Source organism: Coccinella septempunctata, chromosome 2 (assembly GCF_907165205.1).
Source record: "Coccinella septempunctata chromosome 2, icCocSept1.1, whole genome shotgun sequence".
Classification (NCBI taxonomy): Eukaryota; Metazoa; Arthropoda; class Insecta; order Coleoptera; family Coccinellidae; genus Coccinella; species Coccinella septempunctata.
The window spans coordinates 21,704,053-21,776,141 of NC_058190.1; the positions used below are offsets into that span (position 1 = coordinate 21,704,053).

The following is a 72,089-nucleotide window of genomic DNA, read 5'->3' on the forward strand; positions in this document are numbered from 1 at the left end:
GGAGTTTTCTCCTTCCACTTTCACGTAGAATCTTCTGTTCCTCAAATAATTCCTAATCAACTTGCACAGTTTCATTGAATATCCAGCATATCTCATTTTGTAAAACAATCCTTCATGCCATACTCTGTCGAATGCTCTGGCGACATCTAGTAGTACAAGACCGGTTGCTTGTTTATTTTGGAATCCTTCTGTTATGTATTCTGTGAGTCTCAGTAATTGCTGTTCAGTTGAGTGGTCTCTTCTGAATCCGAATTGCTCTGCTAGAATGAGATTCAGATTTTCAGTTTCTTCTGTAAGCCTCCTAGCGATTACCCCTTCTACTACTTTTCCTAGGGCGGACAATAAACTTATCGGCCTGTAGTTTTGGGGGAATTTTTTATCTTTGCCTGGTTTGTTGAACACTATGACTTCTGCAGTTTTCCACTTTTCCGGATAGTGTTAAGTCCTCATTATACCGTTTGCAATATTTGTGAGAGCAGCTATACCTTTTCTAGGTAATTTCTTCAACATAGCATTCGTTATTTTATCACTTCCGGGAGCTTTTCTATTTTTCAAGCTTCTGATTATCTCTTTTATTTCAAATGGAGAAGTTGGTTTTTCTATTTTGTCGTCTACTGGTGGTTCGTCCATTTCTTCTTCGTTGTTCTCTACAAGATCTTCCAGCTCGTCATTATCGTCATCAGGTCTGTAATTTATTCTCGATTCTCTTTCTATCGAGTCCGCCAGTGCTTCTGCTTTATCGATATTCGTATATGCCATTCCTCTTTCTCCGTGGAGAGGTGGTATTTTAGCCTTTTCTCTTCTCAGACATTTTTGCATTTTCCATGCAGAATGATCGATAATATTTAGTTCTTGAACTCTTTTGTTCCATCTATTCGTTCTCATGTCCTTCAGGGCATTTTTTAGAACTTGGCTGTGTCGGTTTAGATTTCTCTTATTTATATCTGTTTTGTTGAGCCTGTATGTTTTTCTTAGTCTCCGATTTTCCCTGATGAGATCTTTGATTTCTCTGGGTGTATCACCGTGTGGATGTATCGGTGCTGGTCTCGTTATTTTCTTTGTGCTCTTTTTGTAGGCCTCTAGTATATTCTTTTCTAGTTTATCAACTGCTCTTTCTAGGTCTTCCGGTGTGTTGATTGTTGGTATTTCTGTTACCTCCGATTGTATCAGATGGCTATATTTCGTCCAATCGGTGTATTCTCTTGTTTGCATTAGTTCTCTTCTTGGCCCTTCTCCTATTGTTAATTCGATGGGGTTGTGGTTAGAGGTTCCGTCCCACAAGGTCTCTATCGAGAATTCTCTAGTGATATTTTTCATAATTGCGATATCAATTATATCTGGTAATCCATTTCCGAATGCTAGGTACGTTGGTTCTTCAGGTCCAATAACGATAGCTTCATGTTTTTCAGCGAGATCTTTCAGTTTTCTGCCATTTCTGTTTTCCATTCTGCTGTTCCATTCTGGAGATTTGCAATTAAAATCTCCGATGCAGATTTTCGGGTTTGTTCCATCTAGTAAGTTGTTGATTTCTTCTTCCAATAAGTTATTTGGGGGTTTTTTATATGCCGATGTGACTTCGACTCTTTGTCGATTTATTTCAGCAACAATCGTCACTGTTTCTATTTGTGACTCGTCAGATCTTCCTTTAAAATAGTGTTTCAGATCTCGTCTAACCAGTAAGGCAACACCTCCCCCAGTGTTTGCGATTCTGTCACACAACATGCGATTCTGTCACAACAACAAGGGTGCTGCACAGATGGAGACGCTTGTAGATTCCGTCACCACCAACCAGGGTGTTCGGGGACCGAAAGTCTTAAAGAGGGGACAGTGATACGTCCGAATCCCCTGAATACGCCCCTGCTGCTGCTCGAAAACAATGGAAACATCGCTAAGTTTCTCGCCTGTGCCCTAATATTCTCGAACAGGGGCGTATCGATATAAGAGAGGCGCGGTCTGCTCGAGGAGGGTGTCTTCTAAACAGAGAGCGGAACGAACAGTGAATTCCAAAGAGTGTCAAAGTGCAAAGTGAATTATTAGTGAGTGTGTGAATAAATACAGACCCGAGCATAGATGTAGAGAACATGTGGAGAAAAATAAAAGAGATATTCAATAAAACTACGGAAACAACACTAAGAAAAACTACTAGAAAAAATAGGCAGGGGTGGATGACGGAAGGAATTCTTGATCTAATGGATGCACGGAGAGAAACCAAAGTTGCATATGACTGGGATCGATACAAACATCTCAACAGAATAATTCGTGGCAAAATAAAAGGAGCCAAAGAGAGCTGGATGGAAGGGAAACGTCTGGAAATCGAAGAACTTCACTTCGACGAACAGGAAATTCACAGTTCACAACATGTGCAGTTCGGATGGAAAAACAGAGGAAAAACTGGAAGAATGGGAAAGTTATATCAAGACCCTGTTCAGCAGCACAAGAGCGGAGCCCCAGCAAGCTTGTGTTAACACGGAGGGGCCGAAAATTCTTAAATCCGAAGTTGAATAAGCGATTAAGCAATTGAGGACAAACAAGTCCCCAGGGCCAGACGAAATCTTAAAACTGGTCAGCGAAGATAACATCGACTTATTTGTTGATCTCTTTAATCGTTAATATGAAACCGGAAAAATGCTTGGAGAATGGTTGGAGTCAGTTATCATACCATTACCAAAGAAAACAAATCCCAAGAATTGTGGAGACTTTCACCTGATCAGATTAATGAGACAGGTATCGAAGGTACTGCTTAAAATAATTCATAATCGCATCGCCAGAAAATGTGAATCGAACTTGGGAGATGATCAATTTGGCTTTAGGGGCGGAATGGGTACGAGAGAGGCTTTATTCGGCTTAAAGGTGCTGGCACAAAAATTTTATGATCAACAACGGGACATTTTCATTTGCTTTATCGATTTCGAGAAGCAAAGCTTTGAGAGAAACGTCTCTGAGGGAATCAAGGCTAATGGCGTTAATATCAATACCATCAGATACGCTGTCGATACCGTCTTGATTGCCAACTCTGTCTACAACAGAGGTTCCCAAACTTTTTTCTCTCATGGACCACTTTGAAAATTTTGCTAGTTTCGGTGGACCCCCTGCCTACAATTCTACCATATTCCCAAAACTCAAAACAATTTATGTGAAGACTAAAGCAAACTATAGAAATTTGCGTTAAGGCGAATTAACAGTTTTCGAAAGAAATCTGAGAATAATTGGTTGATTAATTGATTTATTGTACTGTGAGTGGTTGTCAGAAAAGTAAAGTTGGCCAATGAAAAAAGTAATTCCATCCAACTTTTCTTTTTCGTCATTCACTGACAGCACAAGGAATCAATCAATTCTCTTTTATTTTATTTAGAAAACTCCCCACTCGGAGATGGTAAGGAGAAAAATAGTACCTATATTTTCTCTAATATTCAAATATGTAATAATTTCAAATAATATTATCGAGAATATTATACTGTAATATGATAACAGTATAACTAAAATCAAACATTAATAACGTAATATAACTTCTACAATAACAAAATACTCATAATTTTAATGGGAGGTATGTACTTGATGGATTGACAGCAAATTATCAATATTTTGCTTCAGTTTTGTTAGGAATAACCGCAAATTTCCCCGTTCTGTGATATTCAATCCGCTCCGTTTGTTGAAAGATTTGTGACGACACTTTTTTCGACAAGATATGACGAGGGAAAGGCTATCAGAAGCTTTCTCGCAATTCCAGTCCAGGATATTTTTCGGGTATTTCTGCCTGCAGCCAAAATGTTTGATACCCACTTCTTGAATTTAACCTTCAGCTCCTCCAATGCTGAGTTCAAGTAGCTTTTCTTGTAATATCACAATCCCCATTTCCGTTTCATCAAATGGATTTATGATCCATGGTGGTATTTCTATTGTCAAGATATCTTCAAATCTGATTTTAATGTCATCATGCAGGGCGATTAAATGTTGAACGTATGTCTGAATATCCTCATCAAGGCATTCTACCTGTGACAAGTTGGAGAAATGAGAAAATTCTCGCCGACTAATAGTCTGCTTCATAAATTTCAATTTTCCAAGAAAAGCTGAGATTACACCCTTTGTTTTTATTAAATTGAGGCTATCCCTTTATTGTAAGTTGAGGTCATTAAATTGTTTGAACAAATCTGTCTGCTTTCGAATTGATCAGGTTTTTTTTTAAAATCTGGATCTTTACTATCCAAAAACTCTAGAACAGATTCAAAAAGTGATATATTCTTGATAAACATGCACCTTTCGATAACCAGCGTACTTCATCAGTATGTAAGAGCAATCTCTTACTCTCAAAATGTTATCTGCCTACGTTGATAGGTGAAGTCAAACCTACATTTTAGTTCTTCACTATCGAGACCAGATAAATTTTTGTGGATCCCCGCTTACGAACTGCGAACCCCTATTTTTTTGTCACGCCAACGTAGACCCCCATCGAGTCTTCCATAGACCCCCGGGGGTCCACCTGGACCCCCACTTGATTCCCACTTTGGGAATCAAGGGTCTACAACAACTACTTGACGCTGTGAGTCGGGATTGTGAGGAGTTCGGAATGAAAATAAATATAAAAAATACTAAGGTTATGGTCATTAAAAGATCCCAAAATATCCCACGACCGGTTCAGATAGACGTACAAGTTCTGGAGCAGGTAGATAGGTTTCGGTAACTAGGGTGTTTCGATCGAAATATCGAATCGGCCTCGATCTGCGTTTGAGACTAAATGCTACGTGTGGCCAACACTCTTGTATGGAGCCGAAACGCTCAAAGCGAATACCATCAATAAATTATTATTATTATTATGACTTCAGCCTTGCGGCTTTCACACTCCTCTCCAGAGGAAAATTCACTTATTCCAGATATCTCAGATATCAAAAGGATTAAGCTCTGTTGGAGCCCTTTCCAGGTTTTCGGGCTCGTGGTGGTGGTCGGGTCTGGGTCGCTCCTCGCCTCCCTGCTCATGGGCGCCCGCAGGGGGGGGGGGGGGGGGGGGGGGGGCCATGGCCTCCCCTGAGATTCTGATCGCCTTATTTTTTTTTCAGCACAACACCTTCAATATTATCCTTTGCTGCAATAAACTCTTTGACTTTTGTGGTTTGTTTAACGGTAGCAAGTAAATATTCAAATATATTGGAACCAATAGCAAATACAGTACAGGGTGTTTTTATCAATTTTGTAGATGTTCAACGTCACATAAATTTTATTATAGATATATGTGGAAAATATTGTTCCGATGATGCATGCTTCATGCTTCAGAAATAGAAATTTATTCCAAAGCATCATCTATTGCTCAGAGTCTCGAATAAAGAGATTGGAAAACCACGAATTTGCGGTAGACAAATGTACATAGGCTTGTTCCTAACGGTTGTAAACTGTACAGAGCAAGTGCAAATGGATTGTCGTCCCCCTAAAATGGAATTTCGCTTGCTCTGTACAGTTCACAACCGTTGTGAACCACTCTACGAACAAACCTTATATCTAATTATGGAGCATCTTCAGCTGAAGATTACTTCAAAAAATCTATATTCATCCAATATTTAGATCATCTGATTTCAGCCCCTGAAACGATTCTCAAAAGAACATGAAATGCTTTTTTCTTTGTTCAATAATTTGCCCAAGAATTCAAAATTCTTGGAGCAATTTTATGGAGCCTGATGAAGCTGTTCGGTCTTGACGATCATTTAATTTATTCCATCTTTTTGGAAATTTTTCGATAGTCACCGTTAGAGTAATTTTTCTCTCAATAAATCTAACCGTAGATGGAAATGTGATACATATTCTGAAAGAGCAACTTCTCTAGTTGAAAATCTGAAGATTTTGTGGAGCTCGTTGCAGCCGTTCGGTCTTGACGATCATTTAATTCAGGGTTTCTTAACCAGTGGTCCATGGACCCCTAAGGGGTCCATTTAACAAAAGTCGGGGGTCCATGACCATTCTGTCTCAACATTAAGTTTGAAACTGATGTACATTGGGTACTTATCGTAAATAATAAAATCTAGCAAAATCCAAATCTCGTTCTTTTTATTTTTTCAGACAGGGTCCGTGAGCTCTGCGAAATATTGAAAGGGGTTCATAGCTAGAAAAAGGTTAAGAAACCCTGATTTAATTGATTCTATCTTTTTGGAAATTTTTCGATAGTCACCGTTAGAGTAATTTTTTTTTTAATAAAACTAACCGTAAATGGATATGTGATACATATTCTGAAAGAGCAACTCCTCTAGTTAAAAATCTGAAGATTTTATGGAGCTCGATGAAGCCGTTCGGTCTTGACGATCATTTAATTGATTCCATCTTTTCGGAAATTTTTCGACAGTTACCGTTGAAGTAATTTTTCTCTCAATAAAACTAACCGTAGATGATGGAAATGTGATACATTTCCTGAAAGAGCAACTCCTCTAGTTGAAAATCTGAAGATTTTATGGAGCTCGATGTAGCCGTTCGGTCTTGACGATCATTTAATCGATTCCATCTTTTTGGAAATTTTTCAATAGACACCGTTAGAGAAATTTTTCTTTCAGTGAAACTAATCGTAGATGATATTTTGCCCCCCCTGAGAAAAATTTCTGCGGGCGCCCATGTCCCTGCTTTAGGTTGGATTCCTGCTCCACCCGCACTTCCTGTCGGAGCAGACAGTGTTCCTCTGCATTCCCCATGTATTTGCGTACAGTCAGGGCCGTCGCAAGCCAAACTGGCGCCCTAGGCAAAGCTCCAAATTGGCGCCCTAAATAAATTTTGACGAATTACGTAAACTGAGTATGAAAAAATTGCATCTTTTCTGAAAAATTCAATCAGCAATGGATACATAATCAAAAACAAAAATCAGCATACTCTCGAATTATAGTAGAAAAATCCATAATACTTTTAGTATTGATAAAAGATGAATAATATATACAGGTTGTGTATTTGCGAAATATTGTAAGAGGTGATGCCTCTGCGAACATCGAGGGGGTATTTTCAACTAATAAAGCTTTTTCTGCGAAATGTTTCAAGCTGTATAAGAAATAAAAAAAATACTTATCATTTTTTTCTCTTAAGTGTTGGAGAGTTGAAGAACTCACATTTTTGTGTGAATCTACCAATAAGAAGGCTACAATAGATATCAGAGCGACTTTACAACTGTATGATAGATTTTTTAATTCCAGCCGTTTATGCTCAAACGTCGTATTTTATTTTTGTTATGGGAATATTGCTTTTACGGGCATTATACAAAAGTCATAAAACATTTGCAATGAATCGTTTTCTTTTTAACACATAATATCAAATTGAGAAAATTTGAAAAGATCTAGATGAAAATGGAATAGTGTTTTCAAGTTTTACCCCTTTGAGAGAACACACAACAAAATTGAAAAAATATTCATAGAGAGCATTTTTATCGGCAAAATATTTCCACAAAATGACATTCCTTTCAGGTTGTAATTCCTTTTTCCCTATTTGGATCCTAATTCCTGAACCCATTCAGCTATCAGCTATGAGCAAAAAATGAAAAAAAAATGAGAGCGGAGTTATATTGGATTAGGAACAGTTATGTATTGAAAACATTCATATTAAATTCTGAAAAATCATCGAACTATAGATATTTTTCTTTAAACCATAGGGTCCAAAAGTATTCCCTGAGTTGTGAAGGTATTACGAAGAAATATTAAATATATAAGAATCATTATTGAGGATTTTCTATAAATTTCTATCCTGTTACCCGGTGCCGAAACAATGCTTGAAAAATACCGAGTTATAGAGCTCTTCAAATTGATAATTTAGTTTGTAAAAGCAATGACAATAAATGATATAATTGATTTATTCCAGAAATTAACTGTGAAATTTTCCTCTCTTTTCGTAGGAATACTGAATGTTAATATGGAAATAAAATACTTTCTGAAATCTTTCACATTCCACCCCGAAATCAACATTTTGAATTCTGATTGGAGAATTGAAAACGAAAATAATGTCCGAAATGTGAAAGAAGCCGCCCCAAAAACACAATAACACTAGTCGGCCATATTTATCAAAGCGAAGCCGAAAAGTTTCATAAGTTATAACATGAATAACTCTCAAAACAGTGGTCACTACAGTGCGGAACATACAGGCTGTAAGGGATATTTATGAGAAGAATGCGAATGCGGCACCTTTGATGGTTTTTATTGCCCCTGCATATTGCGTTTATCAGTGAGTCCGCGCCTAGATAAATTTCTCGGTATTCTTCTTGTTGCTAACTGAACTGCATTTATTTTCATTCGGTATATAAGTTGATTTTTTTCTTGTCTAAGCTCAAAATGCCCCCCCTTAATCCTAGCGCCCTAGGCGGCCGCCTACCCTGCCTACCCCCTAGCGACGGCCCTGCGTACAGTTCTCGCCGTTCCGAGCAGTACCGCCTTCTGCATGACTCTATAGATATTTTCGTCCAACTGAAGTTTCCTCAAGTTCTCCAGTAGTTTCTTCGGTATCAGGCCTGTAGATGAAATGACAATAGGGATGGTCTTGATATCTTTCAGCTTCCACTGTCTTGTCTGGTTTGTTCCTCTAGATCTCTGTATTTTGAAATTTTTTCAGTGTGCCTATCTAGAAAATTGTTATTATTTGGAATCGCCACATCGATGAATAGTGCTCTGTCCTCATCCTTATTGAGCAATATGAGGTCTGGTCTATTGTGGGTTATTTTCCGGTCTGTCAGAACCGTGCGATCCCAGTAGAGCTTGTGATGTTCATTTTCCAACACAGCATCCGGATGGTAATTGTAATAAGGAACCTTTTTCGAACTTAGAAGTTGGTGTTTTAGTGCCAATTCTTGGTGAAGAATCTATTTCTATCTATTATTATTATTATTATTATTAAACCAGGTTACAGAGTTGAGGTACATTTATAACCTATAAACTCTAACTTGAAAGTAATGAAAAAAAACACAACTGTAAAAAAATAGAAACAAGTGAGGTGAAATTAAAATCAAAAAGGAAGGTCATTTAGAAATCAAATAATAATTGGAATCTTTTGAGATGTGGACATGTCGTAGAATCTTCAAGATACCATGGACATCACACACAACAAACGAAGAAGTATTGCGCAGGTTGGGGATCGAACGTGAGCTTTTCAAACTTATGAAGATCCGTAAAACATCGTATCTAGGACACATCTTTTGAAACAACAAATACCGATACGCTCAACTCATTATCAAGGGAAAAATCGAGGGGAAGCGCGGGCTGGGAAGAAAGAAACTGTTATTCTTGAGAAATATACGACAGTGTACTGGTCTAAATTTGGAACATCTCATAAGAACCGCCGGAAACAGAGAGGAATATGCCATGATGATATCCAACCTCCATTGACGGAGATGGCACACGAAGAAGAAGAAGTGAATAAATTAGAGTAAGTCCTTGTATATAAATTAGTATAGTAGGTAGTTGTGTAAATGTCGTAAATGAATTAGACGTCCTAGAAAAAGACCAATTGATTAACCGCGGATTACATTTATTATCCCCGAAATGTTTCAAAATATCTACAGAGATATGGGAGATGGTTACCACCCCTGGACATAAACTACTCTGATTGTAGCTCCTGAACTACCGCCTACATGCTCCAAATATCCACTTTAACCCTTGGAACATAGATACAAGGAATGGAAAATAAACATTTGTTGTTGTCCAAAGACTGGAGTGAGATAGTTGCTTAGTGTCGCCAATCACAATTGAGATAGTTGAATCTGACATCATTGTCAAGTCAATTTTCCGTAAAAAAAGGTAGGAGCTATATAAATTTATTTATTTTACGCCACTGCCGTAGTGTCGCGCTAGACAGAGAAGAATCGAATGTTTGTACCACAACAAATACATTCATTGCACGTCAATGTCCATTCCATGTATTTATGTTCTAAGCTTTAACCTTGAGTGGGCGCACGATATGCCTATTTTCGGTGAAGATGAGGAAAATACAGTAACAGATGGAGACTTAGTTCGTGACACAGCGCAGGAGAGTAGGCTGTTCTTCTTTCCTTCGTTGTTCACTTCTCCACATCTATGTAAAATAAAGGTTAGATTCTCTTTTCCGTGTATACAAGATCTGACAAGGAACTTTTTTCTTGGCTACTACATCTTATTTTTTCGTTCGAGGATGTTCGTTATTCGTCAAATGAATTAATTATTTTAGTTAGGTACTTACTTGTTAGGTTATCTACATGCCGAAAACAAATGTCACCGTTGCTACAATTGATGACTCCTTTGACGGAATTGTCAGAACACAATAACGAAGACACTGTGAAAAACAATTCATAAATCAACAGTAGACTCAGGATGATCAAAGGCTAAAATAAATTTGGACATACAGTTGTTAAGAACTCACTCCTAAAAATCACTTAGATTCGAACGGCGAGTTTCATGATCAAACTCAAACTTTCTTTATTAGTTTAAGTCCAGTTTCATAATCGAATTCGAAATGCCTTAAAGATTATAGCTTCCTTTAGTGCCATTTTTAGTAAGATTAAAGGGAGGTGATCGATTTTGAGTCGGTTGGTAATTTTCAGTGAAATTGCAAGCTTCTTTAGATTTAATAAAATCCCCCATTTGCTAGGAAAGATAGAGCACTGATTTTTTCCAATTCTTTTTTTTCCTTTCCTATATGCCGGCTCTCATCTCCTTTTTTTCTGTTACCGGTGTGAAGTAGCAATTCGATTTTCCATAGCCACCCGAGATGTCAATCATTCTTAAATGGAATATAACATTATAACTACCTTTTTGGATTTACTTATACTTAGGCACCTGAAGAAGCCATCCAATATGGACTAACTTCCACTTTCTCAAGATTCTGCTAAGAATTTGGTGTGTAATAAACTTTATCATGAAATTAATTGAGGGATATACATACATATGTGTATTGCAGAGTTGACAATGAGTTGCCATTTTTCCTTCCATTTCAGCCATTATTTGTTTCTTCTGTTTTCAGATAGCTCACATAATCCAGTGTTATGTAGTAGAGTATGTGTACGATGATGTATTGATATCTAGTTAGCCTAGACCAGTTCCATGCATAAAAAAAAATATTGCCTTACCATAGCAACGGACAATAAGTTTGAGGTCAAAAAAGTAAACGCAATAAATTAATAGAAAGAAGATGTCCCCCGAAATTGTGAAAATCGAAAAATTGGAGTATCGAGCCGTCATCAAGTACCTGTTTTTAAAAGGGTTAAGAGGTAAGCAGATTTGCCTTTGGTCGCGGTCCAATACGGTCCACTAACCCGGCCTCAGGGGGACAGGGACACCTTCCCTGCCCTCCACTGAGGTAATACCTGTCTGGCACGTCCTTGGCGCGGGGGTGTGCATCTTTTGTTTCAGTAGGCCGGAACACGGTGAAGGCAGAGTTCAGACAGGGACTACTAGAACGGCGGAGCAAGCGAAAGAGGCAAAACCCAATGGAAGCTGACCTCACGTATTGAGGACGAAGGTTCCACTGGGTCTACACTGTCAGGCAGGACAGCGTAATATGGTTGGCGGCGGAAGAGCCATGAGTCCAAGTGCGGCACCAAAGCTCTTCAGAAGAGTTACTGCCTTGGCGTCAGGCGGCAGCCGGCCGTATAACTTCAAGCCATAATAAAATTCTCCTTGTCATGAAAAAGCCAAATAAAAGAACCCGATCACATGTTAGGGCGTACCCCGAAAGCGACGCACAAGTGGATGAGTTAGCGACAGATGCGACAAAAGAAGATTATTAGTATAATCTTCTTTTTTCTTTACACCCTAGTGGGTGTACCCCGCAAAAGATAGAACACGAAAGAAATACATGCAAACCCGTGTTATTGACACCATAAGGATCCCCACTTGGAACATAGGGTCCCTAACTGGACGAAGTAGTGAGCTGAGCGAAATCCTTAAGAGAAGAAACAATTATGCTTGTTGCGTTCAGAAGACAAAGTGGAAGGGTTCGAGGTCGAAAGATATTGGATTGGGATACAAACTTATATACCAAGGTGTAGATGCGAAGCGAAATGGCGTGGCCATCATACTGACCGACACCCTTAAAGACAGACTCATAAACGTTGAAAGAAAATCGGATCGTCTCATTGCCGTCAAAATTGCACTTGATGACCAACCACCGATTAATATCTGCATATGCCCCGCAAACAGGCTGTACCTCAGAGGAAAATACCGCCTTCTGGGAGGATTTTGATGATCTCTTAATGTCAATAAAATCAGACGAACATAAGATTATCGGTGGGGACCTCAATGGGCATATAGGTACCGCTTCAGATGATTATGGAGAGGTACATGGAGGTTTTGGATACGGGGAGGTAAATCAACAGGGCACCGAAACTCTAAATTTTGCAATCAGACACAATCAAATAATTTTAAGCTAACATTTTAAAAAGAAAGACGAACATTTGATAACGTACAAAAGTGGTGGTAAACTCTCACAGATTGACTACTTATAGGCCGACAAGGAACTTCGTCATTGCTTTAAAGACTACAAAGTCATACCTGGCAAATCCTTAACTTCACAACACAGAATATTAGTAACAAAATTTAAAATGCCTAAACCTATTAAACAAGCACAAGATAACACAGAAAGAATAAAATGGTTCAACCTGAAGGGTGATAAGGGCGCCCTCTTTCTAAACTCTTTACACGACTATCTAGAGAACGATTTTGAAAACGAATACCAGAACTGCACCGACATGTGGTCGAAATTTGAACAATACTGCATAACAGAAGCGAAAGAAAATTTAGGCGTATCAAAAGGCATTATAAAAGATAAGGACCCGACATGGTGGAATGAACCCATAAAATACAGCAATTCAAAACAAAAAAGAAGCCTTTAAGACCTGGCAAAGCACCAGATGATGATCACGAACGCAATAAGAGTGCGAAAACAACAACCAAGAAAACTGTTGCTCAAGAAAGAGCTGTATCAAGAAACTGTTTTTATGACAAAATCGAAGGTGCCAAAGATGATACTGAAATTTTCAAATTTGCCAAACAACGTTTTGGAAATACCTTAGACATTAACAATAATAAATACATAAAAGATAAAACAGGAAACCTACTCACATCTAACGACGCTATCAGGGCTCGTTGGAGTACTTTGATGAGTTCTCAAATGAGGTGTAGACCTGCCGGGTTTAGAGCCGAGATCGGGACCGATTCAAGCCGTCAGCGAAGCGAAAATGAGATGGGCGGTGAGGAAGATGAAGAACAAGAAGGCAGTGGGCCCAGATGAGGTACCAGCTGAAATCTGGAAAATGCTTGGGGATACTGCCATCTCCTGGCTTACCAAACTTTTCAATTTCATTCTCACAGATGGTTCCATACCGCGCTCATGGCGGGAAAGCTACATAATCCCATTTTTTAAAAGGAGATGTTGGCCAATGTGCTAACTATAGGGGAATCAAGCTAACGTCGCACACCCTTAAGATATGGGAGCGAATCATCGGTGCAAGACTCCTACAGCAGACCACTTTGTCGGAGAACCAATTTGGTTTTACTGCTGAAAAATCTACTTCGGATGCTATCCAGGCCTTACGAATACTTATGGAAAAACACAAAATCAATCAAGAGGACTTGCATTTGATCTTTATTGATTTAGAGAAGGCGTTTGATAGAGTTCCACGGAAACTGGTTTGGCAAGCGTTACGGGCACACAACGTCCCGGAAAAATACACACACATAATAATAGGTATGTACCTTAACTGTAAAACACAAGTCAAAACACCAGCAGGTGTCAGCGAACCATTCGAAGTATAGGTTGGTGTACATCAAGGGTGAGGCCTCAGCTCTCTCTTATTTAATCTAGTAATGGACTACTTAACTAGACATCTACAGATGCTCCTTCCATGGTGCATGCTATATGACGATGACATTGCGCTTTCCACTAAATCAGCAGAAGAGATGCAAAGACAGCTTACGTCCTGGACCAGAGTTAGTAGTTCAGCTCAGTAAAACTGAATATATGTACTGTTAGTTTGCGTCTACAGCTGAACCTTAAGACGCAGAAATCTACAGAAATGCCATCCCTCTTCCCAAAGTGATAAATTCAAATATCTATTATAACATCAGATGCTGAAATAGAAGCGGTTGTCTGCCATAGATCACAAACAGCATGGCTTAAGTGGCGGGGTCTGTCTGGAGTCCTATGTGATAGCCGCATGCCGATTAAAACAAAAGGCAAAGTATATAAAACAGCAGTGAGACCAGCTATGCTTTACGGATCCGAATGCTGGGCCATGAAAAAATGCCACGAGCAAACCCTGCATGTCAACGAGATGAAAATGCTGCGCTGGGCTGGCGGTGTCACGAGAATAGACTGGATCAGCAATGAATACATCCGCGGAAACTTCAAAGTCGCCCGAATCCAAGACAAACCTCTCGAAAATAGATTAAGGTGGTATGGGCACACGCAGAGAAGAGGAATGAACTATGTCGTCAACATTGCCCGAAATCTTCCCGAAACACCAAGAGGGAGAGGCAGACCAAAATCCACATGGTGGTCTACAATCCAAAAGGACCTACGAACCCTAAACACCACGGCTGAGACAACCCAGAACCGTGAGATCTGGCGCAAATTGACAAGTAGACCCGACCCCACATAGGTGGGAAAAGGAAAGGAAGAAGAAGAGGTAAGCAGATTTACGAAGATATGCTTAATACCTTTGGAGAACAATCTCCTTCGTATGCGACCGAGAAAAATTGGACTGCAAGCTTCAAAAGAGGTAAATTTTCCATTGAAGATGATGACCGATCGGGAAGGCCAATTCCTGTGTCAGTCCCCGAAAATATCGATGACATGATTTTATCAGACCGTCGAATTGGGCTGAAATGGATATCTGAAGCACTGAATATTTAATACGAACGCGTTCATCCATAGCCTACTAGAATTAGTAATTTGAACTTCTAGTAGGCTATGGTTCATCATATAGTTCACGTCAATTTGGACATGAGAAAAATTGCTGTAAAATGGATCCCCAAATGTTTGAATGTTGACCGAGAGCGTGGAAGGGTAGAAGCATCGCGTTCGATCTGTGCTCGAAAACGATGTAGACTTCTTAAACCGAATTGTTACTATGGATGAGACTTGGGTACATTTCTACGACCAAAAACAAAGCAACAATCGATGGAATGGCGACACTCTGGTTCCCCAAGACCTAAGAAGTTTCGTGTCCAAAAATCTGCTGGAAAAGTTCTTGCTTCAGTTTTTTGGAATTGCCAGGTAGTAATCATGATCGACTTTTAGAATAAGGGTAGAACAATAACCGGAGATTACTATTCGACATTACTGACCACTTTACGGGAAAAAAATGAAGAGAAAAGACGCTGAAAGCTATACAAAGGTGTTTTGTTTTTGTAGGACAACGCCCCTGCATACAAATCTTATGTTGACACGCAAAAGATTCGTGATTTAAATTACTAGAACACCCCTCTTAGGCACCAGATTTGGCACCATCTGACTATCATCTCTTTTCTCAACTGAAAAAAAGTTTAAGAGGTCGTAAATTTTCTTCCAACGAGGAGGTAATAAAAGCTGTGGAGGTCTGGTTTGCAGAGCAAGAAGAAACATTTTTTTTTGAAAGGTCTAGAGACGTTGCAGGTTCGCTGAAATAAATGTATCCAATTAAGATGAGAATATGTTGAGGAATAAAATATTTTGACATTGAAATTTTGTTTGGTTCTATACGCTAAGAATTTTTCAATATATCCTCGTATATCGGAGTACTTACTATGTATTTTATAAAAGCTAATTGTTTCTTTTCACAATTAGCCGCTTCTAAAAAAACCAGATATAGTCCATTCAAAAATGATTCACATCCCAGTAGGCCTTGAAAGTCCCGAAGCAGCTTAATATCTGGTCACCAAAATTTTTGAATAACTTCTGTAGTTTGAAAGATCATAACAAAAGAAGAAAATATTCATGTTGGAAAGCCTTTTTATTGGTTGAATATTCTTTTCGTTCGAATACCGATAAGGAATATGGAAATAAAATATTTTCTCAACACTTGAAAGTTCTTCTATTGCCGCTGCAGAATACTAGGTACATAAATTTCTCGGTATTCCTCTTGTTACAGACAGAATTGCATTTATGAATTCTTCGAATTTCTTCTCATGTTGATTTTTTCTTGAACAAGCTCAAAATGCCGCCCCATACCTACCTAATCCTTGCGCCTACCATACGACCTAGGGACGGTCCTAGTTCTCGAAACTAAAAATTTGTTAATATTCACATCCGCGAAAGCCATGGATCTGTTTTTTCCATATCTTCATGTGATATGCTTTGTAATATCATTCTTGCATATCTTTTTTCCGCTGTATGAATGACAAATCAACCGAAGTGAAGAAATTGCTGAATATTTGTAATAATAGACATATCATATGAATCTGATATTTTCATACTATGAATAAATTCCAGTCTTCTGATTCAGCCGTAATAACTTAACTCAATGGTATACCTGTAGTTGTTATATGAGAAAATTAAAAACTTTGACTCACCAGACTGAAATAAAATGCAAATGCCCACGAATGAAATAATTTTGAGACACATTTTCGAAGTAATAAACGAGGAATTATACCTAGTTCATTGAAAGTAAATGAAAGATAATGATTGCTTCCTATTATTCTAATCGAAGTAAGAACTCATTTCCTGAGTTCGATATGCACAATACAATTTATCACGTTATCAGCATTGCTACCTACCAACTGAAATGAAGATAATCTCAGTCACATTTTATTGGGTTCTCTTGCGGTTTATACGAGTAGCGAACACATTCTCAATTGTCAGTTTTGACTGAAAATGAAAATTTGCACACCAATAGAAATAAATCGGAAAAATTGTGGCTTATACTTAACTTTTACTATCATGAGTATATCACGTTTTTCTTTTCATATTATTTTTGTGGGATGCAATCATAGAAAACATTGAAGGAACAACATGAGGAAAAAGCATAGACCTATAAAACACATGGACGCGCCCTTCCAGTGAGTTTCAATAGCCACGAGTGCGGCCAACATGAGATGGAGCTAGTATGGGCAAGAAAACGTTCCTTAGAACGCCTTAGCGCTAAGCGCATACGATTTATTTCGATTTTTTTTATATAGGGAAAATTAGAAATGGTGTTTGCTTAGAAATATTTCGATAATTGATTATAAACAGAATTCTTTCAATTTAGGTATTAATTTCCGAGCTGTATTTGCATATTGGCGCCCGTTAGAGATAAAAACAAGTACCTATAATCGAATATAAAAAATTGAAGGAATATTAGTATAATTTAGATTGCGTTTAATGATCCTATTAGAACTAAAGAGCACAATTTTTGCTTTCGGCAACTATTCCTCGGAAAATAAAACAGATAAATTCATGAAAAGTTTGTGAATAAATTGATTTGAATAAAAACAATTGAGCACATTTTTAGCCAACACAATATTCTGATTTCTTGTTGGTTCAATATCTGAAAAAATATTTCATTGATCAATATTGATCAAAAGGTTGAAAAATAGACATTACAATCAGCATACTAATTTTCTCTTCTAATCTCAAGTGCTTCTTGAGTATTATTTTATCTAGATGAGAAAAGAATTGACATACATTTATTGATTTGAAATGAATAATTCAACTATGATATAATAAATCGATTAATACATTCGAAGTTACTATACCTGTGAAATTTCACTTTATCTGTCTTTTCAACTCATTTCGTACTATTAATTGCACTCTACGAGGATACCATTATTACTTTCATAATAGAAAAAGGATACGACATTCAAAGTTGATCTAAAATTGATGAGAAAATTCTGAAAATTTCGATGAATACAAAGTGCAAACGAATGTTTTGCCCATACTAGCTCTATCTTATTTCGGCCGCACCCCCTCTCTCTCTACGCCGTGTCCATGTGTTTAATATGTCTATGGGAAAAAGTAATGCCTGACCAAAATTTCCGCAATTTTGATCTGGCAATTAAGGCCTTTAATTTAAGGTGTCTACCAACCTCAATATGCATATACAGGATATCCCAGAATGAGTGAATAATCCTCAAACATATCACGCAGGCTGCTCTTAAAAAACGCCGAAAAAATCTATCCCTTCTTATACCACCTTACGTTTCGGTGTATCATGAACTATGGTTACGAATAAATCAAATTCATCAGGTCTTTCTTGCTGAAATATTCTTTGTGGAATAAACCAATAGATTTGCACAAAATCATATGAATAGGTCTTATCCTTATTAAAAAAAAAGAATATTTTTGAAGGCAAATACTTTTTGACTGCAAATTCTTTGCGTCCGGCTGTCAGGTACGGGAACGACGATCAAGACATTCTCATGAATCAGATATTCAATAAAAACATAAGTGCTTGGCATAGCAACTGTAAAGGCGGAAACACAATTTTAACACGCGACGCTGACGCGTCTGGAACGGGTGAATTGAACGCGCGTGGCGTCGCGTCGGATGTTCATAGTATGATTCTGGTCTATAGAAAACAATACATTTCATTCGACTCAACACGCATCACGTTTCATCGGGTCGCGTCGCGTTTTAATCATGTGTTTCCGCCTTTATTTGCTATTGTCAAAATAATTTCTCGCGAAACACAAGTGCTTCAATTGAATTACGAACGCGGTTTGAATATTCTTTCATAATAATTAGTATGGATAATGATAGCGATAGCGATATCAGTAACACTCCTCCAGAACTGAGGAAATTGGCAACTACAGTGACGTAGCTTGGGCCAATAAACAGGAGAGTACTTACTTTCATGTAGGTATGCGAGATCGATGAAAAAATGTAATATGCGAAAATTCATATCCTTCGATTAGTTTCGATTTATTCCACAGGTGAGGGTAATACCACAAAATCGCGAGTTCGACTCCCAACATAGTTTAATCAAAAAATTTTTTTTTGTGATAATTTCATATAACCATCTGAAATGTTTCGACAGCTCAATTTAAAAATTTTGGGCCTCAAAGCCCAACCAGTTTTTTTTTTTTTAAAGTTAGAGGTTCCTACGAGATATTTGGACGGCTGCAGTAAAGAAACGGTTTGATATTTTTCGATTCTGTTTCCATTTTCGCTGTAGACATGTAAAAAAAAGTTGTGTTCGATTTATAGAATTTCTTTACAGAAATTGTTCGAAAATTGTGTTCATTCAGAAAATGAAATTCAATTTGGCAACCGAAAAAAAAAATCACGAACATTGAAGGTTTTCCGCGTTTGAGTTCTTCATCTTTTCTGAATTGAGCAATCAAAAATACTCCGATGTGACCAGAAACCGTTACTTTGAGGTTTATACATAACTGACCACATTCATCAGAATATTGTTCAAATACGACGTTGAACACCCTATATCTCGTTAATGCGTCGATACGGGGTAAATGTCATAAGGCAAAAGTGATTCTCCCGGTGTCATTTACCCACCATATACGTTTGTCAAGTTTATGATGAAACACCCTGTAGATATCCGAGTATTCACCTGAGTCCTTGCATTCGAATTTGTTTCATACAAGTTTAGCTCTCATATATTTTCTGCTAGGACATTTTTTATCTTCCAATCTATTGTAGAATGCCTCAATAGGTGGAAGAGAAGTTTCCTCGAACCATTCAAAAGAATCAATATAATCATGCGGCTTTACAACCTTTCTGTGTGAAAAGATTTAACTGTTCTTCAGGAAATTGAGATTCAAGGTTAGAAAACTCCTTCAAATGGGACGTCAGTGTCGCCTGTTAATCTAAAGAGAATCGAAAATAAATTCGATCATATCATTATGATATTTGGTGAAACTTATAACTTATATTTTTTCTTTGTGATCGGCAGTAAGTCAACTTTTCTTTCCATTCTGGTCGCAACATCGAACATCTTCTATGATGAAATGTGCAACATATCTAGTCAAGTTGTGAAAAACTGAAGGTACAGTATGATGATCTTTATAATTTATGTATCTACGTGTACCGACATTACATCCTTCATGAGCTGCTCCAAGGTTATTCTATTCGGGGATAAGATGATTATGATCACGCACCTTTTTATCTTAGGTTTGAAAACACCTTCACAAATATGACATTGAGTAGCTTTCTGAAATTCAGCTTCATGCTGTGATGTCATGAGGATTAGGAAAACTGTTTCAACATCTTCATCAAACTGGCTCGGCTAATCAGCGAACCATTTCTACAATAAAGACCTCGATGCGAACGGTAAAAACTCATAGAATCATCATATAATAATAATAATAATAATAATAATAAATCGACTTTATTGGCACTACTTAACAAGAAAAGAATAAAGAACTATACGACTTACATAAATCGAGAAGAATCGCCGGAGCGAAGTTTAGTCTCAAAGACTACTCTTACACTTAACTCCGCCGACTCCCCTATGGTAAATTACAATATAAAAATGAAATATAGAGTGCACACATAGCAAATAGACAACCAACAGCCTCAAAGAAAGAGGATAACAATCTCCATGCAAAAAAAATAGCATTCTACATTAATTAAACATAAAGGAAAATATGAGCACTACCACCGACTAAAATAAAAAAAAAATCTGAAAAAATACATATCTATTCTCTGGTAAATAGAAAAGATTTGAGCTGAGACTTAAATGCAAAAAACGATGTGAAATCTCTAACATCGGTGTCAAATGTATTCATTACTTTTGCAGCATTAAAGGAAAAACACCTACGAAACCCAGCTGTTCGATGAGCGGGAACTGTCAACCTGTACGGGTATCTAATGTTGACGGAGTGAACACCAGATCTAGGAACCAAATGATTCATGATCCTATTTTCTATGGGACTCTTCATAGGTTTGAACACAAAACATCCCATGTGCAGCTTCACCCTGCTTTCCATCCTCAGCCAACCCAAATCCTTGATCCTACTAGACACATGATCAAACTTACGAAGACCAAAAACAAATCTGCAACACCAATTCTGCACAAGCTGAATTCTTCTTTTATGAAAAACATCCAAACAAGGGCCATAAATTATGTCGCAATAGTTGAAAGTTGACAAAACTAATACCTCTGATAAATTTTTTCTCATCTGAAAAGTCAAATACTTACGTGCAGAATAGAGAATTCTAAGCTTATAGAACGCCGACCTAACTAAAGTGGTAACATGGTTCCGAAATCTCAAGTCTTCATCAAATAAGACTCCCAGATTCCTGGCGCTATTACTTATATCCAACTTATCCCCGTTCAGACTGAGATCCAAACTGGCTCTGATTTTATCCCTATCCTTCCTTTTACAATAAACAATGCATTTGGTCTTCGCAGAGTTAATGGAAAGATTATGGGATTTACACATTTGTAGAATCGTTTCAAGGTCCTGGTTGACTCTAGCCGAAGCCAAATTCAATTCACTCCCCCTAAACCGGAACATCAACTGAACATCGTCCGCAAATGCCTCAGCAATGCAGTGGTCTAAGCAAGAGAAAAGATCAGCCACATAAATAATAAACAACAATGGCCCCAATATGGAACCCTGCGGAACGCCTGCCCGGATTGATTTCGGTGTCGCGTACCTGTCGTCCACCAGCACCCTTAAACTTCGGAATGTTAGGAAAGATCTTATCATAGAAACAGCTGAGGCAGAGAAACCAAAATATTTTAGCTTGGCATACAGAAGGGAATGATTAATCGTGTCGAATGCCTTCGAAAAATCAAGCAAAATATGAAGTACAGAATAACCCCGATCAAGATCATGGAATATCTTATCTGTGACCGATGCCAGAGTAGTAGCAGTACTGTGATTCTTGCGAAAGCCAGACTGGTACGATGCTAGCAAATTGAAGTCATTGACGTACTCCGAAATCTGATCAGACAAAACCTTCTCCAACACCTTAGACAAAAGTGGCAGAATACTGATGATCCTCAAATCCGAAAAAGAAGTAGGCTCCACTGTTTTCGGAAGCGGTATACCAATAGCGCACTTCCACTGCACAGGAAACATACCGGCCACTATGCAGCTATTGACCAGATGCTGAACATACGACTCTATTACTGGAAACGCATGAACGAGCATATCCAGCGTTACATCATTGTCGCCCACGGCTTTAGTTCGAATTCCAGTCATGATGGTCCTTATCTGTTCCAACGAAGCAATTTTGAAATGGAATGATGGCTCAGTTCTATAACTATTGTTGTTATAATAATAAATCTTATCAGTACACGCATCATCACCTGCAACACCATTGAATGCTATGATTACATAGTACGTACATAGTATCCCACAGCCGCAGCTTTGTGTTCTTGATGATATTTTTTGTAGTTTCCAGGTTTCATTATACTTTCTAGAGCTGCATAAATGGTGAATGGAACCTTTTCTTTGTTTTTAAAGTGTTTGAATTTCAGTACATTACATATATAACAAGTTAAAGTGCCTCTCCTTCATGTTCTTGGTTAAGTAGAGGTGGGTAATATGATGAAATTGTTCTCTTTCTTCAGTGTGTAAAGATTGATAGAGATGTTATTAGTTTCTCAAAATTCGGAATTTGCTTAGATGTAATTGGAATTTGTATTCCTTCTGTTGGAGTTATCGTGTTATAGGTCAATTTGGAAATTCATCCAATACACACGTATATTAAGTGATAACATATTAAACTCTTAAACTTCTTTATTAGCTCTAAGCTAGCACCTTTAAACTTCCAAAACCTCTTAAGTGTATTAGTAGAACTCTAAAGCCGGGTCCAGACTATGTATTATAACAAAACATTTTATTAACAAAGTTATACAACTAATGTGTTATAAAACTTTGTTAAATAACTTGTTATTAAATAGCAGAGACATCCAGACTATGCAACAAAATAAAACTAAACAAAAGTGCTCATCTGGAAGCAGTGGCATCTGTAGTATTGAAAATGTCCTCAAACGTAGAGGATGTCATTTTGGCAGCAGCAGCTTGCGTGATTTTCTGTAGACGAGTGAAATCTCATCGTTGAGAGCTAGAGGAACATTATAGTGGAACAACTCTTTTGAAGGATCTAAATGGATGACATAGACCCATTGACAGGGGGCATTAAATGTGATGGAAGTTTCCTAAGGATGACAATTTCTGATTTCGAATACCTAATAAATCAAATCGGCCATAAAATAGGCAAAAAAGACACGAAATTTCGAGATGCAATACCAGTAAAAGAAAGATTGGCGCTGCAGTAAATGTTTAATAACACAAGTGTGGACAAGTTGCGGCGTGTTTTATAACAAAGTTATATTACTTTCTTTGATCTTTACCGACACCCAACGGATAACATAAAATTTGCTATATAGCAAGAAAAATGTTGTATAACATAGTGTTATATAACTTTTTCAATTGAATTTCTCTAACAAGTTATATAACTTTGCTATATAACCTGTTTTGTTACATAGTCTGGACCCGGCTTTACTCTAGCGAATACTACGGCAGAATAGACCGAGCTTCACGAATTTCGTCAGCTGATCGCTTTCATCCATATAACCGATTTTAGTCATTTATCTGGAGTTTTACTTCCAGCAATATGACATCTAAATCCTTCATGACCATGTAAACATAAAGGGTGTATTGTTGGTTGTAGTCCATCGGTTTTCAGGAGGAGCTTACTTCTAACACTCCTCTGCCTGAATTGGACCATCCGCTCTACATCTTAAGATTCATCTGAAAAACAAACGAATTAATCATCTAAAACATCTTAGAAGAGCAATTTGCCTTTGAGGCATTTGTGTGGATATAAAGGCAAAGGTTTACTCATAATAATCTGCTACATTCTCTTTAGTAGCAATCCATTTTACTACAACCTTTTTCTCTTCAACAAATTGCTTAATGAAGTCACTATGGGTATCAGCCATGTGTCTTCCAGTTTTTCTAATTTCGCTCTATATAGTATCAAAGAGTACCTGGTTACTCTTTGATAGTATATTAAAGTATATTTACTATCTTGATTCTTGAATAACATCTAATTTATCTTCAAACATCTTAAGTTTATGACTGCCATCCTTCTTAGTGCAATCTTTGGTGGATTTATTTATCACACCAGATTATTACCGGAAATAAAGTTTTTCCTATAACAAACCTATTTTTATTCGTACTGAAAATTGATATGACAATGATGTCTGAGTCAACTGTGATTGGCGACACCAAGGGCGGCTCGTCAGAGGAGGCAAGGGAGGCTAAGCCTCCTCATAAAGCTTAGAGTTAAAATACATTCACTTCGGGCATGTCCTCATTTTCAGAAAGTAATTTCTATATGAATTTTCCGAACACCTGAACTAGATATTCAGATAAAGATTAGTTCATTTTTCGGTCCTCCGCTCATAAAAATCCAGCATAACAATCATACAATCCACCGGCTGCGTACGCGTCCGCCGCGTCGAATGTGAATATTTCCTAGTACTGCCTATTCGGACGGAGGCTGTTGGGCCTGCTGCTTCCGTTGATAGTGTAACTCACGCATACGTTCTCTGGACTCACATACTAGCCGAACAAGAATTCAGCTGACTTACTGTACCATATTCGCCCGTAAAATGTACCAGAGGAGGCACAGCTCCCCTGTTCTCCATTGATTCTGTCGTGCCGTCTTCGACTGCCGTATTCGCTTGATCTCCGACGGTAGGGGCGTTGTCCGGCGGTAGTTGTTATGATTTCAATTTTCAATTTGAATGTAACGACTTCGTGGAGAACTGGAACTTCGGGAAATTTGTGATATATTCTTGTTAAGATAGGTTGTTTTGTTAGGGCGTTAGGGGTAAGTACTGATACGGATCAAAAAATAAAATGGAATTGAATATTGAGAATTAACTGTACACGTTGTTAAACCTTTACAAGACCTCCACAAAATTTAATTACACTAAAGTCTACCGAAAATCGTCAGAATAGAAGTTTCAGTGTTGTTTGGTACGATAAATGTGATTGGTTTACTGGATCGATCAAACGAGAAAAATTATTTTGCTGGCCATATTTACTATTTTCTCATCAAACAGAATATACTTCATGGTTCAAAACGGGGTTTTTAGATTTGAAAAATTTACCGCGATCTATCGAAAGGCATAACAAGTCAAAGGAGCATATAGCATCCTCTTGCATTCAAAATTAATCTTAGAACTGACAACTTTTCATTATGTTGAAGAAGTATACTTTATTGACTGATAAGAGTTTGTTCCAACACTCCTCGAAAACTATTAGCCTCCTCAGCTCTCATGACCACGAGCCGCCACTGGGCGACACTAAGCAATTATCTCACTCCAGTCTTTGGAATGTTTATTTTCCATTCTATGAACCTTTGTACTCCGTTTCGGATATACAGGAGGTTATCTGAAATTTCTTGAATTTTCGTTTCGCTAAAAATACTAGGTCTTACTCTTAGAACATAGATATGTATATGGAATGGAAAATAAACATTCCAAAGACTGGAGTGAGATAATTGCTTAGTGTCGCCAATCACAATTGAGACAGTTGACTCGGACATTATTGTCACATAAATTGTCAGTACGAATAGAAGGGAAGTATGTAAATTTTTCGAAATAACGCCACTGTGTCGCGCTAGACAGAAAAACATTGAATGTCTGTACTACCTTTGAGTATTCAACAATGGGTTAATACTCAAGGGTACTACAAAACATTCATTTTTAGCACTGGAATGTCCATTCCATGTATCTATGTTCTAAGGTCTTACTAGTCGGTAAATACTTATTTGTATGCAGTGCTATGTGCCTACGCACATAGTGAAAGAGGCAAGGGAGGGAGAAGAGCGGATCTTGAGAATTAGAAAAATGATAGATTTGTCCTATACATAGACATAGAGACATGGACTGAGCAATGACAGCATGAAATTGGCTTTTTGATAGAAAGAGAGAAATGATCATCGGGCATTTACCTGTCTCTTTTTTGTTCACATAGAGGTGAGTGTAGATCAATCAAAATTCTAGAAAAAGACAACTGCATGCCCGACGTGCGTTTCTCTCTTTCTCTTTTTTTGACCGTATTTCATGCAATTCTCTGGAGAATTCTCTACAAAATTCTCCCAAGAAAACGGCAGAGATTATTTTGTACGCAACTCAACAGAGAATTCACGGCGCATGAATTCTCGAGTAAATTTTCTAGAGAATTCTCGGCTGTTGCAAACGGGCTTAAGTCTATTATATGGTCCTATAGAGGTTAGAGACTACCCTCCTGTCAAGTTTGATGAAAAAAACAGATGCATCGGCCGGGAATCGAACCCGGGCCGCCCGCGTGGCAGGCGAGCATTCTACCACTGAACCACCGATGCTTGATAGTAGATAACGCGATATAAATTTATCTGAACAAAAATTGAATAGCGTAGTCAAATTACGAATGATGCTTAACATAATATGCTTTTCTGCTATTGAAAATATATGAAATTCATACAAAAAATGCATTGTTCGATCGGGTGATACTAATTTCGTAAGCACCGAGTAGGAGAGTATAAATGAACTGATTTTGGGAAATCTCTATCTCTTCGAAAACCGCTGCACCTCTATGTACGCAAAAAATGCCAAACGAAAGAAGAATAACCGGAGCATGAGCACCTTCATCTCTCGACTCGGGAAACAGATCGGAAATAAGACGGAAAAGCTTTAGAAATTCCAGATTTTGCAACGCGAAAAATAATAAGGAAGGAAGAAAATTCAAGATATTAGTTCATCCATATGTTCAGGTGAAGTGCTAAGCATTATAAACGGTCTTTTATCTACCCACTTGAAAACACGGACACCATTGGCGTTTTCGATCGCATGAACTTGACCTATTTTCAGTATTTTATGGCAAACATCATTTCCTTTTCTATAAGATCTCAAAGTCCCATAAGGTATGTTTTGTTATGCAAAAGTTATTCCACCACTTTTACGCTGGTATAAAAATTATAGGTGAATAAAGCTCGACCTTCGTTCATTATACCACACATCTACTTTACTGTGACATCAAAGGTATTCCCATGTTAACTTATCTCTTCGTTTTTACTACAGTATATTTCGAAATTATAAGTATACGCGTCGGTTGAACACAGCTTATATATCTTTATTCCATATTTGTGCGACTGGGCAGGCAGGTATACTGTCCGAAAACTAGTTGCCCTCTCCACAGGACTATAGTTAAATTTCGTCCATGTCAATGACCACTATTTTTTCAGGTTTAATAGTATCCATATTATTGAAGACAAGGAATACGATAGTGTTAGATTTAGTATCCTGAAAGTTTTTCCGGATGTGATCAACGAATTCATTTTCTAGCCTTGAAAAAGGAACGAGTGGTTCCGAAACGTTGGCAAAATCATAATCGATCTGTTTAAATTCTGCCCAACTCCCTGCGAATAATACTTAATTATTTAAACATGGACGTGAACAGTGAGAGGTTATGTTCAGTTTCCTAAATAAAAACAAGATTGCTGTCTTTTGAAATACAACATTTGAAGGGGCTGAATTGTGAAGTAAAATCGAGTAATGAAATTGGTGAACACTGCGATGGGAGAGAAGAAATGTACGCAGATATCTTCTTTTGAGTAGCCACGTATGAAGAAGCTTAGATTGTTGAACGCTTGATGTCGCATCGATTTATTAACTACTTCGACGCCTCCGCTGGCTTTCAATAAAAGGTCGTCTGATTCATTCAGTCGGCATCACAATGGGCACATATCACTTTATTAGTTTTTCCCTTAATGGGACAGTGTCTCGTTAGATGTTTTGCCGCGCACTTAACACATCGTGGTTGCAAGTTGCAATTGCTCGATCCGTTGCCGAACCTCTGGCATCTATAGGACTGAGCTACATTAGATTTTTTGGCATATCTTTGCCATTCTAATTTAATATGATCTAGCTCTGCAGTTTTCTTTAGATCCTTTAAGTTGATGTTGTTTGGTACAGACACTAAAAATGAATGTTAATTGCCGTTTTTACTTTTCATCTTCAGACAATTGATGTTTTCAGGTTTAATTTTGTGCTCAAGTGATAATTGATTGTTAATCTCTTCTTCTGATATAAAGCAGTCTTCTTTCGGGCAATATGTAAAAAATTGAATGTTCTCATTCCTTAGTGCTGCTAATAATTTGTGGTGGTCACTTTGTTTGGTGATTGTAATTTATGTTTCGTCCTTATAATATTTGATTGAGAATTTCTCGTTCGTCACTTGTTTCACCATTTGATGAAACTTTTTGTATTGCCCGATTTTCGATGTTACCGAGATAGGTGGGCATCTTTTTACTGGTTTCGCTTGGGTTGACGGTAGTTCCAATGGGTTGTTGTGATCCATTTCCATGGATTCTACATCCTTGAGAATACCAATTTATTAGTCAATTCGGTTGGTTTCGGTTCTGTTGGGGTTGGTCTACGGCACGTCTTCTTGGGAGATATAAATTCTAGATCACTGCTCCATAGATGCTGATCCATCTTTTTAAATTTATCGATGGACTTGGTAAGCGAAACACCTTTGCACTTGATTGACGTTTTAACTGATTTGTGTTTTGGCTTAATGGTGCGATTCTTAAGAGACTATCAGTTAACTCAAAGTACGATTTCGGAGTATTCACACGGACGTGTTCACGATGACTGATGATCATTTTCTTTTTAAACTTCTAGACTAGGTGAAACATTAGTTAGGCACTAGTATCCAAGTTAAGCCATTTGTCAACATTGTATATATCCCCTTGTATATATAGCTCTGTAATATAGCTTAAAAACTTTAAATTGAAACAACTGCAAAGTTAAAAAAAAGTTCGGTTTTCTTCTTCAGTCGGCGTCGTTTGGTTGAGTTATGCGATACTGACGAGCTCACCATTGATGTCGGCACGTTCTTCATTGCATACTGAAAGTGTAGAAGTCCGATTTATTTTGTTATCTTTCATGACAGTTTTGTGTAAAACTATTTTCATAGAAAAAATCCTTGTAAATATATATGAAACAAAGAAGTAGAGCAGAAAACGAGAAAAAAAAGTAAATAATACAACCTTCATCAAATTGATTCGAAGATGTGAAAGAAAAAATAATTAACCATAGGTACAGAACTACATAACTTGTTTCGCAATTGCACATCTCTGCGTCAAAAATCTTCTGCTGAATATGTGAATGATCACTCTCGTCGTTGGAAATCCCTTCAGTCCTGAAATCTTCAAGTGATGATTCTTCAGTTGTACAAGGAACGCTACAGGATCCGCACGTTGGGGAATCATCTCCAATAGATATATCATGATACATTTGAGGTATCCACAACACTACAAAATGTCTAGATAAAACATACTGTTTGAATTTTGAAAAGTTGATTCATTGCCTTTTCTCTAAATCAAAATTCGACAGCAGCTTTTGGAACTACTGTAAATCAGATCTTTTTGATTACTTCAAAATAAAAACGTATTTTTTGGTTACCAAATTCATGAAGTGACTATGAAGTTGTGAATTGCATGAGAAATAAACGATTTCTTACCAGACCACATTTATGATGTTTACGAAAAACGAGACGAAAAACTTTATATAGTTCTAATGAAGATGAAGGCTATGTCGGATCGAAAATCAAAGTTGATATTAGTAGTCGGCAGAAAGCAAAGCGGCAGAAGTGATAATATTTAGAACACTCGTACTTTCCGTTATCACAGATCGTCTAATTCTTCGTAGATACTCATTTAACACATATACAAATTGAGAGGAGTATGTTGTGAAAATTATACCAAAGTATAATATGCTGACGGTGCTTATTTGGGTCAGAAAGATCAAAAATAGGTAGGTATATATTGAACGATGACATTCGAAGGTAAGATCCAAAATACCGAATTCGGATCTGCAAAACTTGACCATCGACTATCAATGTCAAGCAATCACCGCCTGATTGAAATGCGAATGCAGATCGAATAAAATGGAAGAATGCTTGTACTTCCTCGTGATATTAAATGTTGAGGTTAGTCTACACAGCAGAACCTTAAGGTTATTTCCGGAAATTTATTCGTTATCTTCTCGTGGAATTAATGTCAAGACCGGACGTATGTAGAAAGGAACGAAAATGAAAAACGATGACTAGCATGCTCAAACGTTTCGTTATTATATATAGGTATATGTACAGGGTGTTCTACAAGCTCTATGACAAACTTTGACAGAAGGTAGCTGTGCTTCTTTTGAACATTTTTTTTTCCTATGAAAGTAGGTCCGATTCGTTTTCGTTTCGCATTTGAAATTTTTTTTTCATGTTTTGATTAAATAGGCGGACAGAAAATATCGGTTTTTTAATTATTCATTTGAAACTTTTTCCACTAAGGATGGTATCAACAGTAACCATAATGAACATGTATGGGCACTTCAGAATCCATATAGCATTAGACAAAGACCCTTTCACCAACGTTTCAGTGTAAATGTTTGGGGTGGGATTTTTAAAAATGATTTGATGTCAGTACATGTTTTAAATGATCCTTCGAATGCAGATTTGTATAAAATTTTTTTGGAGGACAACCTTTTTGACTTCATTGATAACTTAGAGCTAAACATTGTTTGAAATATGTGGTATCAGCACGATGGTGCACTACCAAATAGAGGGAGGCAAGTAGCCAATTGACTGAATAAATGGATAGGTCAAGGAGGACCAATATTTGGCCACTTCGTTCGCCTGATCTAAATCCCTTAGATTTTTATTTATGGGGACATAAGAAGCAGCTTGTTTATCATGTTGAAATCCGATCTCATCAACAATTACTTGATAGAATTCAAGATCCACCGAACCAAATACGAAACGACCCAAATCTGATCCGCCGAGTAACGGCATCTTTAGTTCGTCAATGTGAAGCTTGCATTCAAATGCTCGTATCTTCTAAACAAAAATGTATAGGACATATGTTCATAGAAGAAAAATTGTTCAGAATAAGTACAGCTACCATCTGTCAAAGTTTGTCATAGAGCTTGTAGAACACCCTATATATGGGGCATATGAATCATTTACCACTGAAAACACCTTGATATACTTGATGTCAGTCTCATTCAAACGAAAATGTGATTGTCGGGATGGCGGATTTAACTCTTCTCCATAATGAATTTATTCTTTACTTATACTAATGTTATAAATGGTTCGTCGAAGAACTCGATTGATATTTTCTCAGATTTTTTTCTTTTTAAAACACTTGAACGTCTAATCCGCTCCATAATCATGATAATCCTGTACAGTGCATCCCATTTTGGGTGAGACAGCCAGGATACTCGCTTGTTGTTAAAGGTAGAGCCTTGCGGTTTTCAAGTTCCTGTCCTACTTTCTTGTGAAACTTTAGATGGCCTTATCAGATATTGCATAACTGTTTCCGTTCATGAGATACAGGGCGATTTCGGAAATTGATAATTTTCGGAACTCTCCTTTATCTCCGAAGTTATTAGAAATAATGCTGAGCTAAAAACTATGTCTTGTACAGAATTCTGCGTAGAATCCAGTGGCGTACTCAATATTTGTTTTCGAGGTATAATTTTGAAGATACGACACAAACCAATATTTTTTTGGAACACCCTGTATTTTATTACTTCGTTGAATTCGCTATTTTTTTCGTTTCGAAATGATGTAGATACTATATAGTTAGGATGTTCATAAATGCTAAAAAACACTAAAACATCATATGATGATGATTTTTTGTAAGTGGGCCATGCATTTCCCATATAAAAAAAAATAAATTGGATAATTTTCATTTGTGATTTTCATTTATGGGAGAGTGAGCGAACAATGATAATACACTCATCACTAACATGAAAAACAAAACGTAGGTACCTACCTAATAGCAACAAATAAATAATACTAAAAATCATATACAAATTAGATACAAAAGAAATAAAATATTCATCATTGATACGAATTTTCTCCATTGCATAATATCTTACTAATTGAACTGTTCAGATTGCTGTCCATTTTCCCTAATACAAAATTGACAAAACTATTCAATACGCCTGAGTGCATCTAATATTATAAAAGGGTGGTTTTGTAAATCCTGGAAAGCTCCTCTGTTGATGCACGAAGTTCTTCGGGACAGTTGTGTCTGAAAAACAATAATAATTCATAGCGATGACACCAGATCAGATTTGTTTTTTTCTCCCCACCTACTTGATAAAACAATGCTCCCAAATACATAGTAGCCATAATAACAACAAGGATGTTTGTATCATCCATGACTGAATACTTTTAATACTCAGAAAGTCAGAAGCAATAATCATCTTATTGAAACTTGGGAATTCATGGTCCACTAACATCATCATTATGTGATGTTTTATTGTTTTTTAGCATATCTGGATATCCTACCTATACAGGGTGTTTCATCATAAACTGGACAAACTCATATGACGTGTAGAGAACATCGGGAGAATTATTTTTTTCTTATGAAATATTTCCCGTTTTCGAAGCATAAGGGAGATACACGGTGTTTAATGTCATTTTCGAGCGTTATTATATTGAGTGTGGTCGATTATGTATAAGACTGGAAGTAATGGTTTCTTGTCATATCGTAGTATTTTTGGATGCTTCAGTCAGAAATGGTGTAGAGCACCGAAAAAAAAATTAAAAAATGGCGGAAAACCTGCAATGTTCGTGATTTTTTTTTTCGGTTGCCAAATTGATTTTCATTTCCTAAATTAACACAATTTTTAAAGGATATCTGTGAAAAAATTTTTTCAGAAATCGAACACAACTTTTTTTTTACATGTCTACAGCGAAAAAAAAATTTCACTCGAAATTGATGAAATTTTTCACGATTGTACTTACTTTCATACCTACCACGAATATCAAAACAGAATCGAAAAATATCAAACGGTTTCGTTTTTACAGCCATTCAAATGTCCCGTTCGAATATCTGAAATAATAAAAAAACATGACACAGCTTGTGTTCTTAGGCCCATAATTTTTGAATTTGTATGTCGAAACATTTCAGATTGCAAAATGAATTTAAAAAAAATCAGTGAAACTTCATTGAGAGTCGAACTCCCTGCTCTGAGTTAAGTACCTATTAAAATAAATGTGGAATCTGAATTGAGACTGTTCAAAGGTTTTGAATTTTCGTTGCCAAGCAATGGCAGCTCATAGAATTTGACAGAGTATTTGAATTTAACTGAATATAATATTGCAACTATCTTGAAACCAATTTATGCAGTTTGAGTAGAAATTGGCGGTTAATACTTCCCAGATATTAATGGCATGGCATTATTGCGGAAATTTCTACGAATAATTCCACAATTTCACAAACGCAACAAAAAAAACCTATTAGTATAAAATTTATTCATAATTCGTTCTCAAAAATATTGCCATTTTTCAGGATACACTTTCTCGCCCTTTTCGCCACACTATCCACCGCTGAACGAACCATTTCCGGGTTTCGGCGAATCTCTTCGGCGGCTGATTCGATTCTTTGAATCAGTTCTTCTCTCGAAGTCACTGGAGCTCGCTTATCATAAACAAGACTCTTCATATGACCCCAGAAATAAAAATCCATAGGTGTAAGATCTGGAGAACGAGGAGGCCATGCGACAGGTCCCAATCGGCCGATCCATCGGCGAGGGTATTGAGAGTCTAAAAATTCTCGTACACTCCTCACTGTGTGGGCAGGGCAACCATCATGCTGGTACCATATTCCTTGAAAGTGACTCAAAGGAATATCTTCCAATAGATCGGGCGGAGTTTCCCTCAAAAATTGATTATAGCCATTTCCAGTCAATGTTTCAGGAAGAATGTGCGGTCCTATAATGAATCCATCCTTCATTCCCGCCCAAACATTGACAGAAAATCTCTTCTGGCTATTTTTTGCTACTGTTGCATGTGGATTTTCTCTTTGCCATATTATATAATATTATTTTTTTTGTTGAAGAAACCATCTCTGTGGAATGTTGCTTCATCCGTAAACAGTATGAGACGTAGGAAATTCCTATTCTCACGTGTCCTTCTTAAAATAAATTCACAGAATTCTTTCCTCTTCTCAAAATCACCTTCTTCTAAGGTTTGACATGAATGGAAATGGTACGGATGGTAGCGATTTCTTTTCAAAACTCTCCATACAGTGGATTTACTCTTATTCACACTTGAATGATTTGTTAGAGTTCTCGTTGATACCATCGGATTTTCACTCACTAAATCCAGGATACGTTCTTCGTTATTTCGGATTGTTTCCTTCTTCTTGCGGTGAAGAATACCTTCTTCACGTAATTTACGCACTGTTTCTATGAAAGTTTTAAAATTAGGAACGTTTCGGCTTGGAAATCTGCGAGCGTAAATTTCCCTTGCTTTTCTCCCTGAGGAATTCGCTTCATAATAAGCCTGAACCATATCATTTTTTTCTAAAAGTGAATATTTCATTTTCGTTTGCATACAAATCGTTTCAATATACTCGAATTATTCAGTAAAATTCAAATACCCTGTCAAATTCTATCTGCTACTGTTGCTCGGCAACGAAAATTAATATGTATACTCAGAACCTTAGAACAGACTCATATTTCACATTAATACTTAACTCAGAGTAGGGAGTTCGACTCTCAATGAAGTTTCACTGATTTTTTTAAATTCATTTTGCAATCTGGAATGTTTCGACATACAAATTCAAAAATTATGGGCCTAAGAACACAAGCTGTGTCATGTTTTTTTATTATTTCAGATATTCGAACGGGACATTTGAATGGCTGTAAAAACGAAACCGTTTGATATTTTTCGATTCTGTTTTGATATTCGTGTTAGGTATGAAAGTAAGTACAATCGTGAAAAATTTCATCAATTTCGAGTGAAATGTTTTTTTCGCTGTAGACATGTAAAAAAAAAGTTGTGTTCGATTTCTGAAAAAATTTTTTCACAGATATCCTTTAAAAATTGTGTTAATTTAGGAAATGAAAATCAATTTGGCAACCGAAAAAAACAATCACGAACATTGCAGGTATTCCGCCATTTTGTAATTTTTTTTTCGGTGCTCTACACCATTTCTGAATGAAGCATCCAAAAATACTACGATATGACAAGAAACCATTACTTCCAGTCTTATACATAACCGACCACACTCAATATAATAACGCTCGAAAATGACATTAAACACCGTGTATCTCCCTTATGCTTCGAAAACGGGAAATATTTCATAAGAAAAAAATGATTCTCCCGATGTTCTCTACACGTCATATGAGTTTGTCCAGTTTATGATGAAACACCCTGTATAATACATCATTTTGATGAGAAAAAAAACGAATTCAACGAAGTAATAAAATACAGGGTGTTCCATTGAAAGAAATATAAGTTTGTGTCGTATCTTCAAAACCATACCCCGAAAAAAAAAAAAAATTGAGTACGCCACGGGATTCTACGCAGAATTCTGTATCAAACGTAGTTTTTAGCTCAGCATTATTCCTAATTACTTCGCAGATAAAGGAGGGGTCTGAAAATTATCAATTTCCAAAATCACCCTGTCTCTCATAAACGGGAACAGTTATGCAAAATCTGATTAGGACAACTTGGGTTTCACGAAAAAGTAGGACAGGAACGTGAAAACCGCAAGGCTCTATTTCAAATAACAAGCGAGAAACCTGGCTGTCTCACCCAAAATGGGATGCACTGAACACTTAGGAGAGTGGAGGTGCTGGTCACATTAAAATATTGCGGGAAGAATTGGATAAATTTCTACTAAGGTAAACGAACCGAATTCGGATACCTTAATTAAGGAGTGTCCTAGTATATTACTTATGATTTTGATGTGCTTTCAAGGTATATGAATTAGTAAAAAAATTCGTTGAACAAACCATACTCAATTCTCAACGGACACATAAAGACATATAACCACTTATAAAAAATATTTGTGAAAAAAAAATATATATATAAAATAATGCTTTGTCCCTAATTATGACACTTGCACATTATTCAGGTATATAAATGTGATAGCTCTACCTAAAAGACACACTGTTTTCAAATCCGACACTTTGTGATCATAATTCAGACATAGGAATTATCACATGATTCTATTGCAAATTACTGGAAATTGGGGAACTATTCGGTTTCAGAGACGGTGTGCATACCCCTTTCATTTTAATTGCATATAGTTATTGGCTTCCCAATAGTTTCAAAAATATGCCTAACACAGGACATAGGGTATCCTTCTTCGAAGTACAGTTCCAGTGGTCACCACTTGGACTCATTGCTCTGTCTGAAGCGTCATTTTTTCTCAGTGTCTCAATAATTCCTGGAAACTTTTCATCTAGGTGATACAATGACCAATCTTTACCATATTTTTCCTGAGATTTTTTAGCATTTTAATTACAAATCTTGTTTTTTGTTAATCTTAATTAATTAATTCTTCTGCGTCGCTTCAGGCTTTGAAACTTTATTTTACAAATTTCTCTGTTGAATTCTTTCATCCCGCAATTTTTTCATTATAATATGCTTTAGATTGATCGGAACTACCATCGCTAGGTATTTCAACTATGTTTATAATTTTTCAACTTCTTACTTACCATAGGAGAGAAAAAAAAAGGCTTGAATGGGGATGGTATCTCGACTGGTACTTTATTATTCTTGGTTACTTTCCAAGGGCTACACAGGATGCTTTTCAATCCTTTGACTGAATTATTGATGATGCTTCTGAATTTCTGTGAGATCCGTTGTGATGCCTGTTCTAATAGGCTAATATATTTCTGTTTTAACATTCAATTGATTTATTTCGTTTTCGTATTCATCTTGTTCCCTTTCTTTTTCTCGCAGGTCGACCGTTAAAACCATACCTTCTTTTGATTCTCTTGTTTCTGTATCATCCAATGTATATTCTTCCTTTTCATTTTCTACCACTGGAGGTTCCCCAACATTCTTCCCTAACACGTGCATAATAAGGAAATAACCACTTTGGTAGTACATAAACTCAGGCCCACCGCTAGCTGTCTGAGCGCCCGCGTGCAAATACTGTTATGCCGCCCCCAATAGGGCGCTACATCAGGGGCGTATCCAGAGAGCAATTGGGGGGGGGGGGGTGTAGTGGCAAGTTTTAGCGAGGAACCTGAACTGATCTTGAGTGGAAAGCGGGGAAAGGGGAGGGGGTAGATCGTTTCCATTCGAAGATTTAGTGTGAAAAACTCTTTCCTGGGGGAGGGTTAATGTTAGTAGTATTCTTAGTGGGGGGGTGGCACCTGCAGAACTTCGGAGGGCGGCAGTGCCCCTCCCGGAAATATACCTGAAAGAAACACTGCACTGAATTCACTGAATTCCCTGGATATACGGAAATGATCGATGTTGGCCGCCTGTCCTCCCGATCCTTCAGAGAAGAAGTCTCTCTAAGGGGGATGGGGAGACCTTGCCGCCCCCAATGTTGAACGGAGTTGGAGAAATTTCAAAGCAGTTGGCAAAGTTTCGATCGCATATGGCAAAATTTTTATGTTTCTATGACAGTTGGCAAAATTTTAAAGCAGTTATGCAGGCCCGCTTACGGCGGGCCTGCATAAACTAGACACCCAAGAAATTAAATTTCCTTATATATAAGCAACTCGTGTTCACAATGGAGTTTCACATAAAAAGGCCGTAATATGATTATTTTTGAAAGTAATGTTCTGAACTGTTCATTAATGGCTACACTTAAATCAAAATCTGTTAAAAATAAACAGAACTTTTATTATTTGTAAGAATTATGAAAGTGTCATAATTCGGTACAGTGTCTGAATTCGGTTATGAAATATCAAGCAATATTTCTAGGTATCACAGAGCTCTAAAAATGAGAGTGCTCTTTCTTCAATGGAATTATCTCATCTCTGAAACGCTTAAAAAGGGTACTATCTAAGTATAATTGGTTTTTCAAGAGTTGAGTTACCCTATCCGGAAACCAGTTACTTTATTAAGTATAAGTTTTTTTGATAACACGTTTTAAAATGATATTCTTCAATACTTTCTCTCGAAAAAAGGTTATTCTGACATATACAGGGTGATTCAGAACTCGAGGCGAAAAATTAAGGAACGTATACAGGCTGCTATTCTTGATAAAAAAGTAAAATAAAATTTTTGGATATTGCCTTGTTTCCGAAATATGAGTGTTCAAAATTTCTGAACGTTATCAATTTTAAACTTAAATAGCTGATAAAAATACAGAAAAAATTAAATAAAAAATGTCACCATGAGCATCGATACATGCTTGGCAACGCAGAATAAGGGAATTGTACACTAATTGCATGTTTTGCCTATTCTGAGTGGATTCGACTGCATTAATAATTTGTTCCATTAATTGTTCTTTATCATTAATTTCCACTGCGTAAACTTGTTGTTTCAAATGTCCCCATACAAGTAATCCAAAGTTTTTAAATCAGGTGATCTCCCCAATCAATACATCTACCATTTAATTGGTTTCATACAGAAACATTAATGTCCAAAAACTCGGAAACGAAGCTTCATAGGCCAAAAATGTTTTTTAAGTTTAATCAAGAATATCAGTGTCTATAGGTGCCTTCATTTTTCGCCTCGAGTTTTGAATCATCATGTATAGATTAAACATTTTCTGTTTTCGACCAATTTGAGTTTAAAGATAACATGGTTCCATAAAACTGAATCAATTCTTCGGTAGCCCCGAGCTCGACACAATTGATATTTTTACCATACTTTTCTCCCAGGTACTTTAGATTTGATTCTTTTCATATTGCAACTTGATTAAAACTTTGGCCACATTTTTCGAGCGGGCATATCTGCTATGTTTTCTGGGGAGATCTAATAAGGAACTTTTTATGTTTTATTTTTCTGCAACCATTACCTGTCTGATGAAACGATATTTGGGATGTGTCCGTGCTATTTACAAATTATCTCCAGATTTTGTAAATGCCTCGGTAAATGCCATGTTTCAGCTCCATCATAACCACGTAACATATTTGGAACTCAATTATCTATTTGTGATGTATCATTTTGAGATCATTTAAAGAGTATGACTCAATTTGCGTTCTTAACTACTATTGGGAGCACTCAAGACGTATATCTAAAAATATGGAGGATTGTGAGAAAGGCTATTGACACTGTTACATTCATTATTGTATGAGGAGATTATATATTTTTCATATTGAGGTTTTGACAAATGTTATGAGTTTACATTTGAAATTATGTAATTGGCCTTCTTAAATATCTAGCTTTATTTTGGTGGATAACTGAAAGTGAAGTGTTGTGGATTTAAGTTAGTTATTTGGTGAATGAATGAATTATCAAAAACGATAATTGGGCCCTATGCCGCTCTGATATGATATGAGGCTCTGATATGAAGATGACGACAAAGAAGCAAGTTGCGAATGACTCTGCTGCTTCATCGGGATGAGAAGATCTCTATCTTCAGTAAAAAGAGTTGAGGGAATTGTCTCCTTATAGTCAAGAAATTGTCGTGCCAAATTATTAAGTTTTTTTCTTGTTAACGGGTGTCACCGCAGTCTGTTTATATAAGAATTTTTGTTCCTTCAATCGACTGATACAGGTTGTTGTGCAAGTGTGGATGCTGGTTAAATATAACTGTTGCTTCGAATATATCGTTGCCAAGACACGTAAAAGTTGATTGTGGATTCATGGATTGAGTTGATTAGTGATAGGTTCGTCGAGTCTTGTATGGCTGCCATCTGCCAAAGTATTATGCAGATGGTGCTCAAGAAATAGGCAATTAGCTGTTTTCCTACATTTAAAAATATTCAGGGTGAACCTTCGACTCGAAAATATATTTTAACAAATGATTGCCGAGGTCAGAAGAAACACTTTTTTCCTTCATCATTTTTGATATTTTTCAATTCAGCTCGGTTGAAAATTTACAGCCCGTTTGAAATCAAAAAAATTGTAATTTTCAGTTATATCTCACAAAATTTTATTTAATGGAATGATTTTCGCAATATACTTTTTTATTCATGTGATGATTCTTCTCTGAACACAAAATTCCGCTCTCATTTTCCAGTTCATTCATTATAACCATTACTTCTTCTTCCACTTTTGAATAGGACTATGTCCTGTGTTTTCTGCCTGTTATTGGCTTGTTTCCTGGGACATCGAGTTCCAGCTCTCTTTCCAACGCTTTGGAGGGTGCCCCAATGGTCTGCATGTGCTAGGTTTTTGTGTTCCGGCCCATTTGGCCAGTCTTTCATCCGACATCCTTGCCACGTGATCTTTCCAGAACCTCCTGCGTACTCTCACCCATCTGACGACATTCTGTACCTCCAGTTCCTCCCTTATGTCTGAACTCCTCACATGATCTCTGACGACTTATGGATTATTTAACTCAATAAACTTAATTTTTAAAACCAAACATTCATTTCAGAGTACATTTTTCAGAAGGAAATGGAAACAAACCTTGTTACAAGAATTGACTCCAAAGGAATTTATCCATTATTGAAAACAGAATCTTTGAGTTCGAGTGGAAATTATGAAACTGAAATTTTCTGCTTTTACAGTATTCTCCTTAAAGAATATATGTGATGATGATTAAGCCATTATTATTATGTTATGTACAGGGTAGGCAAAATTCGTTGTCTACTAGGGGATCTAGAGAACAATAGCAGCTAGAAGAAAACGGTTAACACATTCTCTTTTTTCCTTCTTTTTTCCAGAGTAGTCCAAATCTGAAAACAGGACCGGCATATCATCTCTAGATTTTGAGTTATAAACAAAAATTAAGATTTTGACGATTTCGAAAAGTTCTCATCACTTTTTTGTCTGTGAAGTTACAGATCTGAAATTTGAACCTTCTTGGGCACTTTCATACATAGAATCTACTGACAAAAGATTTCTTTGAATTTTAAAAATAAAAAATTCAATGAAAGTCTGCATTTAAAAAAACAAACCACTATGTTTCGAAATGAAAAAATATTTTGAGCCCGTCAGTGGATTCTACGTAGGAAAGTGCCTGTAGAAGTAGAAGGTCTGTAACTTCTAAGACAAAAAAGTTATGAGAACTTTTCAAAATCGTCAAAATATCAATTTTTGCTAATAACTCCGAAACGAAAAATCGTAGGAGGCTACAGTTTTCACCATTCTTTGTTTCTCTGAAAAAGAGGGAAATGTATCATCCATTTTCTTCTAGCTCTTATAGTTCTGGAGATCCCCTCAGTAGACAACGAATTTTGCCACCCACTTCATGCAATAACAAATACTAGACACGCATTATCTATTTCTTAAATTCAGCAATTTCTTGAGAATTTTATCAATTTCATGGTTATTATGAATGAAGCTGATGACTCTCACTTTACAGGGTGAGGGTGGTGGGAGCGCCCACCAAAGTAGCGTAGCACTGACATGGCACCTACACGACCAAGGCGATGCATAAGTTTCAGATATGATATGAGAACGACATATTTCACGAAACTGACTCTTCACTCAGATGTGCGATATCTGAAAATTATGCATCGCCCTTCTCATGTATGTTCCATGTCAGTGCCATAGACATATTAATAATAATAATATAATAAGTCTATGGTCAGTGCTACGCTACTTTGGTGGGCGCTCCCCCTTATAAGCGATTATTGGTGTGTGAGAATGAATTACTTCCGAGAAAGGGTGTACAACATTCATTTGTTCAACATTTTCAGTTTTCTGTATAGACAATCAAGAACTACAGCTAAGAATTCGATGTTGTTGGATTATCACCCTTTGTTGTTGGGATTTGTAATGTGAATTGTGAGCATGTATTAAGAAACAGAAATATATTCGAGTCTGTTTTTCAAATATTCTTCACGAGTATAGTGAAAATTCCGTTTACGTCAACTGAATCGGTATATTGGATATTTCGCCAATCAACTGTGTTTTATTGAAACCATATTGAATTACCCTCCTCATGAATACAATTTGTCAAACAGAAATTATCAGAAGAGTAGTAAGTACTCCTTCGAATCCTTCGATAGTGTTGAAATATCTGTAGATTCGTTTTAACAACGAAAATTTAAGTGCAAATCTCAAATATTCGTTAATAGCTGATATTTGACAAAATAGTCCAGTTCATTTTTTTTTATTCGTTGATCGATCGGGATCACAGATTACTGTAATCTGTGATCGATATCAACGCAGAACAAAATAGAACGAGAGTGAATCATCAGACTGTCTTGGATAGAACATGGTGGCGCCGCCACGAAACAAATCTCTTATTTTCGATTTGGTTTAATGTCATTGCATTCAAAAATGAACGAGTGCGTACATCATACAGAAATTGCAAGGAAATCAAATAATGAGAAGGTAAAGGTGTCTACCCAAAAATATTTCACTGGCATATTTATCGAAGAATTGAGAAATAAAAATGAGATAGAAATCCATGTTCACGGGGACAGAGGACAGCATCATCGACATCAATTTCTCACGTGGAACATCAGAAAATTGAAGAATATAGGCATACAGAAGAATTTTTATTCAAATCGAGTTCACGAGTATGTTAGTTGTAGCAAATTTTTTTACGTAATGCTGATCTCTTTTCAAGCACGCAGGAGTCCTAAACGAACATTCCATTCGTGATATAAGTAGAATTCATTTCAATTGTCACATGCGAATTTGCTCGGATAGTATCACAGCTCACAGCCCTCTTAATTCCTATGTGGACTGTGATAGTATCATAGACATAGAGACGTGGACTGAGCAATACCAGCACGATATTGGCTATTTTATAGAAAGAGAGAAATGATAAATGATCATAAGGCCAACACCTGTCTCTTTTCTGTTGTCATAGACGTGAGTGTGGACCAATCAAAATTCTAGAAAAAGCCATATGGAGGGTCTCTACCTTCCATAAAAAGACAACTAGCAGGCCCGATGTTCAGTTTCTCCCTATCACTTTTTTTTTGACAGTATTTCATGCACAGATGCAAAGGCCAGGAAAGAGAATGCCCAGTCCATGTCTATGGATAGTATCGAGGAACCTCCCCCCCCATATTATCATACGAGTTACTCAATACCTATTATCTCCCGTTATTACAAGGGAGAAAAAAAACTTCGTTCCATATTACGAAGCTCTTTTAAACTTGACCCAATTAACTTCCCAATTATTCGATTCAAGTTAGACGAAGACAAGACGATATTGTTTACGGAAATGAACTTTAGGAAGGATGTGAATGGGAAATCACGATCACGATACGAAACAATGATTTCTAGGATTTGTTTACCCAGCTGCTTATTTGGAAGTTTAATCCGGAAGTTATCTCTTGTTTTGTTGAATTGAATATTTCGTTTCTCGGAAGACACAGGTAAATGGTTTATCATTGAATAAGAAGTTTGAAGGTTTTGTGAAATTTAAATATCCAATTACTACTTTCGCTTGATCGAATAAATACGCATTTTGTCTATTTCAACGCACCATTATTTCACTTATTCATTATTCTCCGCTTCAACATCTTGGTAATAAGAGGTTTGTTTCAGGTCATTTCAACTCGTTTTTATAATTGAATGTCAATTTAAGACAAAATGAAAAACCAAAACAACTTATGAATTAACACAAGAATATGTATATTCTTAGAAATTTCAAAATAATATATTTCAGTTTCACAATTGTCAAATTATTTTCCCTATTTTGAGTATTTAAATCTTGACGAAAACTAAATGTTATAGCTTTGGGATAATCTACTATACAGGGTATTCTGCAACTATATAGTTTATTTACGTGAAGGACCTATCTGTGGACTTACAATCAGAAAATATTTCAGGTCTGAGCGCAACTGTTTTGGAGATTCAAAGTAATCAAAGAGTTTCTGCTGATCATAGATTAACTTGAAATTCTCTGTTCTTTGCTGCTTATAATACACTTGTAGAACACTTCTGATTGAATAATTATACTAATGGACAAAGAAAGTGCAACATCCAGAAGGAGCTGTTTACATTTCTAAGTTTTTTTTTGATAAAATAAAGATAGTATAGCAAGGAGTAAATGATTTAAATTAAAAAAAAAAAATTTTATACAATTTGCTAATAATTTGTTTGTCCACCACGGTTCTCTATATACTCCCCAATACGTCTTGGCATTGATGCAAGAAGATGGTCTCTTCTTCTTGAGGGATACTATCCATACAGGATACATCCATACCTGTACTTCATGTCCCAGAGACGCTTCCAAGCTTTCTTCCCATGATGTCCCAAACATGCTCTATGGGCGAAAGATCGGGGGATCTGGGCGGCCATGGCAAAAGACTCATATGGGTCGCTTTAAAAGAGCTTAAACTAACTCTGGCAATATGAGGTCCAGCATTATCTTGCTGAAATATTGGATTCTCGAGCCGGTTAACGCAAGGGAGCACATATGGCTGCACTATTTGTTGAAGGTAACGCAGCGCTGTCATGTTACCTCGAATAAAGACTAAAGATGACCTACTTCCATGTGCAATAGCACCCCATACCATAACGCCTGCTATCCGGGGTACATGACGCTCAACATCAAAATGAGGTTCACGTCTTTCTCCTCGACGTCGTCTAACCCTTCTTCGGTCATTATGTGCACCCAGGAAGAATCGAGATTCATCAGAATTTTCAGAAAAGACGACCTGATGCCATTCCATATTCGGATGTTGTCCTTGTCTGCACCACTGTAATCATTGCCCGCGATGCTCAACCGTAACACAAGATGGGGTCGATAATGCTTCAGTCCAAAAGACCTTATACTGCGGTAACATCTCATTACAGTGGTTGGATTTCTGTTCGTACGGTTAGCGATTTCTCAAAATGACAACCCCGCCTTCCGTAGACCTAATTCGATCTCTTTCAAATTCACTTAGCTGGCGATAAATTCCGCGTACAAGTACTCTATAGTATATCCAAATCCAAGAGGCCAAAGGTAAACATTGCACCATGCAATGATCACGCGTCAAGAATGTGATAACGCAGAGGTGTACTAATAAATTTTATTCCGAGAGCGTTATATTTTAAAACTTTTTATGTGTTCCAGTTCCGGTGAAAAATATGTACCTATGCTTATCTACGAGTCTCAGTAATGAACAATTAATCTAAAGTTCCCACTTTAATACATACTATGTATATAAATGTGTTACAATATTTTTTGTAAAAGTGACTAGTCCGTAGTGTCGTCAGAAGATGCAGAACTTTCTTCTAAGTTGACGATGACTGGTGTTATATCATCCATAATATTATCCAATTTCCACATGTTCACCTCAACTTTTTGTTTGACATGTTCCACACACTTTCTCCATCTTTCGGAAGTAACCCGTGAGAGAGCCTCTTGAAAAAGATTTTGGACGTCAGTCATTTTAAATGTGGTGTTTTTATCTGCCACAAAATTCTTGACATCGGCCCAAATCAATTCAATAGGGTTCAGTTCGCAGTGGTAGGGCGGTAATCTAAGAACGGTAATATTTTGGGCCTTTGCAGTTTCATCCACGATGTATTTTTCAAACTTTTCTTTGTTCTGCCTGACTATCTTCAACAATTGCGCTTTTATGAGGTCAGGGGTGAAATCAATATTTTTTTCCCTCAACCATTGTTGGATATCACTCTTTCTGAATAGTGAGTTAGGAATTTTTTCCATTTTCCTTGAATGGTAAGGAGCATTATCTAAAACTACTACAGAATTTTCCTCCAATTTAGGAAGTATACCCTCAAACCACTTTTCGAAGGACTGACCATCCATTTCTTCATGGTAGTCACCAGTTTTTTTGGATTGGAAAGTCCAGAGTCCTCCAGTTAAAAAACCAGTGTCACTGCCAATATGACATACTATAATTCTCTGCCCTTTGCCTGGAAAAATATATTCACTACATTTGAAAAAGAATGTTGAAATTGTTCTTCACCAAAAAGGTACTTACATCAAGTTTCACAAAACTTTGATTGCTCGATCAACAATTTGGCATTCGATTTCCCGAAGGAAATCATTGAAACTTTCATATTTCCGAATATATTGGAGGAGTAGCAGTTGAGAATCATTAAATGGGCGTGAATAGATAATTATTTGGTGCAAGAATGATATTCCGAATGCTTATGACCAACTTATCGACTGAAAACTAATTGACGTTCATCCGTCAATCCATCGTTGATTCTCTGATCAAGCTTTATGAAACCGAGGTTCAAACGAGGGTTAAACTCAAAATTCAAGACCTTACCAGACGGATTTTTCAATCCAGTAGATAGTCCAGCAAGTAACGCTTGCCGAGAAGATGTAACCGTTTCATCGGTCCACACTTTGGATTTAGTATGACCGGCATTTACCCAAGTTTCATCCAAGTAGTAAATCTTCCTGTTTTCATCACGGAAGGCCCTAATTTTCGTGAGATACTTTCTTCTCCAACATTTAATGTCGTCACGATCCATTAAAAAACTGTTGCGTTGGCGACGTCCATATTTGAAATTAAGTTTTTTCAATATAATAGAGAAGGTACTCTTCTTAAAATTTGGCAAATTCGAGTCTTCATTAACTATTTTTAATACTTTCTCTATAGTCGGGTGTTCATTTCTGAAGAAAAACTCGTGAACTTTTCGCCGTATTACATTTTTATCGAAATCTGATAAGGACTCCCATTTGGTGGTCCGATTTTGATTTGTTGCCGGCTGTGATAGAACACCGGAATTTATGTATTCAGAAATAATTCTCCTTACACTTCGAGCTCCAATGCCAAGTCTCTCAGCAACTCGGAGTTCTACGTCCTTTAAACACATTCCTGCATTTTGAATCATCTCAATTTTATAAGTATTCAAAATAATTTCTTTTATTTCGGCACTGAAGTGTCGTTTCAGACGTCTCTTTTTTGGAGGACTTAAGTCAACACGCGATTCCTCAGCAGTATCAGTACTTGACATTATCTTAAATGCTTGTAACTTGAATAACTTGCTACAACTGTAAACCAATTTACGAAAGACAAAACAATGAATGACCTCTGCAGTTCTGCACAACAATTCGCATACAAAATGAATCAAACGTAATGCGGTTCTGCGGAGAGTGGTTCTTACTTTCGCCTGCACACATGGCGTTCCTAAAGCTTTGACCAATAAGAGGATATCCTCAAATAAGATCACGCGTTCGTCAGTTTGTTTACGCTGGCCTCTCGGATTTGGATAGACTATAGGCATTTTAACAACAACTGAATATCGACTTTCGATCTCCTCCAACATCTGGTTTGTTGTAAAAATTTAAAAAATTTGCAAAAAACGGCTACAATATTTAAGTAACAAAAAATGTTTATATGAAAAAACATTCACGATTTTTTCTCCAAATTTTAATCCTTTACTCCTTGCTATACTATCTATGTTTTACCGAAAAAAAATTAAAATTTAAACAGCACCTTCTGGGTGTTGCAGTTTCTTTGTCAGTTAGTATATTTTCAAATTTGATTACTGATCCTTCAAAAAAAGTTCCTGGCTCTGATCTTTCTAGAAAAATTTGGTGTACACTAAATCGACTGAGGACTTGCCATGGTCGGTGTAATAGCATGCTCTTTAGGTGGAATGCTGTTGATAGTCCAAGATGTGAGTGTGGTGCAGAAGAAGAAACTATAGACCACTTGGTGAAGAGTTGTAGAATATATCATTTTCAGGGTGGTTTCGAAGACATTCATTCGGTGACCGATTCTTTTTTGAGATGGGTTACAAGTTTCAAAATTATTTAATGAGTAATATAAAATTCAATGCCCCCCCTTTTTTTCCTTTCTTTTTTGTTTTCATATTATTCTTCGTCAACCATCATAGTAGAAAGAATGGAAGGAAGTTTTTGGATTTTGTCATATGAAGAAGATGTCCTTCGATATAAGAATTTCAGCTTATTCTTTACACTAATACATCATCATTACACTTGTACGGGCAAACAGAGAGTTTTTTCTGGGGTTTTTATCTCTGTTTTTTCATGTATCATACGAAGATATGTATGGTACCCCGTTGACATTTTTCCTCTGCTTACAATGAGATCTGGAACGAGGAACAGATTTTTAGGATCTGTCTCTTGTTGCCATTTCTTTACACCCGCTTCATTATTTTTCAGATTGTAAAAGTTTGTAACACTCTTTTTCAAAAGAATATATATATATTTTCAAATGTAATTTTGTACACTAGGTCAACACCAAGAGCTTATACAATGGTCAGGTATCAACACAAATTTTTTTTCGTTTGAAAATCTTCATTCTCTATATGTATTTCCGAAAACAGATTTTTGAGTTGAAACCGTCATAGAATGCTTTATTCATTACAATAATTTTCAAATTCGGGTCACTGAAGCGAAAAAGTTTAGTGGAATAATCTCTAGAGTAACTTTCAGGGGATTCAGCACTATTCGAAATTACCCCATGAAGAAAAAACGAGAATAACAAGAATACACTTAACTGGTACTCAATCGAATCCTTGGGAGACGATGGAATCGTGAGAGGAAAAAATTTCTGCTGGAAATATGTTCGTCACTACTCAATCTGTCACAAGCAATTCCCTAGGTCGTATTCTATTTCAGCAATCATTTTCAATATTTTTTTCAAATTCGTTATTTTGGAAGTTTTGTAAAACTGGGTGATTTTTGGTGAAGAGCATTATTTTTGTACAAAAAAATTATTCATCTTTGAATACACCCTGTATATGGTTAATTACATGTTGAAAAGTATTCATTCCCCTAATTGAAGCGTGAAGAAAATGCGTGAGGGCGACAAACTTTAAAAAAAATCTCGAGTTTTTATTTATTGAAGCTAATTACGGAAAAAATATAATTTGATAGTTTCAGCAATCCGAAACAACAAGACAATTGGCAATAAAGGTAAAAAAATCATAAAAATGTATGAATTAGATTCTTTCCTGGGATACAAATAATTTTCGCATTAATTGTGAAAGTATAGATCATAACTTTTTCTACAAATTTCGTCTGAAGCAATTTTTTCTACGTTTAAACGTTTTTGTGATATATGGCGATGAATGTACATTACACAGGGATTCTACATTGACCTTGCCGTCTTGGCATGAATAGCTAAACTTATTACCCTTATCACCCTCCAGCTAGAAAAAACGGTTAGGGCATGTCAAATTGTTTCAGACAAAAGTTTTATGTAGAAGTAACGATTTTTTTTGCGTCACGTCCTAAATGTCATTGTCTTGAAAAGTTGCTTTCTTCAGGTAGAATTAACATGTTCTCTGAAAATCTGTCAAGCTTGAAAAGATGTTCTCACCATTTTCAAGTCTTCCATATGGCCACCATGCAAACTGTCAGAGTAATATGAATTCATAATCCGAGACACGAAGGGCATATACACTATCTCAATCTGACACTCTCGAGTACATTTAACAGATCGTTGGGCTTGGGCGTGTTGGTCGAGACCTGCCACGGCGACTGAAGCGGTCTATTGTGGCACAGGCACAAGCTCAGAGAGCAAAACTTTTCTCTCCAGTCCCATCTTAGAAATGAGAGTATGTCACAGAGGAATTGACTTTTGAGTAAATCTAGATCCAGCTCAAGAGAACCAAAGATTTCAACTCTGATCCTGTCTGCCGCCGGGCAGTAACAGAGGATGTTTTATTAGGTTTTTCATACAATTGAATTTACTAATTGTTCGCAAAGATTTTGCGACCAATTTCAGATGATAAATATTGTAGATATTGAGCAACTTGAGAGGTGAAAATGCAATCAATCACCGCAACGGGCTTAAGAAGCATCTATAGGCGAATCTTCAGTGGTCTGGCAGCTGAAAAGGGGTTCCAAAGGGAAACAGGAAACTAACCTTCCTTCTGTGCAAGCTTCCTGGTACCTAGCTGATCGAGAAAACACCAGGCACTCAGAGGGTTACTTTTGGATTTTTTAAAAACTTCTGATGGAGTGCACTCATAGAAATCATAATATATATACTTACTCTAGAATGCTAATCCAGTAGTAAGAAATGCGGCGAAAAATTGACAGTTGTCGTTACAGCGAATGCGCGACATTAGTTTATTTCAACTCGAACGTTGCCTAGACTTCCCTACCTTATGTCAATCGAATTGTTTATTTGGTATAAATGAGAAATAAACATATTTCATTCGGTGAAAAAACTTATTTTTCGATTCATACAGGACTTCTTGTCGTGTTATAAGTCCAAATCTGAATTTGTCGATAGAGGTATTATTGAGTATTCATTGATTCTTTGACCAAACCGTGAATTGGCTGAAGATTGGAGTTTTATAGTGAATTTCATAGTAACAACTGGTGCTTACTAAATATTTGGAACTCACAACAAAAATTCCAGAAGATCTAAACTTAATATCATCCATGCAATTCGATATTATCGCAGATTCGATTAGATAAACAGGTACCTAAGCATTGAGTGCATATCATAAACTCCGTGCAAAAATTTTGAAATAGCCTGATCTAGTGCAATACTACTATATATATCAATAGAATTCGCTATCAGTGGAACTCGATAATTCATTCAAGTTTTGAATTTTTTTTTTGCATTTATTATTTTTAATATGATAGACAAGTACACAAGTACATTTCCGAAAATGTGACTTAAAACTTCCTACCACTGAGCAGATCGTGCAACAGTGAAAAATCAAATGACTGAAAGAAAACGCGTTGTTGTCCGACATACCTTCGTTACATGAATTGCCCCTCTTCATAAGATTCGATCGACAGAATATTCAGAAACTCGGCAACGTTCTACTAGAAAATAAACTTATGATGCGCATTCGTATTAAGGACCACTGTCAATTTTTCGCCGCATTTCTTACTACTGGATTAGCATTCTAGAGTAATAATATAAAATATGATTTCTATGAGTGCACTGCGATGATACTGATATTATTGTCGTGATTGACAGACGAAGTTTGTATTTTGTTCGCGAGGCCTACCACTGACCAGGACAAAATCCGCCTGACAACCCGAGTCAGGCAACTTGGGTTGCTTGACATGTTCACGATGTAACATTTACATTCAGTGGACAGTTGAAGATTGCAGATACGAAGACTTGTGTAAGGGTTTGGATCATTATATGTAAAATCAGAAAGAACCCTTATAATTAATTAAAATTTTAATTTATTATATGTTGTCAAGTAAATGCCGCAGATTAGCCTGTCTGCAACAGTGCAACTTCTTACAGCAGACATAATGAAAAATAATAAGAATTTAAAAAAATCAGACAGGAATGAACAGTTAGCAATCAATAACTCAATAATTATCTATACACCTTTCACACTTTCATCATTCATAGTAGTCAGTTCAGATTCTGAAAAGAACAAGAGGATAATTATACTCTCTACACCAAATTGTGAATGATATGACGATCACTTGTTCCGTAAACATCAACTCCAACGTTTCCAATCAAGTAGATATCAACCAAACTAGGAGCTTTCTTTTCGACCCCGGTGAAATTCAGTTCCTTCAATTTTTCGTTAGTGATGATGATTTTTTTGAGGCTTGGTAGCTCGGGTAAATCGTCAGAATCGAGTGATTCTAATCCGTTGGAAACCAGTTCCAATGTAGTGAGATTTCTCAGAGAGGAGAGCGCTTCTTTCGGAAATTTTTTGAGTTTATTTCCCGACAAAAGCAGATACTGAAGTTTGATTAGATTCTTGAATGCTAGAGGATGAATGGTCTGTATATTATCTCTAATTAACTTCAATTCCTTCAGCTCTGTGTTTTCGAACATATCATATGTCAATACTGGTATGTCTTGATCCAAAATTTCAAGTGTTTTGAGTGGTACTGTACCGATTCCTTTCAAATCTTGTGGCATGAAATCCGTCCAATTTCTTATCTCCAACGAAGTGAGTTTGGGACAACAATTTTCAAAAACGCCATCTTCATTTTGAATGTTCGAAAAATGTATGGCTAATGATTCCATTTTCTTGAACTTTCGAAGAACATCCTTCGAAAATGACGTTATATTGCTCAGACGGATTTCTAGAGAATTCACTTCGGAAAATTTCGATTTCACAATTTCTTCATCCAAGGGTCCAGAGTAACTAAGAATTCGTAAGTCTTTTCTTGCTGAATCGGGAATGGCTAATGAAGGCACAACTATGCAAACGAATATCGTCCAATGAGTGAACCTGTAAAAAAATTTAATGAAATTATGGCAGATGCTACCTGGCAAAAATTAGATATATTTTCATGGGAATCTTTTAACATTGCTCACTTGAGGTTTAGAAAAATGTTGCAGAGTGATGAGTTGGATGATTTTATAAAATCGATCTGATTTTTTACATTGCGCTCGAGAAAACGGTAATTTCTTATATGTCTCCGTCTGTTATTTTTTTCAAGAAGAGATAAAAAACTCGAGAGCTACTCAAGATGAAAATTAACATATGAATTGGAAAATACATCTGACTTTACAATAAAATACAGGGTGTTCCATTGAATTTTAAGGAGTCGAGGGTATTTTCGTTAGAACCGGAATCCTGTATTTCTATAGAAGGGTTTTGGGAGAGAGGGGGTCCAGATCTCTCCTGGCTATGGTCTTTAAAACCGAGCAATCTCAAAAATGTGTTGTGCTATGGTTACGAAGTAGAGAAAAGGCCATTTTCTGTTGAAAGATATGTACGAGTAAAGAAATCCATTCGAATCAATAGATAATGATCCATTATTTTATAGCTTTCTTCTTTAATGTTGAAAAGATTTTCATCAGGTATGGGGAGTCCGGGAGAGTTGAACCCCTTTTCACTCTAAAGCCACTTAAGTTGTATCTGTAAATGATAGCAACTCATTTTTTGTGTGAAAATATCACTCTCAAATAGATTCAACATGTTGCATGTTACATTCAACAAGTTGAGAGTTGATAGGGGGGACTTTTGACGATGTGTGTATATCTTTCGGTTTAGGTACCCGTTGAGGTTCTCACAGTTGTATTCTGTTGTTTTCATTGAAATATTGATAAGACGGTGGACGAAGCAGACGACAGTAAAAGTAGGTCCAGGAGTAGGTCTATGTCTCCAGCCCTCCCAAATTTGAATTTTTAAATTTTTTTGACACTAAAGTTTTGTACTAGTTTTGTACCGAAATGTACCGTTGAAAAAAAGTTTTGTACCCCTAATTTAAATGATGAAAATATGGTTTTTAGTTTGGGGTGTCGTAGACATGCTCACCCCCCACTTCCGAAATTGCAATTTTTTTTTATCTCAAAGTTTTTTACTAGTTTTGTACCGAAATGTACCGTCAAGAAAAAGTTTTGTACCCTAAGTTTAAGGGGTCTTAGGAGTGTTTCAAATTGGGGGCTGGAGACATGTTTTCGAAATAATGAGATTTCGGTTTCCGAGACAAGCTAAAACATGTGTACTAGTTTTGTACCGAAATGTACCGTCACAAAAACGGCACACTTCTCTACCCCGGGGGTGTACCTATGCTCCATATAAAGTACTGAGGCTTCAGGGGTGTTTTTTTTACACCAAGAAATATGGGATATTGGTTTTGTACTTTTTCGATACTGAAATGTACCTTCGATAAAAAATTTTGTAACCCCAAATAAAATGAGTGAATTATCATTTTCAACAAGGGGCTATAGGCAAGTACACCCCACTTTTAAAAATGCAAATTTTCTCTATGTAAAAATTTCGTACTGGTTTTGTATCGTCAATAAAAGTTTTGTACTCTGAGAATTGGGGGTCTTAGGAGAATTCCAGGAATGGGGACATCTTTTCGAAGTAATAAGATTTTGGTTTTCGAAACAAACTGAAACATGTGTACTAGTTTGGTACCGATATGTACCCTTGTAAAAACGAAATTAATTGTGAGCTTAATTCAATTTTTTTCTCAACATCCTCCGTCCCTAAATTTATCTCCCTTCTGTACACATCATAATTTTCTTTTTGATAAAGTCAAATTTGATTAACCTAAGATCAGAAAGAAATTTGTACATGGTGACGCGACGTTGAAAAAAGTCATCAATTTTGCACTTGTTTAACGCTGAAGTTCTGTACCGAAATGTACCATTGAAAAAAGTTTTGTACCCCTAATTGAAATGACGAAAATACGTATTTCAGTTCGGAGGGAATGTTCACATACTCTGAAGATTATCAATCTTTTGAAAGACTCTATTTACAGTTTCGCCATGTGTTAGCGTTTTCTGTGAATTAGAAAGTCTTGAAAGACAAAGAGGTTGTGAGTTTACCAAAGAAGAGCATACCATAGTATCAACAATGTTAATAGTATGATGATTGTTCGTATTTTATCTCTAGTGGTTGGAGTCTGTGTAAGAATATGCTACCTACACGATTTTGAAAAAAAAAGACGTCAATGTGTTTCCATCTTATTAGTATAGATTCAACTTCAACTATAGATTCAATTTCAGAGAATTGAAGATTTTCATTTTTCTCGTAGAATGGCCTATGACCTCTCAATCTTAGATTACAAAACATTTTCCTGGTGGTACATTTCGGTACAAAACTTTGAAATGAAAAAAATTGGGGGTGAGCATGTCTACAGTTTCCCCAAACTGAATTCCGTATTTTCTTCATTTTAATTAGGGTACAAAACTTTTTTTCAACGGTACATTTCGGTACAAAACTAGTACACATGTTTCAGCTTGTTTCCGAAATCGAAACTGCATTATTTCAAAAAACGTCTTCAGCCCCCCCAATTTGAAACCCCCCTAAGACCCCTTAATCTTAGGGTACAAATATTTTTTTTGAGGGTACATTTCGGTACAAAGTTAGTACAAAACTCTGAAGTATAAAAAATTTGCAATTTCAAAAGTGGGGGGTGAGCATATCTATTGTTACTCCGAACTGAACTCCGTATTTTCTTCATTTTAATTAGGGTACAGAACTTTTTTTCAACGGTACATTTCGGTACAAAACTAGTACACATGTTTCAGCTTGTTTCGGAAACCAAAACTTCATTATTTCAAAAACTTGTCTCCAGCCCCCCCAATTTGAAACCCCTCCTAAGACCCCTCAATCTTAGGGTACAAAACTTTTTCTCCACGGCACATTTCGGTACAAAACTAGTACAACACTTTGAGATATAAAAAATTTGCAATTTCAAAAGTGGGGGGTGAGCATGTCTACGGGCCCCCCAAACTGAAAACCGTATTTTCATCATTTTAATTAAGGGGTACAAAACTTTTTTCCAACGGTACATTTCGGTACAAAACTACTACAAAACTTTAGCATCAAAAAAAGGTGAGAATTCAAATTTGGGGGGGCTGGAGACATGGACCTTCCAGGAGTATTAAATGCGTTCGATGCAAGAAAAAAGTGGGGGACTATGTTGGGTGCATAAAGTGTCACGAATGCTTTCATTCAAAATGCTTGGAGCAGTCGGCGAATTCGAAATCAACAAAGTGTAAACATGAACACTCGAATCGAACGCCGATTAGAACGTCGATGAAACAAACGAGCTCAAAAATCAAAACATCATTTTGAATCTCCTTATGGTGAAATTGAAGACACTCAACTAAGAATAGAAAGCTCCTTCTGATGAGGTATCACCCTCACCCACCTTATTCTTTCTATTCAGAAATTAGGGGTTGGGGTTATATCACTGAGGAATAAAAAAAAGATGTGTCTGAACATTTCTTCAATATTTTTCACCTGTTATACCATCTGTTTCGTTTTCAAAAGCTCACCCTGTATTATTGTTTTCTAAAAAACCGTGAATTATAGCAAGGTATTAGAATACAATACATCTCATTTGCTCAGAATGAATTGAGATACCCAAACCGGGCAATACCTTCAAGTTGTTAATATGATCTCTGTCGTAATTATAAGACTTATTGATAGATAATGAAGGCTACTTGATCATATCCATTATCCATGAACTGTTAAGGTGTTTTTTCCAGTATGTTACATTTTATAAATGAAACTTTGTGTCTGTTTCATTCATGTTTTTCTAAGGTTCCTGTTTCCCCAGTTTCCCTAATGATTCTCATTTTCGAGAGCAGAATAATATACTCAATTTAAGAAGGACACCTGAACTGCAATATATATTTGCCATGTTTTCCATCAAACATAATGAGATTATTGGATGATATTCTCTTCTCTGTTCCAACTAGATGTAGGTTTACAGGATGTTTCATTGGGAAACGGAAATACTTAACAGGTGGATACATGGCACTGGCGTGGTTCTGGAGATACCACATTTATTGGCTCTTAGGACGTTGTCCCACCAAAGCTACGCAACAGCGACGCCACATCGACACGATTTAAACGCGTTCAAATTGTGTCGCTGTTGCGTAGCTTTGGTGGGACAACATGGTGGGAAAACATGGGTTGAACATGAAAGATACACGCTGGGGATATCGGATCGTTGTCGCATCGCTGTTGCGTTGCTGTGTTGGGACAAGGCCCTTACTGTCTTCGTAGCCGAGATACAGGATGCATGTTTAATGAATTTTGCTCGTTTCTTCCTGAGGCCATATCAGACGAACCACCCGGTATATTTTCTTCATATTTGACAAACGTGTTTCTTAGTCAAAGTTCGACTTGATCATACAATAACCGCAAGGAAAATCCAAGGTTAACAAAAAATTATGAATCGTTGGAATCCTCGGAAAAATACCCTTTAAATCGAAATTTGGAAAATCTGTTTCAATATTAGAAAAGACCACAAAAAACTAAACTGAGGCGAGTACTTTAAATTTTCGCGCAGACAATTTTTCTGCACAAATTTTCAACGTAAAAGTGGAGTTTTGAGGAACTTGAATTTCTGAGAGTTGTTTGAAGTGACTTTATGATGAATATCAAAACTATCGAATCCATAATTATTTTAACATTACTTGGTAATAACTTATTAAATTGGTTTTCCTTTTTATAGCTGCAGATCATTTCAGTTTGTATTTTTAAGTTACTTTTGCGTCATTTCCAGAAAAAATTAAGGCCCTGTATGTACATAACTAATTATCGAAATCAATATTGCGTGAATGTTCCAGTGAAAGAATTGTGATGAATTATGTCGATTTTATTATTGTAAAGACAATTATGTACATGTTGTAAAATAAAAAAATTAACAAAACAAACATAAATCAAAGTACCCTGATTTGAATCTCGTGGATTATTATGTCTGGGGTTGCATGAAATCACTAGTCACTAGTATATTCCCCTGAGATCAATACTCAGGATCAGCTTATTATAGAAATAGAAGAAGCTAGCCAGAAAATTAAGAAAATTCCGAATGTAATAAGGAAAGCAGTTCGGGATGTTCTGAAACAAGTAGGGAAATGTTTAGACCAAAATGGAAGATATTTTGAAGAGTTTATGTACCTAGTTTCTTCTTTTAATTTTGACTTTATGTTTGTTTTGTTTATTTTTTTATTATGAAAATATATACCTACACATTTTGGGTGAGACAGCAAGGTTTCCCGCTTGTTATTTATTTTCATATTCATATTTATATTCATTTATTTTCCTCAAAAATTTACAGGAGATGTCAAGAAGAGTATAGATTACAAAAATTTCCTGACATACTAATAGGTGTAGTACACAACATATAAGAAATATATGTACCCATATATACACATATACATACACATATATACAGACACAGAGACAAACATTTTGTTAAATAAATTAATTTAGGGTTTGTTTAAAATTTGTAATTTATAAATTCATCCATTGTGTAGAATATACCTTCCACCAATATTTTTTTCATTTTTTTCTTGAAGGCTGCACAAGATAATGATTGTATTTGCTCAGGTATACTGTTGAACATCTTCAGTCCGTTGAATATGTGCATATTTTGGGTTTTATGGATACGATGATAGGGTTACACATATTTTCTCTTGTTCTCGTGAAATTCTTGATGTTGTTTGAAGTGGTTCTTGTTTTTGAAAACATACATTAGACACTCGAGTATGTAGCATGATGTAACAGTAAGTATACCATATTTCCTGAATAGTGGTCTACAACTCGCACTTTTGTCAACTCCAGCTATCAATCGAACTGCTTTCTTCTGTTTTAGGAAAATACTTCCAGCCTGTGGCGATGCACCCCATAGGATAATGCCGTAGGTCATCCTGCCATGAAAATGTGCATGATAGACAACGAGTGCTTCGTTAACGGTAAGTGTGTTTTTTATATGCCTTATTGCGAACAATGCTGTAGAGAGCTTCTTACCCAACTCAATTGTAGGTTGTTCCCAGCTTAAATTGGCACTGATTGTCACTCCAAGTAAGGAGATGATGTCCGAATTTGGCCGTTTTGTGGTGATGGTCAGTTGTTGTGTCTCGGTATTGACCTTCATTCCATTTCCTTCAAACCATTCCACTGCGTCTTTTATTGTTTTTTTAGATTTGTCCTCCAATAAAATATTTCTTGAGGCTTTGTTTAGGAAGGTTGTATCGTCGGCAAATAATATTTGGTCATCCGCATCAACGTTATATATCAAGTCGTCAATGTAGATTAAAAATAATACAGGACCCAGCATTGATCCCTGTGGCACACCATAGTTAATTCTTCTTTTGGTTGATTTTTTTCCTCCATAATCTATAATTTGGTATCGGTCATGCAAATAAGATCTAAACAGGCTCAATGCTACTCCTCTTATGCCAACATACTCCAATTTTGACAAGAGCTTTTCGTAATCGACACAATCGAACGCCTTGCTTAAGTCCATGCAGGTCAAGGTCACCTCCTCAGAATTGTCCAGTGCCTCCATGATATATTCGACAAGGTTCAGCAGAGCAGATGTTGTCGACTTTTTTTTCCTGAAGCCATGCTGACACCCATTTAGGAAGGAGTTTTTTTCTAAGAACGATACCAATCTAGTCCTCATCAGAGATTCAAAGACCTTTGAGACAGCTGGTAGAATAGAGATTGGACTATAATTTTCGTATAGATCTTGATCGCCCTTCTTATGAAGGGGAATTACCCTGGCAAGCTTCAGCTCGTCTGGAAATATCCCCTCCTCAAAACATCTATTTATTAGCAATGAAAGTGGGCTGGCTATGCAATGGATAACTTTCTTCAGCAATCCCACGGAAAATTCATAAATATCCAGAGCCGACTTGTTCTTCATCGAGGAAACTACTTGTTTTACCTCCTCAGGTGTTGTTGGAGATAAAATGAATGATTTTGTGGTTTCCACCTTTTTGTTCTTCAGAAGACATTTGCTTACTTCTGAGTTACCGGTCTGCACATTCATCTTTCCCGCTATATTTGAAAAATACATGTTGAATTCTTCCTCTGATAGTTCCTTTGAGCTGTTTCTACTGGAATTACGTTTAATTTTAGAGTTTATGACCCTCCAAATATCGCGACTCTTGTTCTCTGATCGATTTATAAACTCTATGTCCCTCTTTTTGATGATCTCATTTATTGAATTCTTAAGTTCAGATTTTAACTCTCTGTATAATGTCAGGGAATGTTCATTTCTTGTCACTTGGAATATTGTGTGAGCAGCTTCAACCCTGTTTTGTAGTTTTATTATCTCCGAATTCACCCAGCATTTCTTTTTGATCTGATTTGAAGTTTTTATTTTTTTTTCAGGAAAACAATTGTTGAATCACGAGGATAAGGTCTTATGGAATATTTCGTATGACTTACGAATGGAGTCAACATGTAAACAACTCCAATCCACCCTCTGTAGTTGCTCACAAAAGGAGAGGGTATTTTTCTTGTTCAATATACGAATTATTTTATATTCTTTTTTTCCAAGAGAATCCGCCAGTACAATGTCCAATCTCTGTTCCAGATGGTCCGATAAATGATGGTTGACTGTGTACGCATAAAAGTCGGTACATTTTATATTTGTGAAGATGTTATCAATACATTTACTTGAAGTCGCAGTTATATGAGATGGTTCTTTAAATATAACGTGTAAACCATTTAAGATAGAGCGTTGCGGTTTTTACTTTCCTGTCTTACTTTTTTGTGAAACTCAAGTTGTCTTAATCAGATTTTGCGTAACTGTTTCCGTTTATGAGATACAGGTCGATTTTGGAAATTGATACTTTTCGGACCCTTCCTGTAACTCCGAAGTTATTAGAAATAATGCTGAGCTAAAAACTACGTCTGATACAGAATTCTGCGTAGAATACAGGGGCGTACTCAATTTTTTTTTCGAGGTATGATTTTGGAGCTACGACACAAACCTATATTTTTTTTCAATGGACAACCCTGTATTTTATTACTTCGTTGAATTCGTTATTTTTGTCCTTCAAAATGATGTATAATATTATATAGGTAGAATGTTCAGAAATGCTAAAAAACACTAAAACATCACATAATGATGATTTTTGTTAGTGGGCCATGGATTTCCCATATAAAAAAAAAAATTGGATAATTTTCATTTGTGATTTTTATTTATAGGAGAGTGAGCGAACAAAGATAATACACTCATCACTAACACGAAAAACAAAACATAGCTACCTACATAGATAAAATCATAATACAAACAAGATACAAAAGAAATACCAATAAAATATTTATCATTGATACAAATTTTCACCATGCATAATATCTTACTAATTAAACTATTCAATGTGCCGTCCATTTTTCCTAATACATAATTGACAAACGTTTTCAATATACGGCTGAGTGCATTTAATAGGAAAAAAGGGCGGTTTTGTAAATCCTGGAAAGCTGCCTCTGTTAATGCACGAAGTTCTTCTGGACTGTTGTGTCTGAAAGACAATAATAATTCATAGCGATAACAGGTAGATTAGATTTGTTTTTTCTCTCCAATGCCTACTTGATGAAAGAATACTCCCAAATGCCATAATAACAACAGGGATGTTTTTCTAATTTTGACATATAAAGTAACAGTTTTTGAAAATCATTGACGTTTTGAACCGTTGTACTTTTCGCATCTAGTTACGCAAAGTAAAATATTTCGCAACTGATGATGAAACGATACTTGCTTCCATAGTTATGGAGTGAAAAATTCAATGATTTCCGACACTAGACGATTTTGAGGAAATTTCCGAGAGAAGCTTTTGAAGTGGTTTCTGGTACTATTAATTTGAATTCATAGCAACATTCTATTCGAAATTAGAAAAAATATTGTATGAAACACGTTGGGAAAAACTATTTTTCGAATTTTACGATCTTTTGCGCAACGAGCGAAGCGAGATGAGAAGATATATGAGCAGAAATACGCTAATTACGAAAAATAATGCTTTTCCCAACTGGTAGCACAAATAACTATTTTATCATCCATGACCTATTACTTTCAATAATCAAAAGTAATAATTCTCTTCTTGAATCTTGGGAAATTCATGGCCCACTAACAAAAAATCATCATCATGTGATGTTTTAGTGTTTTTTAGCATTCCTGAACATCATACCTATATAATATTATACATCATTTGGAAGAAAAAAAAAATAACGAATTCAACGAAGTAATAAAATACATTGAAAAAAATATAGCTTTGTGTCGTATCTTCAAAATCATACCCCGAAAAAAATATTGAGTAGGTACTCAGTTTTTAACTCAGCATTATTTCTAATAACTTCGGAGATAGAAGTTAAAAGTATCAATTTCCAAAATCGCCCTAATTCTCATAAACGGAAACAGTTATGCAAAATTCACAAAAAAGTAGGACAGGAAAGTGAAAACCGCAAGGCTCTATTTTGAATACAAAGCGAAAAACCTGGCTATCTCACCCAAAATGGGATGCACTGTACATAATGGTTTGAACAAAAATGAAATCGAACTAATTCATATCAATGGGGTATTCTCCTCAATTTGGGTTATCACAGCATATGGAAGTTTAAACTGAATAATTATGAGTTTCATTCATGAATTTTTCAAATGCACCGCGGAAACTATTCGAAATCATTCTTTAAATACGAGGTTTTAAAATTTAAATCGCTTCATTTCTAGTTTACGATTTGGCAACATCGCCTACTAGAAAAAAAGAGAACAATGTCTTGTTTATAAAATAACAGCTGTTGATAAGGCGCGTACTCACTGGCGAGCCTCAACAGCAATCGACCATAAAAATCTTTGTCCACCTCATCAAGATAACGTATTTGTTGTCCTTTATCATCAACGCATATTTCAGACGATGTTGCCAACTTGTGCAATAGAAACGACACGCTTTAAATTTTAAATAACCATTTTTATCTTTCATTTTTGAGTACTTAAGATATTTTTTTTGGGAAACGGTTGAAATGGTTATTTTAAAATGTGACGTTTCAAAGATATTTCATAAAAAATACATCATTTCGTCAGAAGGAGTATTTCCTATTCTCTCACTGAAACATTCAATAACAATATCCAAGCAATATCAATTTCGATAATCAGTTATGTAAATACAGGGCCTTAAAAATTTTTTTTGGAAATGACAAGAAGAGCATAACTTAAAAATACAAACTGAAATGGTCTGCAGCTATAAAAAGGAAAACCAATGTACGTAGTGAGTCATTACTAAGTAATGCTAAAATAATTATGGATTCAATAGTTTTGATAATTCACCATTAAAAGTCACTTCGAACAACTCTCGGGAAGCCAAGTTCTTATAAACTTCACTAGCTTTTAAGTTACAAATTTTCAAAATTTCGATTTAAAGGGTGTTGTTTAGATGATTTCAACGATTCATAATTTTTTGTTAACCCGGCCCTGGATTTTCCATGCGGTTATTGAATGATACATTCGAGCTTTGAATAAGAAACACATTTGCCAAATATGAAGAAAATATACCTGGTGGTTCACCCCAAAGATTATAGAGTTAGTTAGTAACCTAACTCTATATATATATATATAGTTAGTTAGTAACCTAACTCTATAATCTTTGGTTCATCCGATATGGCCTCAGGAAGAAACGAGCAAAATTCATAAAACATTCTGTATCTCGGCTACGAAGACAGTAAGAGCCAATAAATGTGGTATCTCCAGAACCACCTCGGTGCCACCTATCCGCCTGTTAAGTTTTCCAATGAAAGACCCTGTATAATATGTAGTCGGAATATACTAACATCGTAAGCACCGAGTGGGAGTGGGAGGAGGGGATAATCAGCTGATTTAGAGGTTCAGGAAATCTCTGATTCTTCGAAAACCGCGAAAAATGCTGAACGAAAAACGAATCACCGGAGCATAAAACGAGCTACTCTCGACTCCGGAAATAGATCGGAAATATGAGAGAAGAGCATCAGAAAATAATTCGAGATTTTGCAACGCTAATGTAAATGCGTTCAGCTTCACCTAGGGCCTGTTGTCGTTACTTATAATTTCGGGAGGAGTTTTATTATTTCTGAGAACTTATCTACTTTTATCTACGAAACCAACCTGGAAATCCCTACTAATAACAAGAAAATCATTCTTCATATCCCGTAGAACGCACATTCGGGCGCAGAATATCGAGATGAATTGTGAATTTACAAAAATTCGGGATCACTTCGTTCCGTTCCTTCAAGTCGATAAGGTCAATTTTCGCAAACTGGTAACATTTTCGAAAAACCAGTGCTGGGATGCCTTTCGCCAAATCAGCGAGTAAAAAACTGCTTTGAAAATTATAGGGTATCCCGTTTGGAAAACACCGACTCTCCTCTATAATGTATATCTTTGAAATGGTGATTAATTGCTATGATCCGTACGAGTTACGTGAAAATACTAGACAAATGTTTTGAAATTGTTCAAATAACCCGAAAATAAATGAACCACCATATAACGAAATATTTGAAAGAGTAATTTTTCATAAACGCCCTGTGACTAAAGAACGAATCAAGATACATATTTATGATTTGCTCCCTGATATCTAATTTTGTCGAAAAAAAGATCAGGGGTCCTTTCGAAAATCTAGTATATCTAACTCTTCTCATCCGAAAAAGAAAATAACTTCCTGCAGATATTTTTTACTGGACATATGAAAATTCATCTAATGAATTGAGGGCGAAACAAAATACCACTTTTTCCACTACGAATGATATTTCTTATTGACTCCATATTGTCTGAAAATAATGTGTTTTAATAAAATATAAGTATGTCAATTTGACACTTTGTGTTTGTGTCAAAATAAGCATTTTATTAAAAATTAAAACATTTGATACAATTTTCTATGGAAAAATCGTTCGATTTGCTTTGCAAATCGATATGCAGTGCAGTGATATATGACAGTCGATATAAAAAAAAGCAACAGAGCAAACCCGGGTTTGCAAATGATACAAAACTGTTCACCACGGTAACTCTGTGCTGTAAAAGGAACGATGTCATTTTCTTCTTTTTCCATATCAGGAGTTCATAGAACGAAATCAATCTTCCTTTTCAAAAAATTAATAATTTTATATTGCACAAGAAGCATCCTCTGGTCAAATCGATTCAAAGAAGTGAGGAGCTAAACGTGAGCTAATTTAACTTTCACACTCTTTATTATTCATGGTGAATATACAAATAAAATTACTACGATTTTATTTACATATATTCTGATTGGAGTAGAACGTAACATGAATAAGATCGAGTTGAGCAGGGATACTTCTTGTGCAATATAAAATTTTGGGAAAACGAAGCTCTATGATTTCTATGAACTTCTGTGAAAATTATAGAAAAATTTTGTCACTGTAAAAATGTTCTCTGGCCGATTTTTCATAGAATGCTCTATCGAATGCGTGATAAGTTCACTATAGTGCTCATTTTGCTTGATAAAGGGTCTGATATTTAGGTATACATTTTCATATTTTCTGAAGCGCAATTTTTTATTTTTGGACAATATGGCATCAATTAAGAATATCTATCTTGCATTTTCGAAAGAACGAAGTTTTGTTTATTGTTTCACCCTTAATGTACCATGTGAAAAAATTAGATCGTATCATATTTCCAGTAAACAAGTGCCTATGGTTTTTACCGTTTCCGGAAGCAGTTAAATTATATTTCCGAAACTGACATAATATCATAATTTAGTCATATCTCAAAAACAGGACGAAAAACGCTTTTCACTTATGAAATTTCCATGAAAATCGAGATGTCCTTTCAACACTTTTGTTAGTTGGCTTAAAAGTATCACAAACGGCCAAAATCAAGCAGTTTGGGACACTCCGTGTACCCCAAGTATAAAAGAAATTTCATTATATTTCAAATAATTCAACAAGGGCTTCAATTTTACCGACTTTTTGTTGTTGGCTTTTTTTATTAGAATCTCTTCGCGATATGACTAAATTGCTATTATTTATTGTTGAAATTATATTTTGGGTATTGACCTTGAGTTGAGTGGTTCAGTTGTGTTAACCACCTTATTGTACTGATCGAATTCGAATATCTGACCTTGGCCTGAGTATCTATGTGTTTACAATAATTATAAATAAGTATTATACTCACATCTTTTTTATCCAAAAAATTTATCAGATCGGCTTTGCTATCACTGTTTTTGTTGAGTGAGTACTGTAATTTACTATTACACAATGAAAATCAATAGGCATTCAACTAAAACTCATGAGTCAATATTCTTTCTAAAGATTTCTACAAAGGCTAAAAACTTTCACTGATTCACTATAATTGAATGGATGATCTATCAAAGCTAAAACTCAAGGGACTAATGAAGTCTGAAATATAAGAATCATACGTATAAAATTCCAAGTTTCTTTTTCTGAGAAGCGAAAAAGAATTAATTTAAAAGAACAATAACGTCGTTGTAGTCTCGACACATTGGTTTATTAGCATATGATTCATATCCAGTACAGTGAAGTGTACACATTACTTGGATTCACAGTATTTTACCTCGACCTCGAAGCCATATGATCCAAACATTTATTTGCGAGCTGCATGGATGATTAGTTCAGATATGACAGATGAATATACAGTGCGGGTCTCTAACTTGAAGTAAATTCATTTTAAATTATACTTTTTCTAGTTTTTCTGATATCTGAAAATATTATATCTTGTTGCCACCCCGTATACAAGGGCCCCATTGTTAACATATTTTTGCTCAAGTCAGCATTTTCCAAAACAATATATAAGTAGCAGCATGACGCTCTCAGTTCAGTTCAGATCGTACCGTTGAGATTGATTCTTCATTCATATCGCATAGTTCAAATTAATTTTCGTACCTATTGATCTATTTCTGTATCTTGTGCCTTCCAAATAAATTAATTAAAATAACAGTGCGTTATCCTTCGTAAAGTGACAATCTATCAATCTATAATAGTGTTCATAATCTAAAGGTTTTACGGAGCTTTACCTCAATAAAGCTGCCCTGGTGACAGCGACCCTGCTTTCTGTTAGTTTTTTTTTAAAAACTAAGTTCGTTCCGAAAGGAATACAACACAAAAATTGGTGGCAGCGGTGGGATACCTAAAAGAGAGCCAGCAGAATACCTCAAGGAAAGCCAACAGGACATCTGAAAAGAGCCTACAAGGACCTGCAGGATATCTACTGGATTGCAGTCGCTGTGTTTCTTCAGTTTAGTGCAGTGCAGTGATTGTGCAGTGTCACTCGAGAAGAAGATCACATCTTGACCGCCTCTCTATGAGCACAGCTCTTAATAGGAAAAGACCCCAAGCTATAAGCCAAAGCTGCTTCCCTCTTCTGTAACTGGATCTCAAGATTCACCGGACTAGCGGAGTCTACGCAGAAGAATCCACCTGTGTAACTGGATCCTTAGATTCACCTGACTACTGGAGTCTACGCACGGGTTCAAATTCCTAATTCCCTCGAGAAAAACGTAAGTCAATTTTCTGTTTATCAACCATCATTTATATAATCGTTCTCAAGTGAAATCAATTTCCTTAAATCCTTCATCATGTCAAATCCTGAAATTAAGAATATTCCTCAAAATGACGATCTCTCCGACGACGAAAGTTCTTCAAATAATCTCCCAATAACAGTTCTCTTTAAGTTTATCAAACCCTTCGATGGAAATCGATCTGAACTCAATACCTTCATTCAAAACACAAATTCTGCTTTTTCACTTGCTTCGCCTGATCAAATCGATAGTTTATTGCTCTATGTTGTATCACAACTCTCAGCTAGTGTCGTTAATGAATTAGAATTATCGGATATAACTTCTTGGACTCAATTAAAAATTCGTTTGAAACAATTTTATGGCCAAACGAAACATTTAGTTCAAACGCACGAAGAACTTGAAACCATTCGACAAGCGCCGTATGAAAATATAACTGATTTCTTTAAACGTCTGGAAAAAGTGAAAAACGAATGTATTCAAGCTGAAATCTTGAGTTGTTCTCATCCTGACGAACTTCCGGGATTGAAAAAATCAATTCAACAAACTGCTCTTCGACGGTTCATCATTCATTCCAAAGCAGAAATAAGTCAAATGCTTCGAGCTAGAAATATAGGTGATTTGAATGAAGCTTATTCTATTGCTCTTCAAGAGGAAAAAATTATAAATTATACTAAATCTAAATCTAATTCTATGAATCGTATTACCAATCAAAGAAATTCTTATTCAAATAATCACAGAACCTCTTTTCAAAATAATCAAAGGAATGGCACAACTCCTAATTTTCAAAATCATAACTATAAACGTAATTATAATATGAATAATAGACCTCCTAATCCTTCGAATGAAAGATATAATTTCGTAAAGAATAATTCAAACGTTAATAATCATGCCTCAACTTCTAGACAAAATAGTCCTCCTAATTATACCTTAAATCCAAACGCTCAATCTTACAAGTTTTGTAATTATTGTAAAAAATCAGGTCATATAATATCAGAATGTAGGAAACGAGAATTCAACAATTCTAAAGTCAATCATTTAAACGGGGAAAGTTCGGACCTGAAGAATGCCCAGGATTCCGACGAAATCATTCAGAAGGCATTCAATTAAATTCAAAAATAAACAGTTCTCACAGTAAGTCTAATATTCCTCATGATAAATTAAAATTCTTAACATTCAAAATCCCAAATTCTCCTAAAGAATATGTAACTCTTTTAATTGATACAGGAGCGGCCTGTTCCATTATAAAACATGATGCACTTATTCCTAGCCAAACTCATCTTGATAAAAATGATATTGTTTTATTGAATGGAATAAATCCTAATATGCCTATCAATACAATTGGAACAACGGAAATATCCTTGTCAATATCGTCCTTAAATATTGTTCATAAATTCAATGTTATAAACGCTGCAAAAATACAGACTCATTTCGACGGGTTGCTTGGTAACGATTTCTTCCAAGAACAAAAAGCTATTCTTAATTATGCAGACAATGTTGTAATTATAAACGGACACCGTATTCGTTTCAACAATGAAATTAAAGAAGATAAAATAATCATTCCTCCTCGATGCGAAGTTATTGCTGAAGTCGATATTGTTGGCAATTTGAGACAGGGACTCATTGAGAAATTAACAATATGTGATAACGTTCTTATACCCAATACTCTTGTTACAAATGATAATTCAAAAGCTCGTATTCCAATTCTCAACTTGAATCCTAAAGAAGTCACAATAGACAGACCCGTATTGGAAATAATTGAATTCTTACCGGAAAAATCTATAAATTTAAATCTCTCAACTAACTATAATCAGAATCACTCAAAAAAAGAAGCATTTCAAAGAAATAAAATTCTTGAAGAAAATCTTCGATTGAATCATTTAAATGAGGAAGAAAAAGCATCCATTATAAAAATTTGTCATAAATATTCAAGCTTATTTTATCTACCAGGCGATTCCTTAACTTCAACACCAACATTGAAACATGAAATTCCAACATCATCTAACATTCCAATCTCTTCTAAAATTTATCGATTACCTAAAATTCATGAAAAAAAAGCTAATGAACAGATTCAGAAAATGCTCGATCAAGATATCATAAGACCTTCTAATTCTCCGTGGAATTCACCAATTTGGATTGTTCCTAAGAAAAAAGATGCATCAGGACAACAAAAATGGCGATTAGTTTGTGATTTTAGAAAACTTAATGAAATAACGGTCGGTGATAGTTATCCACTTCCTAATATTGAGAGCATATTAGATCAATTAGGAAATGCAATCTATTTTTCAACATTAGATCTCGCATCAGGGTTTTATCAGGTCGAGTTAGAAGAAAAGGATAAATTTAAAACGGCTATAGCTACTCCATCAGGACTTTACGAATTCAACAGAATGCCTATGGGACTCAAAAACAGTCCGAGTCGTTTAGCAAGACTTATGAAAATTGTACTATCCGGGCTCCAAGGTGCTAAATGTTTTTGTTATATTGATGATATAGTGGTTCATGGTTCTTCATTAGAAGATCATAATTCGATGCTAGAAGATGTTTTCCGTCAATTACAAATTCACAATCTTCAATTACAGCCGGATAAATGCGAATTTTTATGTCGAGAAATAACGTATCTGGGTCATCATGTATCAGAAGAAGGTGTTAAACCCGATCCAAACAAAATCGAAGTTATTAAAAATATATCAGTTCCCAAAAATCCTAAACAATTAAAATCGTTTCTAGGTCTTATTGGTTATTATCGGAAATTCATTGAAAACTTTTCCGCTATTGCTAAGCCATTACATAACTTACTGAAGAAAAATCAAAAATTCGAATGGACAGAAGATTGTCAGAAGTCCTTTGAAAAATTTAAAGACATCCTTACCAAAGAACCAATTCTCAAATTTCCTAATTTTTCAGAAACATTTATATTAACTACTGACGCTTCAAACGATGCTATTGCTGCAGTACTTTCTCAGGGACCTATTGGAAAAGATTTACCCATCAGTTATTATTCTAAAACTCTAACAAAATCTGAAAGAAATTATTCCACGACAGAAAAGGAATTATTAGCTATCGTTGAATCTTGTAAACATTACAGGCCATACCTTTATGGGCAAAAATTCATTATTTGCACAGATCATAAACCTTTAGTTTGGTTGAAAAATTGTAAAGAACCTTCAAGTCGCTTATTGAGATGGAGATTGAAATTAATGGACTATGATTATGAAATAGTGTATAAGAAAGGAAAGTTGAATCAGAATGCAGATGCTCTAAGTCGTTTGATTCAAGACAATAATAATGAAATCTCATATAATGACTTCATGAATAAATACGAATCCAAAAGCATACAGAATTCTTCCAATATTCAAGAAAAGCTAGGCGATCTTTTCGAAACGCCACCTAATCATTCTCTAGTACATTGTGTATCTCAGGATTTTAAAATGGGTAAAGGAATAGCATTAATATTCAAAACTAGATTTGGACAAGTAGATGAGTTGAAATCTCAAAATAAAACTGTAGGACAAGTGGCTTATATTAGTGATCAAAACCGAAGAATTTATTACCTCATAACCAAAGCTCTCTTTTTCCAAAAACCTACTTATCAAACAGTTTTCAAAGCTCTACTGAATCTCAAAATTTTATGTCAACAAAATAATGAATCACATTTAGCTTTCCCTCGTATTAGTTGTGGTTTAGACAATCTTTATTGGCCAAAAATATTTGATATGATTAAATACATTTTTCACGATTCGTCGATCAGTATAACGATATATAATTTACCTGATGAACACAGTAAAAATTTTGTTTATTCTATAGATGACGAAGACCTTACGTTTGAAAACTTCAAAGGCTTTCATCAAAGAGAAGTTAAAATTCCTAAACCTAAGGTTGTTAATATGCCAATTTCCAATATAAAAACATTTATAATTCCAATGTCATGCGACTACTCAATTTCGAACAAATTTCTTGATTTTATAAAAACTCATTTTACAGATCTTCCAGAAAATCCTAAAGTTACTGATATAATAGCAAAAAAGTTAACTCATCAATTTATTTTTGTTCTCTTTCTGAAAGAATATAATGATCAATCTGTAACATACGAAGATTTATTCGAAACTTTCGTTAATCTTAGATTAATGCTCAATTTTAACAACATAAAAAAGTTCACGATTCCAAATATAGCTCTTTTTAAAAATAATTCAATAATCCGAGAAGATACCTTTTTCAGTCTCTTATATTTTCTATTTCGTGACTTTGAATATGAAATTTTATGCGACGAACGAATTAATGTAAGTGATGAAAACTTAATAAAGGAAATTTTATTCGAAAATCATGATTCACCATTAGCTGGACACCAAGGATTTGAACGCACATACGAAAAAATAAAGAAATTCTATTTTTGGGATAATATGAAAGATCATATTCGGAAGTATATAAGGAGATGCAAAATATGTCAAAAATCTAAAACTGATTTCAAACATAATAAAAGTCCTATGATCATTACAACTACCTCAACCAAATTCTGTGAACAAATTGCCTTAGATATAGTTGGTCCTCTACCTATGACGAAAAATAACAATCGCTTTATATTAACCATTCAAGACGACTTAACGAAATTCATTCAAGCTTACGCTCTCAACATACATGATGCTGTAACGGTAGCAATACACTTTCTTAAATTCTGTACACAATTCGGATTTCCAAACAATATTCTCACAGATCAAGGCGTAGAATTCACATCGAAAATATTCAAAGAAATAAATAAATTAATGTCGATCAAACATAAGCAATCATCTCCATATCACCCTCAAACGCAAGGATCCTTAGAAAGAACACATCTAACTCTTAAAGATTATTTCAAATGCTATGTAAATAAAGACTCTAATAACTGGGATGAATTCCTCAACTTTGCAACGTTTAGTTATAATACCTCAATACATAAATCTACTCAAAAAACCCCATATGAATTAGTCTTTGGACAAAGGGCTCGAATTCCGTCACAAATAAATAATCCGAAAAATCTAAATAATTATTCAGAACTAGCTACTGATATCACAAATAAATTGAAAATATTAAGAGAAACTGCTCGTGATAATCTTCTAAAGTCTAAAAATAAATCCAAGGAATATTATGATAAAACTCACAATAGAACGTATCAATTCAATGAAGGCGATCTTGTACTTCTTTATGACTCACAGTCGAAAGCGAAAAATAAGAAACTAGCTCCAAATTACAAAGGACCTTATAAAATAGAACAGATACATAATAATCAGACAGCAACATTGAGAATTAGTCCTTCGAAACTAAAAACTTATCATTTTAATAAATTAAAACCTTATGTTGCAGATAATGCAGATAATGACGAAAATAATTGTTCTCCTCCAGTTATTCACTTTCCAAGTCCTTCTTCAAGCACATCAGTATGAAATCAATCCTATCAAATCATCCTCCGGTTTACTATATCATAATCTTGGTAAGGCACAAATATCAAACGAAAAATATATAATTCTTACATATCATAACTTAACTCATTTCAAATATCAAGTCGTACAAATATTAGGTTTCTACTCGAACTCTATTAATCTATGTGATATCGCAATGGCAGAGCATCTTTCTAATGACTGTAAAAATCAATTAAGTTACGTGAAAACCAAAGTTACAATAATTGAGGAAATTTATAAAATTATATCTCATCAAATTAATATGCCAAGAAAGAAACGTGGCTTATTTAACGGCGTCGGGACGGCTATTAAATGGTTAACTGGTAACCCTGACTCAGAAGACGCTCAATTTTATTCAGATGCAATAA

General features: G+C 35.9%; 3 protein-coding genes and 1 non-coding gene across 4 annotated transcripts; 2 read left to right on the forward strand and 2 right to left on the reverse strand.

Annotated features, from left to right (window-relative positions):
• The first annotated feature begins 11,766 nt into the window (after nucleotides 1-11,766).
• On the forward strand, nucleotides 11,767-12,153 carry LOC123307055. Its single transcript, XM_044889258.1, has one exon. It carries the CDS (start codon nucleotides 11,767-11,769, stop codon nucleotides 12,151-12,153), a length of 387 nt encoding a protein of 128 aa, XP_044745193.1.
• A 1,924-nt stretch (nucleotides 12,154-14,077) lies between these two features.
• LOC123306651 lies at nucleotides 14,078-14,663 on the forward strand. Its single transcript, XM_044888748.1, has one exon. The coding sequence runs from the start codon at nucleotides 14,126-14,128 to the stop codon at nucleotides 14,567-14,569; it is 444 nt and encodes a 147-aa protein (XP_044744683.1). The 5' UTR covers nucleotides 14,078-14,125; the 3' UTR covers nucleotides 14,570-14,663.
• An 11,468-nt stretch (nucleotides 14,664-26,131) lies between these two features.
• Trnag-gcc lies at nucleotides 26,132-26,202 on the reverse strand. Its single transcript has one exon. It is a non-coding gene; the product is annotated as a tRNA-Gly (tRNA).
• A 24,561-nt stretch (nucleotides 26,203-50,763) lies between these two features.
• On the reverse strand, nucleotides 50,764-65,282 carry LOC123308178 (probable serine/threonine-protein kinase roco5). Its single transcript, XM_044890745.1, has 2 exons — nucleotides 64,930-65,282; nucleotides 50,764-51,797 (listed from the first exon to the last, which is right to left on the reverse strand). Coding segments are annotated over exons 1-2 (798 nt in total). The 5' UTR covers nucleotides 64,932-65,282; the 3' UTR covers nucleotides 50,764-51,001.
• Between the last annotated feature and the right edge of the window lie 6,807 nt (nucleotides 65,283-72,089).

Excerpts from the sequence above, each read along its gene's own strand:
- LOC123307055 (XM_044889258.1), top strand. The coding sequence starts at position 11,767 with ATGCAAACCCGTGTTATTGACACCATAAGGATCCCCACTTGGAACATA.
- LOC123306651 (XM_044888748.1), top strand. The coding sequence starts at position 14,126 with ATGCCGATTAAAACAAAAGGCAAAGTATATAAAACAGCAGTGAGACCA.